This window comes from Ambystoma mexicanum, chromosome 6q, assembly GCF_040938575.1.
Source record: "Ambystoma mexicanum isolate Mex_15411 chromosome 6q, UKY_AmexF1_1, whole genome shotgun sequence".
Classification (NCBI taxonomy): Eukaryota; Metazoa; Chordata; class Amphibia; order Caudata; family Ambystomatidae; genus Ambystoma; species Ambystoma mexicanum.
In genome coordinates, this window is record NC_090937.1 from 1,326,218,704 (window position 1) to 1,326,290,792 (window position 72,089).

The window sequence follows — 72,089 nt, forward strand, 5'->3', positions numbered from 1 at the left end:
GTTGTTGTCTCTTTGCCTTAATATGAAATTCATAATAAAACAATGAATAAAAAAAAATCCATAGAATAAAAATGAACAAACAAGTCACAAAAAATCAACACGAAGAAAGAAAAGAGTGCAATTATGTATGCCTATACCTATGTCAACTCTATTAATTGAGATCTAATTGGGTTGAAATTAAAAAAGTCTAGTGCTTCCACCGTTAATGGTATTATCAGTATAACACATCTAAGTTTCGTGAATGTTTCTGAAAGGCTATGATTAAGGAAACAATGTCTCCCCACACTAGACTAGTCCAGACAATTTCTCACAAATAAATAGTATGTTACAAACCCATCACTTTAAAATAATGGTTTCTGATGTGTGTAAGGTTCTGACAGCAAAGAACAATATATTTCAATGTCTCTGGGGTGGACAGGTTCCCACAGAGTCGCCAGTGGCGTGAACGGGACTCTTCAGGTTTCCAGTTGCCTAAACGTTCTAAAGTCGGCAGCTCCGGTAATAGTAGAGTGTGACTGCTGTGGGTAGTTGTGTCAGACTGGATCCTCTGCCCAGGGTGTCCAAGTAGGACTAACTAATCAGAAAATTACACAACACACTGCACAAGCACAGTTTGTAAGATTTTGATCAAGTTTAATATGATTGAATACAGCCACCACGTGTTTCGGCCACAGGTCTTCTTCCAGCCTGTGAATGTTTCCTGTATTAGCATCCCACTTTTGGGAAGTACGTGCGGATTAATATGTACCAAGTTACACTGCCAGCACGGAACCAAAAATCTCCTGTCTCACACCGATAGCCCGAAGCCAACCACACATTTATTTTCACTGCACGTCTCATTAGGCAAATAAAACCTTTTCTTTCTGAATCTAATACTGCTGCCATTGCTTTTCCCTGGTTAATTCCAAACTGGACTATGGCAAAAGCCTCCTGGTGGGTACCTCTAAGTCCAATTTGTACTCCTTACAAGTTGCGCAAAATAATGCTATCCGAGCTGTGTGCGGCGTCTCGAGAAGCAATCATGATACTGAGGCATGCAAATCTCTTAATTGGATCCCTATTAAACATCATATCACCTACAAGTTGTTGTCTCTCACTCAAAAGTGCCTTTCTGACAATGTGCCATCCTACTTGATGAAAAGGGTCAAGTGCTCTTGTATCTTCCGCTCCCTTCGTTCTAGCAACTCTAATAGACTTGAGCAGCCTCGATATAGGCTAACTCAGTTTTGAGCTAATAGTTTTGACTCTATTGTTCCTCGCCTATGGAACTCACTTCCCACCTACCTACGTCTCTGTTCGGAGTTACTTCTTTTTAAGAGATCTCTTACAACATGTATCTTTAACTCTAACAACTAGGTTGTTCTAATGATGTTGGTGTCCTCTCTGGCTCTACGACCTTTCCCTGGCTTGCTGCGCAATGCGGCCTTCGGGCAAGTTGTGCCTTACAACAGTTATTTAACATTAACTAACAGCCTCTATATTTGCTGGTGTGCTTGTTGACGTGGTTCCATGCCATAAAGTATGTTCTATGGCCTGTTTAGAGTGCTTGCTAATCCTAGATTAGTTATAGCCTTTGTATTTTTACAGAACATTTTTTACAGAACACAGTAATTTTCGATGCATGCCCTCCGTCTGTTGGCCTAGCTGCCTGCACTGTTATGTTCACCATAGCAAGTCCAGTTTGCTGTATTCGCTGTATCACCTTCGGTAGTCATAATGCCTTTACTACATAAAGAAGCAGCCACAGTCTTTTTGTGGCATAATCTGGATGGAGTGAATAGTTTAACAAATGGGGCTATAGGTATAGTGGCCGGGTTACAGCCATACACTAATCAAGATGATATGCAGTTTCTCAGTGTCAAATTTCATGAATTCCATAAAACAAAAATGATTTCCAGTTTCCAAAGACATGTAGGTAAAACAGGAGACGTTTTGTTTTTCCAGTATAAGCAGTTACTATTCACAGGTCACAAGGCCTCAGTCCCGATCATGCTTTTTTGGGTACAGACTGCTAAATTTATTTAAAAAAAGATGTATTCGACCCTCTCACATGTTCCTACACACAGTGTTGTCTTTTTACTAGACTTCCATGCAAGCAAGGCCCCTGCTGATGCCCCTTACATTATGAAGTACCATTTGTTAAATGATGATGGATATTACCTACATATATATTGAGCCTCATTACGAAGTTGGCGGTAGCTGTGCCTGTTTTACAGGCATGTCTACCGCCAAACTCGCTACCGGCACCACCACGCTTGAATGGGCAATTACAGGCCCATTATGAGTTGAATGGGCTGGTAATTGCCCATTCACCAGTGGTGGTATTTCTGGGATCCCCATCCACATTCTGCCCGGTAGGGCAGAATGGGGGTGGGGAGCATTGATGCAATAACGGTGTCGGTGCAATTACGAGTTATGCTTGCGGGTACCGCACAGCCCGCCAGGTCAGACCTGGCGGGTCGTCAGGCACTTGCGAGCAGAACTCGTAATTCGGCGGTTCGGTGTGAATGATACCAGTGCCTTACCGGCACCGTTCACACCGTACCGCCAACATTATAATGAGGCCCAATGTCTTCTTTCAGTTTGATGTGTTTTATTGCATTACTTATAATACCGAACCAACTGTGAATTCAAATACATAAGACATAAATGTTACATTTGATTTGTACCAAAAGCTATCATCTTCAGAGTTCACTCTCCGTACATTATACAATAAGAATATGTCCATGGGTACTGTAAGATATATTTTGGGGTTATATCTAGTACTTTGTGGTATTTTTATTATGGTATTTTTGCTATGGTGGTATTTTTGTGGTATTTTTTTATAGTGGTGAGACTAATTTCAGAATACTGCCTAAAAATGTTTCACCTGGGTCACTAACAATAAACAACAAATGGACCTAATACACTCTGAATAAATGGATCATGCACTGCTGTGCTGCTTTATTTACACCATCACAATGATGCCCTTTTGGCTGTATTCCAACAATTGTGAGGCATACAATTGAAATACAACAAATTCATTCAGCCTCTCTAAGTAAACCAATTCACTGCGGTACTTTGCTTTGAGATATTTCTTACTGCAAACTTGTTTCCCTATGCATGTCAAGTCAATGAAACTGAATGCAAAATGAAATACACCGAAACCCAATTACCTTTTCAAATTTGTTCTTTATCATAAACAGACATGTACGCCCATGTTATAGTTCACAAAGTGAGCAACATTTTCTGCAGTGTCTTTCGATGCTCTATCTGTGCCAAATTCTGCTAAATCAACATTGGCTTCATAACAAAAAGAAAAAAAAAACCTTTGAAAAACAGCAAGACTTAGAGAAGTACAAACACAATTTTACATATACATTTAAATTTGAATCTCTAATGCAGCACCTAAAATGAACAGAACTATTTAATCTGTGCTATCACTCAGACCACTCACCCCTCAATTAACCTATAATTACCTGGATAAAGCTGGTGATATTCGCGGCTCTACTCGGCAGTGTTCCAGGTTCATTCGCAGCAAAGGTCGCTCGAGATTTCACAGACCTTCTAATGATGCCAACCCAAGAGAGAAACAGCTTCAGCTTTACTCAGCTTGCAACCCTCTGCTCCCTTCGTCAGTGAGTGCCAGAAAAGGAATGTCCCTACTCTGCTTCAAAACAATTTTTTATCAAACCCCCTGCCACTCCAGAAAAACATCCCCCCTTGACTAGATCCAACCACATCATGCAATTTCCTCTGTGCCTCTCATTTTGCTAGCTACATTGTTGAAGAGCAAAGTGATATATATTTCTTGCGCATCCTGCTCTAATACAATGCCATGTTTTAAGAAGAATGGATCTTCACATTTTTTAGGTTAACACACAGCGCAGATTCAGCCTGCACGTTTAAAGCTTATTTTTCTTTCCCATTTTCAGAGCATTATGCATTTTCATCAGTCTACATCCAGCTCATTTCATGAGCTAATTTGCACTTAATGTTATTATGGGAATCTGTTACATGTTAAATGGGTTTGGGTTAATTAGTCTGTTAGATGTAGGTTAGTATTTTATTTGAATGCAGCTCAGTTAATAAAAATAGCATCCTGAAGCAAAATGATTGTTTTCTAGCATGTGCTCTGTGCATTGCCATCTATTTGAATTCAGGCTGAGACTCATACTCCTGAGTCCATTAATGATTCTCACACCCTTGGCCCTAGGTAAAACTCAAAACCTTGCTAAAATGTGAATGTTGAAATGCTGAGTCTAGATGTTGAAATGCAGAGTCTAAATGTTAAAATATGCAGTCTAAATTCCTACTCCTACACCACCTCCTTTATTTTCTGCTCGGATATAACCCGAAATTACTGCAGGAAAAACAAACATATATGTCCTAAAACAAATGTGCTTCTCCCGATTGGATCTTTTCCCTCTCCATCGTCATTGAAATAAATATCATCATGTTCATCTTAATGGTAAGTACAATCAACTATATCAACACAAACACCATTGGAACCAACAAAATCACCAAACCTCTTTCCTCCATGGTCCCCCAATTGAGCCTATCTGCCTCTGGCAGGCCTACGCTGCTTACAGTAAGGTTATCTTTATTAAGATTCATTCTAATAGTGTGTACCTTTTTATGTTTCAGTAAGAAATGAATATCTGGATCAATAGGAAACACATTTTCTCCACTTTCGCTTCCCACAATTCACCACCGGCATGAAACAGAGTCAATTCACCCACCAACACCACTGTACCTTTAGGGATAGATATGTAGAACCTGCTATGCTGCAACTGTTTGACAATAAAAGATCCATGATTAAGGTGAGTAATTGTGTAATTTGTCATCAAAGTACTCACTAACCACCTATCCTTAATCAATATAGCATGAGCTAACTCCTCAACTTCCTTATTACTCATAATCACCTCACACCCCTTGGACACACCATCGTCTGACCTCAACCCACAAATAGCAACTGCAGCATCAGGTATAAACGACTTGCCTGGACATATATAATTCTGTTCCTTGAATTTTACACAGGTGTCTAACTTTGGTATCAGATATACATCAGGTTCCCATGTTTGAAATGTTACCATCTCTGGAGTTACAATCTTTTTTTTTTTTTAAACTTTTATTTATTCAGCTCGGTGACACAAGTACAGGTGAGTCAACATAAAGCATACAGGGTAAACAGTAATCAAACAGTATGAATACGCATAGTTTATACAAGCAAAGCATCAGAGGAAAAAGAAAAAAAAAAAAACGGCAAGAAAGAAAGGAATTAGGTGCATATACACGTGAGGGCCCATGGGAGGTCGGACCACCCATACATGAGGGAGATAATTCAAAGGGGAATCTTGAAAACAGTATGGGGGGTGGGTCAAGCAGAGGGAGGAGAAGACCCCGGATCCGAGTCAGATTCAATGGAGGACATAAATAAACGAAACTGCAGCCATATATCCCTGGGCCTGGAATGAGTGGGCTGTTGTGTCGCCCAGACCTCCTCCGTGTCAGAGGCCCACGTCACTGCCCTAAGCCATTGTGCGTGGGTAGGGGTGTAAGGCCGAAGCCAACAAAGCAGAATTGTGCGCACAGCAAGTAGCATGCACAGGCCAGCAAGTTTTCTGGAGTCACGGTGGAGGTCGGGGAAGTCGTGAAACAAACATGTCATTGGGGATAAGAGGATGTGGGAATCAAGGATAGAGGACATAGTAGAGCATACCGAGGTCCAGAATTGGGCAAGTCGGGGGCAAGACCACAGCATGTGAAGATAGTCTGCATTCTCGCACGCGCATCTGGGGCATCCAGGGGGGGAGTCGTTTGAAATGCGATGTAGTCTGGCCGAAGTGTAGTGGTATCTATGGAGTACCTTGAATTGAATTAATTTGAATCGGGAGTTGAAAGAGACATCCCGGGTGCGTGAGCACATGTGGGCCCAGCGTTCGTCAGTCACATCGAGTCCAAGGTCGATCTCCCAATAGTGCCGGAGTTTAGAGAATGTGGGGGGCGACCTAGTTTGGAGAAGAGTGTATAATCTCGAGATTTTGCCCCTCAGGGGAACGGGAGAGGTTAATTCAGCAATTGCAGGTTCATCAGGAGGTAACGCCGGGAAGCATGTGTACTTGTGTTTGAGTACCCTACGGAGTGAAGAATATTGAAGCCAGACAGAAGGTCTCTGTCTGAGAGAAGCCGGGAGGTCAGGCCACTCGATGAAAATGCCTTGATCAAAGAGGTCACGGAGTAGTTCATACCCGGCGTCGGCCCAGCAACGAACCACGGAGGGAGGGACCCGTGGGACCTCAGGGCAAAAATTCCAGATCGGAAGATTGCCATGAAAGGGGTGAGTAACACCTAGTATCCGCCATAATCTGGACAAGGCCAGCGATGTGCATGTCGCAGGGTCCATGGAGCCCAGTACCATTGGGATGGGTGAGATCACAAGAGATCGAATGTCGCGGTCGCTGACTGACAGTCTCTCCAGCCTAACATGAGGAGGGGAGTCTGGGGTAGCGAACCAATGCGCAGTGTGTTGGAGTTGTGCAGCCAACCAGTACCTAAAGAAGTTTGGTGCACCGAATCCACCAGTTTCCATCGGAGCAGAAAGCGTCTCAAGTTTTAGGCGGACAGCACCAGAATGCCAAAGGAATGAGTTCAGGGTGCGAGACAACGTCTGGAAGTAGTCTGTTCCCGGCCACTGGGGGATGTTGGCAAACTTATACAGTAGCTGTGGAAGTACCACCATCTTCAGAACTCCTATCCTACCCGCCAATGAGATCGGAAGTTTATCCCAGCCCTGTATTTTAACTGCAAGGTTCACCAGATATGACTGGTAGTTTTCCTGCAGGACCCGCTCGGTATGCCTGGACACCACCACGCCCAAGTAAGTGAACTCAGATTGGGCCCATGCGAATCCCATGGTGTCAGGAGGCGGAGGAGTACTAGGAGTGAGCGGGAAGAGGGTTGATTTGGAGCAGTTTACCGTGAGACCAGAGATACGACCAAATAGGGCAACATCTTCCAGTATAGGGGCCAGGTTAATCTCAGGGGAACGGATATAAAGGAGGGCGTCATCAGCATACAGAGAGACTATATCTGAGGAGCCAGCTGTGCGCAGGCCCCTATGGGAATGGTTCTGGCGCAGCATGTCGGCGAACGGCTCCATCGCTAAAGCAAAGATTAAGGGCGAAAGGGGACAACCCTGTCTAGTGCCCCTGGCAACGTGGAAAAGAGAGGAACAGCGGCCCTCGGTGCGGACTCTGGCCACTGGATCGGAGTAGAGTAGTTTTATCCAAGACACAAATGTGGGGCCGAATTTGCACCTGTCAAGTACCCGCCACAGGTAGTTCCATGAGACCGAATCAAAGGCCTTTTGCATATCTAGGGCCGCGGTCACCGCATGTACATCAGGGCTTACTCTACTTATAATGCTAAATAGACGTCTCAAGTTCAAGGAGGTGGAACGGTTCGGGATAAAACCCGACTGGTCTGGGTGAATGATGTGTGGCATGAGGGGGATAAGCCGCAGAGCGAGTGCCTTAGCATATATCTTGACATCACAGTTAATCAATGAAAGCGGGCGGTAAGAGCCGCATTGGGTAGAGGGTTTGTTAGGTTTGAGCAGGACTGTGATAGTAGCTTCACGGAGTGAGGGGGGGAACCGACCTATCTCCACAGACTCCTCCCAGAGTGCCGTCAGATGGGGGAGCAGGAGCGATTTAAAGCGTTTATAGAACTCGATGGGTATACCATCCGAGCCTGGAGATTTGCCTGAAGCCAGGGAGTCCATGGCCTCCGAGAACTCCTGAGGGGTGAGCGGGCTCTCGAGGGCTCCAATAGTGGCGGGAGAGAGGGCCGAAAGAGGAAGTTTGTCAAGGTAAGCATCAATTTCGGCCGTAGTGGCAACGTCGGAGTGAGCGTACAGGGATTGATAAAAGGAGAGGAATTCAGCATTGACCTCTCCAGAGGAAGTGGCCAGTGACCCATCCGGTCTCTCAATCCCGGGAATGGATGTGGGGCCGAATTCTCGGCGAAGCAGTCTAGCCAAGAGCCGGCTGGGGCGCTCACCCTCTCCGTATCTTCTTGCCTGACCGGGGCTGTCCAGAAACTTCAGCTCGCGGTCAGCGAGTGAGCGAAAGGTGTCCAGCTCTGTGCCAATTAACGCAAGGATTTCCGGATTCGGGTCCGAGGTGTACTGGGTTTCCAGTCTAGATAGTGTGGCCTCGCTCACAGCGATTTCCCTCCGGATAGTTTTAAGGATACCGTTCTCCTTGGAGAGGGCGATGCCTCTGATATAGACCTTGAAGGCCTCCCATAGTATGGCTTGCGAGGAAACTGAGTCAGTGTTGATCCTGAAGAACTCCTCAACTGCCGACTCCACCTCCGAGCAAAAGACCGGGTCGAGGAGAGAGAGGGGTTTCATCCTCCAGTACCTGGCCCGATCCCGATCGAGGCCCCAGCACAGGGTGACAGTCACCGGGGAGTGGTCCGATAGGGTCCTAGGGAGAATCGCCATATTAGTCACGGTCTTAAGTAGGTCGCCAGATAACAACCACCTATCAATCCGGGAGAAGGAATCGTGAACCGAGGAGTAAAAAGAATAGGAGCGGGAGTCTGGGTATAGGAACCTCCAGGCATCAAACAAGGATAGACGAGGAAGTGAGGAGAGTGCGGTGTATGCTGCTCTGGAGAGTTGACGAGGTCTGGAACCGGATCTATCGAGATCCACATCAAATATCGTATTAAAGTCACCTCCCCAGAGTATCGGGATCAGGGGGAAACCTGCTAGGAGATTTATGAGATCAGTATAAAAGTCGGGATCGTCAATGTTAGGGCCATATATATTGAGCAATACAATCTCTCTATTCTGTAGAACACCATGGAGAAGAACGTACCTGCCCTGGGGGTCGATTAGGGTAGTAGTGGGGACAAATCTAAGGCTCCTATGAATGAGGGTCATGACCCCGCGGCTCTGGGTGGAGTATGTAGTGAAGTACCTCTGTGGGCCCCATGATCTTGCGAACTTGTCACAAAACTCTGTGCGTGCATGCGTTTCCTGAAGGAACAGGACTTTAGCCCGGTGTCGTTCGGCCTGAAGTTGTAACAACCTCATCTTTTTGTGGTTTCCCAACCCCCTTACATTCCAACTCATAAACGTCAAAGGATCCTCACCAATCCCTCCACCAGTAGCCATCGAAAAAGACGGGTGTATGAAAGTATGCACCCCATGGTCGTCTCTCAGTGCGCGCAAATCTGTATTGCCACTGGGGGCATAGTAATTCGTACTCAACCTTCCCTGTGAACACCAAGCTTTTTTTAACATAAAACCCCATACCCCCCTCCCCCTCCCACATTCCTCCCCCAAACGGAGGGATGACCACCCTATACCCTAACAGGAAAAACAAAAACAGTGGCATCAACGCCTGGGGGGCCTGTGAAGTGGCCTGGCGGTGATGCTCCGAACCGTGAGGCAGTGAACGGATAGCTGTATATGCCCGTTATTAGTATCCATATCCCTCTAAAGGAGGTCCCGTGAGGGCGGGGGCAGTTATGGCAAACACAATGTATATCAATCTGTCGGGGAAAGCCGACTACGTAGCATAAAACAATGTGCAGAAGACATTATAGGCAAAAGAAACACAACAAGAAAGCAACTGGCTTAATTAGGTGCAGTCAAGTGTTCTCGTCGGGACACCATAGGACAATGACAAAGTGCTGGTGGGCCGAAACAGTGCCGAAGTAGGATAGAGAGGTATCCGCTGATCGAATGTTCTAAAACAATAGTGTGCCAGTGATAGTGTTCGCTAGCAGATTGTTTCAACCAGGAAAGCGTTCGTCTATGAACCTAGAGGCTTCCTCAGGCAACGTAAAAAAATAAACACGACTAGCGTGTTCAACACGTAGCTTAGCGGGATACAGCATAGAATATTTCACCTGGAGGTCGCGTAATCTCTTCTTCACTGCAAGGAAGGTCCTGCGCTCCCGTTGTACTGCTATCGAAAAGTCCGGATAAAGATGGATCCTAGCACCACCTAGGAGGAGATCTCCCTTGGCCCTCGCCGCCCTGAGGAGAGTGTCTCGATCTCGAAAGTTTAAAAGCCTAGCAATTATCGGGCGTGGAGGCGCTCCAGGTTTTGGTTTCGCTGTGAGAGAGCGGTGGGCCCTCTCGATCGCAAACTGCGGGGAGAGTTTCGGGGAATCGAGGAGTTGAAGCAGCATACTCTCCACATAGTCCTCCATAGGTCCTTGCAGACCATCCTCCGGAACCCCGACAATGCGGAGGTTGTTGCGTCTCGAGCGGGACTCCAGGTCTTCATTTTTCTTCTCCACTTCGGCCACTCGGGTGGATAGCGTAGACACCTCTGCGCGGAGAGAACCCAGGCCGTCCTCGGCAGTGCTCACCCGTTCCTCAATCTCGGTCACTCGACCATCGGTTCTCTCCATGTGCGCCTTGATGGAGGATATCGTGCCATTCATATCGTCGAGCTTACTGTGTATAGTGGTAAACCCTTCGCGGATAAACTCCAACATTTTCTGGGAGTCGGGTGGTTCCGGGGTGAGTGAGGCGTCTTGTGTAGATGTCTCCCCTCCAAGGGGGGTCGGGGGTTTAGCGAACATGTTGATGGAGGATTGCTTCTTGCCGGTCCGTGTCGACATGTCGCCGATGCAGGGGTAGGCCCAGGCCGCGCCGAGCAACGGGTGTATCGGCCCGTGCGAGATCAAGGTGGCCGGCGGGAAGAATTCGGCTGGAAAACCGCGTTACGGTTGTAGGGGGGCCACCCTATGCGTAGTCGGCGGGACTCGGTATAGGTCGTTGATGGTCGGATAGCAAACAGCACACCGCCCTGGATGGGGCAGCGGAGCGGAACGCTCAGGAGTCCGGAGAGGGAGCCGCACGCCGAGCGCGGGGCGCCCCTCCCCCACACAGTAGGCCGCACGCCGCGGGGCTCAAGTAAAGGGTCCTGGAGCCGATTATGGGGACCAGCAGGCACGCAGCCCCGCCCAGCACGCAGAAGTCCGAAACTCCGCAATGGAGAAGGTCCGGAGATCGAAACTCGCACAGTAGATTCCCCGTCCGGTTGATGAGCCACGCCGGGGACCAGCTTCGCGTTGTGCCGGGGCAAACAGGAGATTTTCAGCGAGAGGTTGCCGCGCGGGACGGAGCGATGAATCAGGCGGCCATCTTGCGTCGAGCGCAACAGCGCCCCCCTCCTGGAGTTACAATCTTAACATATTTGTCATTTTGCCAAAAACCTACATTATGTACCAACTTAATTTGATAGATGAACTGTGGGGCGATAAATGGAATGCACAGTAGGAAACCTATTTCCATTCTCTCCATATTAATATATAATGGTATTGTACTTCCCATTTCAACCGCAATTTTTTCTTGGATTATCTCCACCCCCTTTGTGTGATCCATGCCATCATATATCAGATGACATAAAATACAGAGGTGACCTTGAATAACTGCGATATTGCATTTTGAATTTCCCATAAATACTTTGTCAGAATGCTTTACTACATTTAAAATATAATGCAGCAGTTTATCATGTTTTACAATGACATTTGTACTATGCTCTAATATAGTGGCTTGCTCATTAAGAACCAGAATGTTTTCATTCACGTAACAGATCAATTCTTTCTGTCCACCCCTAAACCCATCTAAACCTTGTTGCAACTCTTTCAAATCATAACTCAACTCATGTTCGTTGTTACTTAGCATGTTTACAGATACAGCATTGGCTGTATATATTCGGGGTAATTCATTGAATGATTGTGTGCTGAAATGTGTGGCGCAAGCATGAAAAAGCCAGCGCACGCGTGCGATTCACACGCAAGCGATTCATGGAAGGCTCTGCGTGTGGCTGTCCGGGAGATGCGCCAAATCCGTGCTAACCTTACGTGTCACTGCGACTTCTAGCACACACACCTAAAAGGGGGGGCACGCAGAATGGGGAACAACGCGTGAAAATGTGGGCATAACGGGGGAAGTACCGCTGGGAAATACACGCAATGCCCACACGCACGAACAACACAAATTCATGGAATCGAATAGGGAAAACCTGTGCCCGCCAAAAGACACGCACACACACAAATACTTCCGCCGCACAAAAGCAGGCGGAAGCACCCCAACGCAGTATGAAAGTGCGCGCAAACAGCAAACAAGCATATACAGCTACGATGAAGGTCCCATTTCTCACAGCAGTGATCGTGGGACACTGCAGGAGGAGGAGAATAGCCATTCCCCGCATTTCTTTGGCCAGGACCAGCCTTTTTGGGATGCCTGATGCCCAGGTCTATGGCAGGTATAGGTTTCCACCTCATATCATCCTAGACCTAGTCATTGAGTGGGAGGATGTCCTCACATCACCCACCTTGTGCTCCCAAGCACTGAGCCCCTTGGAAAAGGTGCTCAATGTACTGCATTTTTTGGCCACTGGGTCATTTCAGCGGACAACTGCCATAGTCGGGGGCGTCTCACAGCCCACACAGTCACGCTGCTTACACCAGGTGTTGGCAATCATGACTGCGCGCCCCTCAGTCCGCAGGCACATATACATGCCCAGAACACCTGCAGATGGGCAGTCCGTGGTCCAGGACTTCTACAGGGTGGCACACTTCCCCAAAGTGCTAGGTGCCATAGATAGTCCACCTAGGGCCACTGACAACATCTACTGTAACCGCAAGCACTGGCATTCCATCAACGTGCAGGTAGTATGCGATGCCAAGGGAATCCTCACCTCTGTCTATGCAAACTATCCAGGGTCCACCCATGACAGTTTCATATACAGAATGTCTGCCCTGAGCCGGGACCTGAAAGCTGAGAAGCATGGCAACACATGGCTCATTGGTGAGTACAAATGCCTCTGCACATGCATGCATGTCACACGCAGACAAATGCACAAGCCCAACATGCCTAACCTCTGAGCACCTACATAATGACGCCAATACGGAACCCCACCACATCATCCCAGGTAAGACACAACGCAGCCCATATTACAACCAGGGCCATAGTGGAGCGCTCATTTGCAGTGCTCAAGTCACACCTCTGCTCTCTTGACCGTGTTGGCGGGCAGCTTCTATATGCACCCCCAGTAGTGTGCAGGATCATTGTGGCAGCATGTGCCCTGCACAATGTTGCAACACGGCAGGGCATACCAGTTGACATGGTGGTGCCCCTACATCCCCAACCACACGCACAGGCGCTGCTCATGGGAGGGGAAAGGGCACATGGCGAGGCAGCCCGTAAACAGCTTGTGGCCACATTCTTCACCTAATCTCCCACCCCAACGGAGTGCACACAGGCCTGTCACATACCAGGTGACAATTGATGATAACAAAGGGACAGTCAACTGTCACAACTTTAACACCCTGAGAATGTGTCCACGGAAGTGCTGCATTGTGTGCATCCTTAGCTACTTAAAGAATAACCAATCCCATGTGAACAAAAGGAACACATGCAAGGTGCATATCCCACCACCCCCCTGTAAAACAGGGCATGAAAATACTGGTATGTCACCTAAACCCTCCCAACCCCCATGATCCCCGTCCGCCAGACCATGCCATGGCATGCAACTGCAAAACAGCAAACCAAATGCACAACACATGACAGAATTATCATGAAGTGCCACGTGAGAAATGTAAACAGGCACTAGATAACTGCACCTGATATGGAATCTGATGAAATGACTGACCAAAACCTCCCACCCATAAAAAGTGTGGCACAAATGCATGCCACCAGCGGTACAAGCAACAAAAGTCAAAATGCCTGTTGCCATGCACATCGGGCAATAGAAACTTGCCAATAGAAACACTGTTTGCTGCGTGTGTGTCCCCTGCAACACACCGCTCACCAGACAGCACAGTGAGTGTGCTGTGTGTTGGTGAAAGCCCTTGAGCATCATGAAAAATAAGTACAATTAACCAAAAGTACCCTGTGATGCATGTACACGATCAAAGAATTGAAAGTGATCATGCACTGCATGGACACAGCATGCCTGAGAAGGCAATCTGGGTGCACGTGTGTGCATGTTGTTGTTGTTGGTGTGTGGGTGTGTTGTCTAAGTGTTTGTGTCAGTAGGGACATGCACTGAATACATGCATGTGAAATGAAGTGACCCCAGCGCTTTGCACATAGGACATGTGAACATTGCTCTCATGGACCTCCCAGTGTGTTAAACCACACCAATCCCCTGACACCTCAAAAGCAAACCCAACACAGGATCATCCATTGACCAGCAGAACACATCATGTACAGAGTACCCCACACCGGCAATGTCAGACAGTGACCAATCACTGTAGCCCAAGTGTCCCAATGTGACATTGCATGGACCCCTCCCATCATCAGTGTGTGTTGCACAGTCAAAGAGTGCTCGGTACGTCCTACAGAAGGAAGTGCTTCAACAAAATAGACAGGTAAGTCATAAAAAACATCACAAGCAACATGATGAAATGCATAGTCAACAAAATACTCACCAAAATGAAGTGCAGACAAGCATTGGAGAAACCATCTGGAATACCCATTAGGGGTGTATACACAAGTAAGTCTGCAGACTGGCCACAGATATGACAGAAGCCCAATGCCCCTGTGTAAGATGCTGTCACTTGTGATCCTTGTGAGCCCATGGAAAGGGGAAGCAGGAGTGGCATATGTGTCAGGACCCCAAGCCACAAACACATACACGAGACAAGCCTGTATGGGCTCAAATGGAACACACAGTGGATGCTTTCAAATGCCACAAAGCACCACACTGTCACATGAATGAACAATAGACAAACAATAATAGAAAACAAAAATAGAAATGGCCACATTCGACCCGGGGGAGGTACTGGGTGCAACTCACAACACCCACATGTTTTGATATTGAGATTAAAAAAATTAAATCCTCCGTGGGCTCAATGCCTGCAAGGCCCGCCCTGTGTGAGAGATAAGTCATTGTCGTTGGCACCCTCTGCCTGTAAATCAGAAGGTGGATGTAGCACAGTTGCCTGACCACGCCTATCCGCAGCAAGCCCCTCCACGGCAGCAAGCATGCAGATCTGGTAAACCCGGTCCTGCATGGCTATGGCACGTAGGTATGCATGCAGCAAATCACGTAATACACATGCTTCCTCCTGAAAGGTCTCACGTGTATGACGGAGTTCTAACTGCATGGCCTCACATGACATACGGAGCACCCCCCGGCTTGCACAGAGTTCAACCGAGAGGGTGTTTTCAAGCTGCTCCATCCTCCCTTCTGACCGCGTCCTCTGGGTCATCATGAGCACACCCAGAGTAGATCTGAGGGATTGGTGTTCTTCCCTCAGGGCCTCCCTGTGTGCCTCTGCTTGAGCAGCAAGTGCTTCGCGCAGAGCCACCATTTCAGCCTGGCGTGCCCTGTCGGAGGCCGCCATGCCCATCCTGAGTGAGCGGCACGTGGACCGCGTTGCCTGCTGCTGGAGCTCTCCTGCCTCTCAGGGGTGAGGATGGAATGGGCCACACTTTCCATGCCTTAAGCCATCATCTCAACTGCTCCCCCCTGTTGCTGTGCTATGGCATACATGGTATGCTCCCACTCAGTGGTCCCCGGTGGCGCACGGCCAATGCGTTGCCAGACAATACACCTGCTGGGCCCAAGTAGCTGTGGCCCTTGCTGGGTTGGCACTGAACGCAGCTGCAGAACTGCATTCCTCTGTCGACCTGATGCCCCAGGAACATGAGCAATTGGTGTGGAGTGTGACCCTGCACCCCTAACCACCACAGGTGGACATTCCAACACTGCCAGGCCCCTGGAGGGCACTACCCTCACTGCAGGTGTCGCAAACAGAACATCATTCACTGCAAGATCACTCACCGGCGACACGTCATGACGCACATCCAATTCAACATCGTGGTCAGAGAGTGCATCAGAGCTTGACTCATAGTCATCCCTGGACACGATGGTCTGGAGCAACAATGGGTTATTGTGGTCTAACACCCTACGACCACCACTGGTGCTAGGTTGTTGACTTAAACCCACCACCGTGTCTGCAATCACATCCTCATCCTCTACCTCCAGTGCGTCATCACCTGTAACGTAAACAAAAGAGACATGATCACACATGTCAGCAGCACATACCACACACATAGACATCACAACATAGACAGCCAACAAATGAAGCAGACATGTCACACACAACTCAAACACCGACATGCATCCAGTGGCATTGCAATGCAAGGGTATCCTGAAAGCAGAAATGGATGTGTGTAAAATGTGAAGCCTACACATGGAAAGCATGTTGCATATCACCTGCATCACTAACAACCTCTGGCAGGCACAGATCCAAGGCAGAAATGAGAGAAGGCAACAAAGAGATGGCACGTAGCATGGTGGAACACCCAAAAAGCCACAGCTGCAAGTGGAAGCAAACACTCGATGACACATGTAATATGCATGTTGACATGCAGCACTCAACAACCATTACCATGCATGTGTCACAGGATAAACCTACTCTAGTGCGTTTCAATACAGTGAAGGGATGAACATGGGAACATACATGCCAGGTCACTTTGACATAGCAGTATTGCGTAGGCATGTTGAAAGCCGGGAACATGGTACAGAAGTGGGCGGGGCAGTGCAGTGCATGTGTACTGCCTCAACTTCCAACAACAACACGTATGTAGTGATGTTAATCTCTAAACCTGACGGCAGTGTAAGGGCAAGTGCAGCCATCATGTGCAAAGTGCATGCACTGGGTTGCATGGATACAGTGAACCCCCCACCCTTTAGGGAATTGCAGGGAGGCAGTGTATGGCAATGAAAGGTTTACCAGAGAACTGTGTATTGGGACACAGTGTTGGCATGCGTCAATTGCATCTCGTCAGTCAAATGACACTACAGCAGATGAGAAATGGACATTAACCAGGACACATGAGGAACCATCAGCAGTACACCCATGCATGCAGAAGCCACGACACCAGTTGAGCAGAGGCAGGGGGCCTATAACAGGGTGAGGCATGTGCACGACACAGACGAGGAGACCGTAAACTTGTGCGTGAAGAGAGACAGATCCAGAGTGAGCATTAAATGGATGACCAAATGCCATGACACTTATATAATCCTGAAGACATACTACGATGATCAGCCTGTCAAGGACCCATAGGGGCATACATAAATGCACATGGAGCTTGAATGGGCACTCATGTCCACAGGGAGCCACTGCCATCTGCACTGTCCGAGTGAGACACACTGCACCAAGGAGAAAGGATGTACACCACAGTATGTGTTTTGCAGGTTTGCAGAGGGAAGTGTGCATGTACACAGGAACGGGAACAGACAATTTCAGTAGTCCAAGATGTGACTCACCAGTGCCCTGTTGAAAATGAGCTGTTGGGAGTTTGAGAGTCAAGGAAGCGTGCCCGTGAGGAGGACCACCTTTCAGGCTGTCCACACATACACGGCAGTCATGTGATGAGGTAGGCCGAGTGCTGAGTGCAGCAACACCACAGGCTACATGCAGACATGTGAGTGAGCAGGAACATGTACCGGAGGGGCAGCCGAGAGGCTTGCATGTGAGTAGGGTGCATGTGTGGTGATGAGGACAGTCCCCGTGTGCATCACATATCCTGCATGCATCACAACAGGCACGCATCAGAGAAGCATTGCATGACTCACACATGACAACCATGTATACATAGCATGTAGTGGCAGTCAAGCACAACACATCACACAAGCCAAACACACATGTCCTGGACAAACACACATCAACACTTACCAGATAATGCATCACAATCCATCATCTCTCCCACTCCTTGGATTAGTCCTGCCTCGATGAACTCTGCAGCTATCTCCTCGTGCCGAGTGAGTGCATCATCCTCTGGTGCTGGCCCACTGCCAGTCACCTGAGTCATGGCATAATTGGAGGCACGCTTTCTTTTTGCACAGCGTCGGAGGTCATTCCAACACTTGTAGCAGTCTTGAGCTGTGCGCACCTGAAATCCCATGGCATTCACACCATCCACAATACGCTGCCAGTGGACCCAACACTGGGCAGGCGTAGTATGGCACTGTGGGCCCACCAGTATATCATGTTCGTGTGCCGACACGTAGCCCACTAGGAAGTACAGTTCCTGCTTGTTGAAAGGTTTCTCCCTCGACATCCCGGAGGCTGGAGCCGTGTCTGTGGTCCCAGCGTCTTGCGCAGAAGCATGCTTCCTCCTCTTGTGTGGTGGTACGGACCCTGAGTGGCCAATGTGGTCCTGATCAGTAGGGGCAGTGGCGCTGGTTGACTGGACCAAGGGAGTGGTTGGCGGAACCAGGACAGAAGGCCTGACTTGAGTCAGTGGCTGCTGGGTGCTGTTGCCAGGACCCAGAGCCACATCTGCCACAGTGCCAAGGTCTGTGACCGACACAGTCCTGGCTGGCAGACTCACAGCCGGGGTGGTGTTGGCTGCATCTGCACATGCAGTTACCAACACCTGGTTGCTTGGGGCAGCAGATGTCACCACTGCCCCAGATACGTGTGCCTCGGTCACAGCAACCCTGGACACACGTGGCCTGTGCTTCCTGACCACCTGGAATTCTGCCTGGGAGTCCTCAGGTTCCAATGCATCATGCGCTGGCTGACCCTGAGCCTGGGTGGTGGTCGCCGCAGCTGCACCTGCAGCTACCACTACCGGTGGGCCCATGACAGCAGATCTAACGGACTGTTGGGTCGTGTGGGTGCCTGGGTTAGATGCAACAGCTGCATCTCCTGGAGCTGCAGGGGGTTGTCGCATGGCTGCACCAGCACGTGGCTGGACATCGTGCCACAGTGGTGCACCTCTGCCTCTTCCCACTCTGCAGCCACCCTGGACTCCCTGTAGCCCCTGGCCACCCCAGCCACATCCCTGACCACGCACAACACTGGGAGGATGCCCAACTTTGCCACCCTTTACCTTTGGTGGCCTCCCAACCCTGGCACAGATGGTATATTGCCAATGGGAGGTGCACTCAACAATTGTCCTGGGCAATTGGGGTGAAGGGGGCAGGGTACATGATGTTAGATGCACCCCTATGCTCCTACAAGGCTGTCTGTGACCCCTGGTGATAAATGACGGGTCACACAACGCTCAGGCACCCCGAAAATTTGTAATAAACGTGCACGCATCCCCCGGTAGCCTATGTGCATGGAATAAACTTCCTGCAGTATGCTGTGGCACCCAGGGACACGAATAATCTATACATGTGGAACACGGAGGCTACTATGACCTGGAAAATGGGTACGCAATGCACAGAAGGAACCACAGTGGCAAAAATAGCGTGCGCGACTCACAGTCTGTCTTAAGTGGAAAAGAAAAACACATGCGCTTGTGCGCGTAGGCAACACCCCCACCAAAAGAAGAAGTACAAACTCTTTCCGCTGAGTAGTAATCACGTGTGAAACCACTAGAGGAGTAAACACACGCGTCGGTCTCCACAAAAAGCACATACAGCAAACTGGTTACCCGCAGGACCTTTAACCCCTGCCGAAGGCAAAGCCTGCTTGCGTAACGTCACTCGTACGCTTACACGTTAAGGGCCTTTCCTCGGATTACACGCAATCTCACGATGACGTGCTGTTTTGCAAGGGCAGATTCACTCTGCATCAAGCTGGCCACTCGACAACACACAGAAGACCACGCTCCTGCCCAGAAGACCATTTACCTGCCCGCCAGAGCCTCCTACAAGCCATCTGCTGCTGCCTGCCTGTCTGCCTGCCTGCTGCCAACGTGCGCTGCTATTTGGTGCCTTAACATCAGCCATTGCCAGGGGTCCAGTTGCTGTGACCACCCTGGCTGGAACAGAAGACTCCCGACTGGTGTTCCATTGCTCCACAGCCCAGCCCCAGGACCCAGTTGACCACCCACACCTGTCTCACACCTGTCTCAGGGGTTGCCCTGTTGGGCCAAACTCCATCTGGAACCAGTGGCGACCCCCCGGCAGAGAGGCAGAGGGCTGCCAGCTTCACTGCAAAAGAAGTCGGCATCCTGGTGGATCAGGTCCTGGGGCATTATGATGGCCTCTTTGGACGAGCACGCAACAACAAGTATGGATGGGAGAGGATCTGGTTGGACATCGTGGGTACCATCAAAGTAGAGGGGGTGGCACCCCGTGACTTGATATGATATGGCATTTATAACGCACCTATACACAAGTGTTTCAAAGCGTCAAACATGTCCATAAGCGCTGGGAGGACTTCAAGTCCAGGACCCTCAAGATGGCTTACCACTGACCAGATGAGGGTCCTGGAGCACATTAGCCCAGAGCTTCACCTCCAGGTCCTCGAGGGGCAGATCCATCTGGAGTCGAGCGGTAAGTGTCCATGTGTTCTTATTGGACACAGTGTGTGTTGAGGTGTGGCAGGAGTGTGCAGCTTGGACATATGTCTGAAATGGGTCATGTATGGATGTGTATGTGCAGGTACATAACCATGCTGCATGTGGGTCCAGTCATGTGTGCTGCACATCAATGGTGTATGCGTTCCGATGCATGATGTACACATGTTTGCATGTCTGTGTATGTACTCAGCCATGTTCGGGGTGTGACACATGGGTGCTCGTCCCACCTTCATGTACGTGCACGGAGTACATGTGTGTGTGTGTGTCTGTTTGGTATGTGTGTGACTTTGAGACGCCATGGATGCATGTGACACGGACATCTAGGTACCCGATTGGCAGATGTGGCATAGTTGACAATGATTGCACTGTGACAGGAGGTAGAGATCGACAGGTGCATGTCAGTCTGGTGGTGTGTGTGCATGTGAATGACATGCTCGATGATGCTTGTGACATCATGCTATGTTCATGCAGTTCCATGTGAATGGATGCAGTTGCCTGGTGCACGTTCCTGCTTGTTTGTGCATGTTTGTGGGTTCAATTGACCTGAGTGATGGGGAGTGTGATGCCGTCTGTGATGTTTGACACTGCCACTCATGTGCAATAGTTATGTGTCTAACAGACCATTGTACGATGTCCTGATGCCTGTGTTCTGTCTCTCCCTGTCTGCAGGGTCGACTGATGAAAAGGGTGGAGACGGCGCTGGGGAGACCAGTGGCAGGGATGCCACTGCCAGATGGAGACGCAAGGTCCTGCCCCCCTCCCAGGTAATAATATCTTCCGGGAGTGAGGGGACTGGTGCTGCGTCCATGGCCGGAGCTGCTCAGGGGAGGTCCAAGAGTCCAAGGTTGGATGTGAAAAAGAAGGGGCAGGTGAGCACCCACAGGGGCATAATATGGAAGACGGCACAGAGTCATCCAGGTTGGTGGGGGGTGTGGTTGAGCAGGAGGCTGTATCAGACCCATGCATGTGGCCTGGAGGGGGTGGTTCCTCTGGTGCAAGTGGTGCAGTCCAGGGGCAGGGGCAGGAGGCAGCACAGTTCGCTGTGGAGGTGCCTGTGTGTAATCCTGTCCCTGATCCTGTGACTGCATCATCCTGCACCAGCAGGAATGCCACTGTTCAGGCCATGACAGGGTTGAGCCTGTCCTAGTCGGTGTTGTGTTGCGCACACAGGGGATTCAGGATGATGTGTGTTTTACCAGGCAGGACAACGTACATCATTTCGAACACCTGTGTGCCCGTGTGGACTTGCTAGGACACGTCGTTGGCACAGGGTTCCTCTGTGTGCTGGGCGCTCTTGCGACCCCCTCCTCATCTGCGCCAGTCATCCTCTGTGCCATCTTCCCGCCCATGTGTTACCTGGGCACCCTGTGGACCTGCCCCATCCACCGCAGCCAGGCTGGTGGAGATCACATCCCTGCCACAGTCGGGAGGCGGAGGACCAGCAGAGGTGATCACCCCAAAAACTGGACCCCTACCAATGGAGGATGTGCAGGCACCTCTGCGCAGGGCACGTCCCGGAGGCCGTCCTGGTGGCAGAGGCATATGGCATTGGTGCAGCAGCATGCTCGACATGGGAGACTTCAGCACTCGGGGCCAACAACATCCAGGGGGCAGGCATCGGCTGATGGGCAGGAGGACCCAGGACTGAGTGTGTCTTCCGTGTGGCAGCGGTTGGGCCAGCATATAGATGCAGAGAGGCGGAGAGGGCACGGCTCACGATGGTCAGGGTGGAAAACTCCATGCGCCGGCCATTGAGGCGGGCAGCGTTCCTTGAGGAGACTCTTAGGGAGTTGGTGGAGACCCTGGCGACGTCCCTGCGAGGACACAGCCCAGACCCACCTCGGGGTCATCATCATGTAGTTTTATGCCCTGGCCAGGGACATTAACAACAGAGGTGAGCCATAGGACTAGCCCACTGCCGTTGTAAATAGTTATTTAGGTATACGTTTCCTTTTTTTAAAATTTATTTTGGAGTTATTGGACATTGCTCCACTTTTTGTAAATAGTTGAATTTTTGATGGACTTTGTTCCTGGATTGTTCATTTTTTTGGGGATCATGGACCCTTGTGGACATTACCTGTACATAGTTGGATGTTCAGTATATTTCATTTTTATTTTTGCCAGGAGGTAATGGTTTTTTGATTTCCTTTTTCCTTGTGGATATGAGGAATTGGTGAAGGACAATGGACCATATTTTTCTTTGTCAAGTTTTTCAAGGATTTCTTTTCACTTTCTGATTCTGTTTTCATTTACATTTTCATTATTTGTTTATTCATAGTCATGATTCTTTTTCATTTTGTCATATTTTTTATATTTAATACATTTCATTCATGTGCAGTGTTGGTGTGGTCTGCTATTATTTGCTTGATGCATGTGTCAGTTGTCATTGGCTCAGTCATGTGTCACTGCTGTGTGCCTATGTTGCACATGTCTAGGGGTGCATGAACGTGTGCTTCTGTGATTGACGTGGGATGGGGCATGTGGTGGGGAGTGGCAACAATGGATGGTCGTGGATTTGCATTGTGTGGGGTTGAGATGTGGTTACATTTGGGTGTGCATATGATGCTGGGGTCTGTGTTGCCATCACCGGAGTAGGGGACATGAGTCTGGGACTGCTGGCAGGTTGCTGTCACTGGTGGGGGGACATGAGTCGGGGCCTGCTGGCAGGTTGCCATCATTGTTGGGGGTGTGGGGACATGAGTCGGGGCCTGCTGGTAGGTTGCCGTCACTGGTGGCGGTGGAGGGACATGAGTCGGGCCTGCTGGCAGGTTTATGTCATTGGGGGGGCTCAGTTGTGGTGTGGGCTGCCTGATGCTCATGGGTGATTGGGGGCTCCGATGTTGTGTGGGCTGCCTACTGGCATGCTCACGGGGTTGGGGGGCTCCGTTGTGGTGTGGGCTATCTACTGGCATGCTCACGAGTGATGGGGTGCTGCATTGTGGTGTGGGCTGCCTGCTGGCATGCTCACGGGTGATAGGGGCTCAGTTGTGGTGTGGGTTGCCTGCTGCCATGCTCACGGGTGATGAGGGACTCCGTTGTGGTTTGGGCTGCCTTCTGGCATGCTCATGGGTGATTGGGGGCTTGGTTTTGGAGTGGGCTGCTGCTTGCGAGGTGGGTTCACAGGTGTTCCGAGCAGGCGCTGACTTTTTCACGCGATTTGGCTGGTGCGAGCGGGGTATGTGTATTCCGAGGGGTGCGCGAGAGTTTTACACACGATTTGGCTGGCACGAGCGGGGTACGCGTATTCTCAGGGGTGCACAAGGGATTTTTACATACAATTTGGCTGGCGCGAGCGGGGTAAAGATTTTCCAAGGGGTGCATGAGGAACGTGTACCCTGCTTGTGCCAGCCAAATCGCGTGTAGATCTCCTTGCGCAGCCCTCAGAATACGCATACCCGATTTGGCTGGCACAAGCGATGTATGCAAGCATTTTTTGCATGATTTCATTGATGAGGGGCTGTATGCTGGTCCACTGGTCATTGCGCCATATTGTGGATTTGTGTGGCTGTTTTTACTGCAAGGGGTGGTGTTAGGGGCGTAACTGGCAATCCCCGAAATGACAAAGGCACTACCCATTGGATTTGGCCTGTCACAGATTCTCTAATCATCAGTCATCCTGAATTCTAAACCTCTTTTTGTTTTTTTAAATAGCACCCTTAATTCCTCTTCCTTTCTTTTGCAATACTCTTCAGTCAGAGGATTTTGTTCTGCATCTATCAAATGGTTGTAAAATAGGCCTAGAATAAGATCTTCCCTGCTTCAGTAATGTTGTCAAATAAGTTTCAATACATTTCGTTTTGTAACTTATTATTCCTAACACACTCTTTAAACCTTTCAAGTTAGTGGGATCCTTTAGTTTATGAATCGCTTCCACCTTTTTCTTTTGTGGATGTAACCCATGCTCTGTCGCTTCATGACCTAGGAAGTTTACCCTTTTTCTGTACCACTGTGCTTTGTGTGAAGATACTTTCGCCCCAGCCTTCTGTAGCTGACTGAGCACATGTCTAAGCTCATTGAAGTGGCTTTTCAGATCTTCATTTTTTATTAGCACATCATCCACATAGAGTATTGTCCCTCTTTCAGCTGCATCTGGCAGTGCTATGCTCAGGAATATCCCAAACTCACTTCCATACCCAAATTGGGTCCTTGACCATGCATATTGTGATTTGCCGAATGAAAATGCAAATACATTTTCAATATCTTCAGCAAGTGGCACACACCAGTATCCAGCTAATGTGGTAAACACCTTTGACCTGTGAACCTGTGCAAGACCCTGATCAATAAAGGGAAGAGGCCACCTTGAAACAGGTACCTTTTTGTTAAAGCACCGTTGCCCATTGAGTTTTAGTACACCTTATATCGTAATATTTGATGTACTATTAATAGGCCTAATGATTCCTCTAGATTCAATATTTGTTATTATTTCAGCTAGTAATTCCAAACAAGCCTGGGGTAAACTCTATTGTCACACTCATACTGACTCCATACCATGTCCTTCTGGTAGTGTAAATCAGTGAGCCCGCAGTCATAGGCATCTTTGGTAAAAAAACCTTTTTGAACTCCATAAATATTCTTCTCAATTGATCTTTTTCTTCCTCATTTATGCAAGCATCTGCAGCTTGATTTGCTTCTCTACCATGTTAGAAAAGTCTGGGTAGTGCTCTATAGTGCTCCATTTTAGATTCACTTAATTTGAATAGGATACAATCATCCTGATGACAGCTCACTATTCCATTTGGCTCATAAGGGTACACAGATTGAACTTTAAAGATTATTTAGGCTTAGACTCCAATGAGTCTGACAACTCACCCTGTGCAGTCATATAGCTTTCAGGAATGTTCCCGATCACTGGGTTACTGAAATCAGCAGTGCAGTATGATTTCTGTATTGCCATTCCTATCTCTGAGCTTTCTTCCAAATGAATGTCCTGACACCCTTTATTATCCACCAGGATTTGAATGGGTCCATCTCCATTCTCTAGCAGTGTTGTATATTGGCATTCTAACACTTGCTGTCTTATGGATTTGTTTAGGCATACAAATGCATCATAGCCTTTTATCTGTTGTCCCTTCCTGTATTTTATTGCTACTGTACATTGTCTGGTGAATGCAGGAATGGTAACGTCCTTTTTCACCTGCAGTTCAATAGCATATGGTGTCATTTGGGCACAATGGTAAGCTTGTCTTTTGTCTTCAAATTTAGGTGCCGCTCCACCCTATCTTGACCAAACCTTTTGATTTAGAAGTCTAATACCACCCACATCCTGTGCATGATGTAATTTCCCAAATAGAATTTAATCTGTGTCCCGCTCATGATGAATACTCTTAGTGCCAGTTGTAATCTTTAACATGTATCTTCCTACAATCATTCATCCCGACTCGGTGTCATCTAAGCCACACACGTGTTGATTCTTTATTTTGAACTTTGGGATATCCTACCTGTCAGTTATTTGCTGGAGTACCTTTTCATTAATGAAACTCCTTTCATTTTCAAAAGCCAAAGTGGCTTCAATCATTTGAGGATGCAGATTCACATGGATTGGTATGCCAGTTTTTATAGCAAATCCTTTATGTAGACATAACTTTTATATCGAAACTTTTAGAACAAAAACACATATTGAGAATATATGTGTGGGTGGGGTAATGGGTTAACTCTTTTTTCGAAAATGGTGGTGGTGGGTTTTCGGGGGTGGGAAACGGGGGTTAAGAGGTGGACCCCGCAAAAAACTAAATATGTTATGCGTTTTTCATTATAAAAGTTTTGTTATAAAAGCATTCACTATAAAGTGTCTGTTATAAAGACATGCAACCACATGAATAGGAATCCATGGCTGTCCTTCTCCCATCTGTATTTCTGAGATTGTTGAAATGCGTTTTTCTTTATTTACCTCTGGAGTGACATTTGGTTTATGTTTTTCTTCATTTAGATAAAAATGCAGTGTGTTTTCATCTATTTCTGTTTGCCATTTTTTTCTGGAGTCCAAATAAATCTCCAAAGACTGCTTCTTTTTTTCTCCTCGCAATTCATTCTGACACATGAGAATGACAGTGACACTGAGCAAACAGTAATTCTGTAGAAATACTTCCACTGCACTTTCTGATTTAGCAACGGTGTTGCATTCTTTTGCATTGTTGCTTTGGGTCATTATTTTCTTGGGTCTCAATGGCTTTTTAGCTAAGGACCACAATACTCCATTTACCACATCAATGAGGGGCAATGTGTTCCTATGAAAAAGGGTATTTCATAAATGGATGTGATCAACACTTCCTGTCTCATACGATGCTTCCCTATGTTAATGTCAGCCCCAGAAACACCTTCGATAGATATCTCTTCCCCATTGAAATTGCGCATAGGGCCTTCATTTTGTCTCACCTTTATATGATTGTGTGGGGATCTCCCTTCATTAATACTTTTCACCAGTTCTTTTGACATTATTGTTGCTTGGGCACCTGTATCAATCACTGCAAATGCGTTACATTTTTCTTCAATGGTGATTGCAACATAGTAACTATCTCCAACCTTTTCTAGAGCACATAAAAACTGTGAATGTTTGCTAATTTCAGGGCTTATTTTTATTAGCTCTTTTATACTCATTTGCTAGGCAAATGGGTATATGAAATGACATTTTACCCTCCTTTTGCCCACTTCATTTTGAATTTCTTTGTCTATTCTCCTGGGCTCAGAACCCATTTGGAGTGTAGCCACTCATTGCCCCTCTGACTCGGGACCACTAGTTTTCACACCCCAAACTTCTCATTGTACTTTTCTCATAGTCTGGGTCCTTGCCATTTATGTCTACACTGCAACCCTTTGACTTCTTAATTTTACAAGTGTCACGTGACAGCCTGTCAACTTCTGGCACATGGCGCGTATGTGCGTTTTGCATGGAGCCTGTCGTTTCTGTCCCTTGGAATATCTGAGGTTCAAAATACTCCTCAGGTGATTGACCTGCACCCGCCGTTTGGGCAATTGTTTCCTCTGTGTGGATATCAACAGTATTCTGATGATCAAGTAAGGATATTCCATCTGTTCATTTTGTGTTTTATTTTCATATTGGGTATTCTTTTTAAATCTGCTTCTCTGTTCTTTGTGTTTTTCTTGTTCATGTTCTCCCTCTTGCTCCTCATCTTCACACACCTGAATAGTCTGGTTCATCTCTAAATTGAACCACACTTCCTTTTTGTGTGTGTTGAAATGTCCTGTCTCATTTACATTCATTTCTTTTATTTTAAAATCAGCAGAAATCCACATATCCTGCTCTTTCTTGGTGGCCATATAACATTGTATTAGGGTCAAACCTACTATGGACCCCTAGTGTCTGGTATGGGCCATTGTAAATTTTATTTTGATTGTTATTTAGGCTTGGCATGTCGTGGTGAAATCCCAATCTGGGAGAATTAACAAGATATCTACAGCTGATATAAGAATTCCTATTGCTGGGTTCAATGGATTGGAACATAGAAGTTTGGCGTGAGGTCCTCTCCAAAGGTATGCCTGTTTGAAGTTTGATATCATGTCAATCACCTTCCTTTTTGAATGGTTTAATTAAAGTCTTGAAGGATTTCATAAATTTTATAGAGCTGTTCTCTTGGGGGCAAGAGTGTGTGTGAATTTGTGCAGGTGATTCAGACCCCAACATTGGGTTGTAACCAGGTCTGGCCAAAGCAACAACTGTTGCTACATTGTTCCCTTGGCCATAGCTGTGATTGAGTTCAGTTCCATTGAAAGTGGTACCCTGTCGCTTTTTCTGAGATTTGAGATAAAACATTTGCTGCCCTAAGTTCTTGCACTGTCCATGAAGCTGTTCTGCTTCATGACAGAGATTAGAATTCTCATTCCTGTCATTATTGATTATTGCTTGCAATTCATTGATTTGTGTCTGGAACTGATGTGTTATGACCTTTTTGTCATTTTCTTCCAGTAATTTAAATATCTCCTGTTCCATAACATGGAATTCTCTTTCTATCTCCCTGCAATCTTCTATAAGAGCTTGTTTTTCTGAAATAGAAACATCTTTATTTTGTCTTATGTCATCTAAAATTGCCTTTAAGTGGGTTACTTTGTGCTCCCATTCATTACATTGTTTCTCTCTCTGAGCCATTTGAGTAGCAATATCACTACACTTGGCTTGCAATTCTGTGTCTAGCTCCCTCCCCTTTAATTCTGCTTTTAATTGCTGCCTCTAATCACATTCATTGTCCAAACTGCATTGTAACGTGCAAATAACTTCACTGTAATTTCCTTGCATCTTTATGTATCCGTGGAGAAGGAACCACAGTGTTGCGCATAGTCTGATGATGCAGTTTTCCCCCTCCGTGTGTTCTGTTGCTCGGAATAGCCTAAGGGGCACAGCTGCACAATGCTTCCTGCATCACAAATATTTCAAATGCCGGCTTTCCTACCTCTGTGGTAATTATGTTTTTCCATATTGCCACATTTTCAGAGGACCAAATTGCATGGGCATAAAGCTTTGCCTGTAGGTAATCTGACAAATCAGAAAATCCTTAATCTGGGGAATGGAGGCACTATTATCAATGACACTATAATGATAGTCAGATGAGCACCCAGTACTGCACTACCTCACAGCACTAATTCAATTAATGAGTGCACAATATGGTTATGCTTTAGGATGCAATGCCACGCCCCAAGGTTATTTTAAAGTTCCCCAATGGCCAACACACCAAACCTGCAAGATATATTTTGGGGTTATAACTAGTACTTGATGGTATTTTTATTATGGTATTTTTGCTATGGTAGTATTTTTGCTGTTGTGGTATTTTTGTGGTATTAGTTTATAGCGGTGAGACAAATTTCAGCATACTGCCTAATAATTGTTTCACCCGGGTCACTAACAATAAAGAAATACTTGACCTAATACACTCTGAATAAATGGTTCATGCGTTGCTTTGATGCTTTATTTAAAACATCACAAGGATGCCCTTTTGGCTGTATTCCAACAATTGTGAGGCATGCAATGGAAATACAACACATTCATTCAGTCTCTCTAAGTAAAACTATTCAGTGCAGCTACTTTGCTTTGAGAAATTTCTTACAGCACATATGTCTCCCTATGATGTCAAATCAATGAGAGTTAATGCAGAAATACACTCAAACTAAATCACCTTTTCAAATTTGTTCTTCATCATAAACTAGAAATATGCAAGCTACACAGAATGACGTACACCCATGTTGTAACTCACAAAAAGAGCAACATTTTCTACAGGGGCGTTCAATGCTCTATCTGTGCCAAATTCTGCTAAATCATCCTTGGCTTCATAACAAAAAGAAAAAAAACAAACACAATTTTAAATGTACATTTAAATTTGAATCTCTAATGCAGCACTTAAAATGAATGAGCCATGCACGTGTCCTTCGCATCCGCTATTTCTGACCTAACAATTTTGAAACTGCAAAGATTTTATTTGTGCGCAATATGCCCTAACCTTTGGCTTCAGCTGTTTCAAATGACGTGCCATCACTTTACCTCTGCTAAACCACCAAGTCTAGCCGCCCAATTATCCTGCACCGTGCCCCTATCACAGTGCCTAATGTCAACTGCCACAATGTTTGATTTATCAGCCTGATCAGCCTGATTTTGCACTTTGACCTCATCATGATACCCCATCCTACAGCCAATTTGCTGTTTTGCCTTGTGACATTACTACCAGCCCAATGTTAATTGTGCAAATTATGGTTTATTAGACTGTTTCAGCACTGTGACCGCTTCACAATACCTAATCTTTCTACCATTTCTGCTGATATACACGTGACATTGCCAAATGCCAAATGTAACTACCGTACTGATTGATACTGAACTAGTCACTGCTGCCCATATTACCCGACTCAGATTGATGGTAACTGTTAGCATTGCTAATACTAACACATTGACTCAGTCTCTTACCTAGATAGGCACTAATTAGACTTCTTAAGACTTCCTCTCTCCCGCAACATTAAGCAAACCTTGCCCAAAATACTCTAAACTATACTGAGCAATTGCTAGCCCACCACTTTCTCCTAGCACACCGTTCAAGGTACGATCCAACCGGCCCATTAACATGATTGAAAGTATTCTCTTCCTCATCTTTCTGGCATCACTAATCCATCTGCCCTAAACCACACTATGGCACAGTCCTTTGCCGCATGAATTCTTAATTTTAGCAACAAGACCCTTACCCTATCAAGCCCCATTGCCAAGTGCCCCTTTGTCTGTTCACTGACTTCTTAGACCTGGATAGACAATACCTATACCACAGTGATATACCTCGCCTGACTACCTGACATACACTCCCACTCATCCAGACTATATGCCAAACTTATGCTAACCGAAACCCATTCCCTAAACATGTGCACGGTTTCACTTTCCATGCCACTTAATCGCCCTGACCCCAGCTCGTTCCACCTACTCGCTTCCTTCCACCAGTCTACATTCCTCACACTAGCTCTCCACGGACGATAAGCACTCCAACCTACCCCTCCAATAAGAAGGCAGATACTACCCAAAGTCCGACCTTGTGACCTATGTCAGACCGTAGCCAGCCATGCCAGTTTATCCTCAGAAACCATAGACTGGACTTGTGAACTAAGTTCAGTAGGGTCACTATCCCAACATTTACGCCTTCGACCAGCGGAAGTAACACATATCTCAACTACAGAACAACTAACTTCTTTGCCAAGACTGCCAAACTACACATTACCAGTACAAATGACAGGCTCCTCCAAACCCCTGCCGGGAATGGCTGTGCCGAGTCTACCTGACACCTGATCATTGCTATATAGTCCAATGACTGGTGCCACTGGTGCCCAAGCATATAAAAGTATTAGCAAAACAAGCCTAGGATTCAGGGGGCCCTCATCAATGGCAGGTCTCTCCCTGCACATGCTCTAGACATTGCGGACATCATCACTTCTAACAAACTTGACTTCATCGCGATCACTGAATCGTGGTTTCACACGGCGGCAGGACCTGCACTTGCATTAGCTATCCTGGAAAACTACACGATCTTCAAGACGGAAAGACCCACCGCCAAAGGAGGGGGGTTGCTATAATTGCCAAAAACACCCATAACATCAGAGAGATACTGAATATCATGTTCCACTCTGGAGAATTACTTTCAGTCATATTGGCCCTATGACGGCTTAACTGAACATTCAACTGATCTACAGACTTCCTGGCCCGATACTCTCATTTGAGGACGATGTAGCTCAACTCCTCTCGACTTATACCAAACTCAGTTCCCAAACTCTTCTTCTGGGTCACCTCAACCTAGGTTTTAACAATGTAGTAGCCCTCGCAAACATCATCTTGGCACTAGGTTTCATGAACTGGATCAAGAACCTCACACACATCAAAGGTCGTACACTCGATTGGCTAGCTGACCTTAATTGTAATACTGACATAACTTCAAACGCCCAATGTCCATGGTCAGACCATCTCATCATCACCTTCAACATCATAAAGAACACAGGGCCTACCAACCTCCCAATTGTGGCACCAGCCGCCTATCCAGAAAAAAACGTAACATCACGGCAAACAATATCCTACCACTACTGCACTCTATCTTGGCACACAATGACATAGGAACCAACAACCTCTCCACTATGGTTGATATATACAACCAGACTGTCCTCGCAGCCATTGACAAAATAGCTCCTCTCTCCATGTGTAAAGCTAAGCCAGTAGCCCACCTTAACTCGTGGTACAGGCCAACCCCCCTAAAAACTCTGCAAAGTTCTAAGAGAACAGCTGAGGCCAACTGGAAAAAATCACCTAATGAACTAAACAAAGCAAAATAAGCTAAGACAGCCAAAAATTACAAACAGGCTGGTCTCTGAACGAAAAGCTCCAAATACAATGAGAGGATAACAATGCCAAATCAGGAACAAAGGAACTCTTGGCTATCCTGAGAGAACTAGAGTCCCTAGTACCACTGTTAGAAGTCTGCAAAAAAGATGTAAGCTGGTGTACCAGCATCCAACAAGCACTCTCCGATAAAATAGGCTCTTACAATCTAAAATTTAAATGAAAAAAATCACTATTCAACCTAACCAACCACCTCAACGGACTCCCACTCACATGGGTAATAACACTGTTCCACAATTCGAATTAACTCCTGTCTCCAACTCGGAAGTCCTAAAAAAGATCACCAGTCTCAAACCATCAAGGTGCCAAGGTGACCCATGCCCTGCGGTGATCATCAAAGACTGCGTGTCTGATTTAACGCCATTCATCACAAGTATTATCAACACTTCTTTTGAAAAGAGTACTGTTAAAAATGCAGTGCCTTTCCTACTCAAAATACTAGATAGAGTAGCATATCTCCAGATCCAAAATTATTTGGAAGCTAACAACCTCCTGTGACATTCAGGCATCCGTCCAAGACATGGGATGGAAACAGCACTTCTGAATTTGAAAATTCAAATGGACGAACTCAAAGTCAAAGGTAAATTAGCTCTGCTCCTCCTACTCGACCTTTCCACAGAGTTTGTTCTGGTCAATCATAATATACGCTGCAAACATCTATTGTCAGCGGCCCAGTTCTCACCGAAATCCATTCAGTGGATACAATCCTTCCTTATGGACAGAACAATGAGAGTTTTCTCACCCAGCACAGCAGCACATCCAAGCCCGGTTGGTCACCTGCGGTGTACCACAAGGTTCCTGTGTCTCACCGACACTATATAATATCTTTACAAAGCCCCTATGATCGCCTTGATGACTTGGGTGTCACCTACACCAACTATGCAGATGACACCCAAATCCTCCTTCCCATCTCTGGCTCTCCTGAAATCGATTCTGCTTCTCTCAATGTTATCTACCAAATGATCCAAACTTGGATGTCCTACTACGGTTTATCCTTGAATGATTAGAAGACTGAACTTCTCCTCCTAGGTTCACAACTCCACCTAACAAACTTGATGACTCCTTTAAAGCTTTCAACATAGACGGTAACATCATAAAGATGTCTAAAGTAGTAAAAACTCTAGGTTTATACCTGGACTCAGCCAGTCCTTAACCAAACAGGTCAACGCCACAGCACCAGCAGCAGCCTGCATATCCAAGCTGATTAATGCTTGCAGACCCTTTCTGTTTCCAGACAGTTGCATCACACTAGCCAGAACACTCATCCTGTCCAGACTAGATTACAGCAATGCCCTCTACAAGACCACAATATGAAAACACTATAGTTGATGCAAATGAACACCCTTAGAGCAGTTTCAAATATATCCAAAAACTCTCACATCTCAACGACAAGAAGGAACACCCACTGGCTACCTGTTCAAGAGCATATCATCTTCAAAACTCTCACTCTGACACATAAATGCCTACATAAATCAGCTATTACTTACCTAGCAGACACGTCTCCAGATCCCAATCCAACAGGCCCAAGCGCTCAGCACACATGCATCTGCTCTCCAACCCGAGATTCAAATTACAGAAAGCCAGAGGCAGTAGCTTCATAGCAATAACACTGGAACACCCTACCAGCCAAAATAAGGGCAGAAGATAGATGAATTCTGGACCTTCTGAAAACAATTGAAAACATGGTTCTTTACACAGGAAATACCTCACTAAGTCATGCTCACCAGTCAGTAAGCAAGCTACACTAGCAACACTCCATGTCAAGATTAAGTTATAGCCTAGCTCGTATTACCATATTATCTGCCATGCATATATTGCAACCATGTAACTACTGTATTAATTATTGTCTTCCTCTGTAAGAACAGTGCCGAGATGCCTCCTGGTTGGGTGTGCTATACAAATTGCAAAATAAATAAATAAACTATTTAATCTATGCTACCACTCACTCCACTCACCCCTCAATTAACTTATAATTACCTAGATACAGCTGGCGTATTCCCGACACAGCTCGGCAGTGTTCCAGGTTCAATCACACCTAAGGTCGCTCGAGATTTTGCAGCCCTTCTAAAGATGCCAACCCAGAAGAGAAACAGCTTCAGCTTTAGTCAGCTTGCAAACCTCTGCTCCCTTCGCCAGTCAGTGCCAGAAAAGGAATTCCCCTACTCTGCCTCAAAACCCTTTTTTTATCAAACCCCCTGTCACTCCAGAAAAGCATCTCCCCTTGATCAGATCCACACACATCACGCAATTTCCTCTGTGCCTCTCACTGTGCTAGCTGCATTGATGAGGAGTAAAGTGATACACATTTCTTGTGCATCCTGCTCTAATACAATACCATGTTTTTAGTAGAACCGATCTTCACATTTTTCAGTTTACCACACAGCGCAGATTGAACCTGCACATTTAAAGTAGATTTTTCTTCCCCATTTTCAGAGCATTATGCATTTTCATCAGTCTGCATCCAGCTTATTTCATGAGCTAATTTGCACTAAATGTTATTATGGGAATCTATTAAATGTTAAATGGAGTTGGGTTAATTAGTCCCTTAGATTTAGTTTGTATTAAATTTAGTGCAGCTCAGTTCATAAACATAGTATCCTGGAGCAAAGTGATCATTTTCTAGCATTTGTTCTGTGCATTAGCATCTATTTGAATTCAGTCTGAGACTCAAACTCTTGAGTCCATTAATGATTCTCCCACCCCTGGCCCTAGTTAAAACTCAAACCCTCACTAAAATGTGAATGCTGAAATGCAGTCTAAATGTTCAAATGCAGTCTAAGTTCCTACTCATACAGTACCAAACATGTTGCCAAAGATACCAATGTGAAGTGCACTGCCAAGTATTGTTCATGTTACTTCAAGACCTATCCAATTTCAAACATTAGAATACACATGACAGGTATACAACTGCTGTAATATACATAATACCAACAGTGATTTCGATATGCGGTACCCCTTTGACCCAGTGATTTGAATTACTAAAATACTACAAACATGTACTATACGTGTTCTTAATTTAGCACTTAATTGTGCACATGATGTAGAAAGGCTAGGAGGGTAGTTCAGGGGCAACCCTTTTGTTCTGGAAGCAAGACAATGCTGAGCAACAGGGGTTCGAATCCCGTCCCTGCAGCTTAGAGAATGTTCTTCGGTATCAAGTGTGCTATAAAAGATTCATTCATTAATGTTTATGATAGTAGAAAAGTGTTTTCCACCTGATTTAATGTACGCTCCTTCTCAAATCTGTCTGTTTCTCTTCTTTTCATATACACAGTACAAGCTCTGAGTTATCTGTCTCCATTTACACCTGCATTTTCAATAGTGTCACTAATCACAGCTTACACCACTGCTTAATTCCACTTGGTGAAAACTTTGACCCACTGTGGTCAGGGCATGGCTGTGTGCCCTCACCTGCCCCACTGAACACATATATCCCCAAACCGTGAGGTCTCTGTGGATTACAACCAGATTGGCTTTATTTCTAAAGGTGCAATTAGTTGCCCCTTATGAGATCAACAGTGCCATGTCCGTTTTCTCTAGAAACAAAAACTGTGATTCACACTCAGATTAGCCAATCACATAGCATGATTGCCACATGTGTGACCACGGACTGTACCAGCCATTCACAGGCATCACAAATTGATGAGTGCCTACTATTAACATACTTTTGGGCCTTTCTAAAAGAAACTGGTGGACAGATTTGTGCCATGCTGCAATCGGCAGACCATACACAACATAGCTATTAAGACAGCCTTCCCCGCTCCCATTTTGTCCGTTTCCCTCACTGCGTTCTTCACCCTATGATGGTAAAGTGCTGCGTTGCTTCCCAAAGCCCGGTCTGCACTCAATAAATACCCTAATAATAATAGTAATAATCACCACAAAGTTTTGACATGGGTCGCCAAGTAGTTTGTCTGTCCCTAGGACCAAATATATTTCTATGGAGAATCAAAGGGAGCATTTAAGTATTGGGCAATACCTTAAACCTTTACATGACCTTAATAAATCAGGACACTGCCTTCCAATATCATTCAGAGCTGTGTCTATATTTTGATTGGAAAGTTTTATGTGGACTTGTCAAACAACGTCAAAGTTATGTGCCACCCAAAAGTTCACTTCCTAGTGAGAGTTCAACTTAACCAAAACTATATTCTTCAAACATACTTGACGATTTTGTGTAAAAATAAAGAATTCCCATTTATCACTGGAAATTGATATTAAAAAGACATATATGACCCATTCAATTAACATAGTGGAATTGATATTCACCATATGTTCTGGAAAGGAATTTAGCTAGAAATATTTCACTATGTAGATGGCTACTTCAACTATCCAGTTCATTTTGTACACTATACAAATGTTTTTATCAGCTAATTAAAATCTACTTCTTTGCTGTATGATTACGTTATCTGTGCATTAGAGGCACCATCTCTTGAATATATATTGTGTGTGCTATACTCTAAGCAGCTTGCTTTCTATTCTTGGGACATTCTAAAACGTGCAACGTGAAATATTGCTTAATGGGGCAAATTGTGCCAAAACATAAATCATTTACCCAGAAACTCTAAAGATTTTTTACCGGAGCCCAGAAAAGGGCAATAACCGGGTCATGCCGACCTTGGCGGACCCGGCAATTGCCCTTTTCCAATGGGAATGGGGAGGATACTAACAACGGGCACATTAATGACCTGGTGAGCCTGTTACGCAAGGACCTCCCTAGAGGATTGGTAAGCATGGTCTCAGTGGGAGTGACTCTGCTTTACGGAAGAAGTACTCAAAGGCTTTATCAAGCTGTCCTCCAAATCCAATGTTGTCTGCCTGTGTGGGCTCCGAAGAGGTTGTCAAGGGGATAAAGACGTTTTAACTATCATTACTGCTGACCCCCACCACAATGTTGAAGTCTTTTGTTCAGTGGAACATTGTCTCTCATTCCAGAGATGCATATAAATACGTTTCATTCCTCACCTACAAAGAGAGACCAGCTGATGTAGAGTCAATCACCTGGGGAAGAGACTCGCAGAGCAAACGGCACAGGTATTGTGTGAGCCCGCACTGCATGAAGGCGGGAACACAGAGTGCACATGGTGAGCAAGGAGCACACAGAGCTTTGCTGAGTCCAAGAACGCCGACCAAGCAAAGTTTGCTGCTCGTGTCCTGAATAAATATGTTACCAAGAAATTCTGAAAATGTCATGTTTCTGACTTTCTAGCTTAATTGGAAGGATCCATTGCTTTTGGTGGCTCAACCTCCAAATTATAAATGTTAAGTACTTTTCAAAGCGCACTTAATATTTCTTGATGTGCCAATTTGAGCAAAAAACATACATGATTTACCCAAAAAATCTGCGCATTACATGTTTTCTCCCTCCTAAACATAACTTTTTGTTCCATGGAATTTGGTGTCCCAACCTGCATAATATTCACTTTACAGGCCGATTCATGGAATAATTAGCGCGGCGCAAGTGGCCAAAAACGTGCGATTCGCAGTGGAATAGCGAAAATCGCAGTGCAAGTGCGAAAATCGCACGAAAAGCAGCGCACATCGATTCATGGAAGGCCGTGCGCGAGAAAACCATCGGATGTGCGCTAAAAAAGTGCGCGGCGCACAGCCATCTAACGGCGTGCGCAAGGTCACAGCGAAAATCGCACAGGCCACAGCGTAAATTGCACATAGCGCAGCGCACACAACAAAAGTAGGCGGAACACGGGGCGTAACACTCGTAATGGGGAACAACTTGCCAAAATGTGGGCGTCACGGAGGAAGTACAGGGTGCAAGTGCGCGGAACGCCCACACGCTCGCCTACAACCCGTATTCATGGAATCGAATAGGGCAAAAAAGCGCACGGTCAAACCAGCGCACAGGCACAAACACGACCGCCACAAGAAAGCAGGCGGTAGCGTCTCTGCGCCTGTAATAAATGTGCGCCAAAAGGTGCGCCAACAAATAGCACCTATATATAGCCATGATGAATGTCCTATACTGTGGCCCTCCAGGACAAATGACGTGCAAAGGGGTACCCACAAACACGGACACCCGCTGACTGAAAAATAACGTGTGCGTGTATTCCGGGGTGCGTGGGAAGTCTCACACGTGATTTGGCAGGGTATGTGGATTTCAGGGGTGCGCGGGAAGTTCCACACGCGATTTGGCTGGGTACGTGCACAGGAATTTCCACACGCGATTTGTCTGGGTACGTGGATCTCAGGGGTGCGCGGTAAGTCACACACGCGATTTGGCAGGGTACGTGGATTTCAGGGGTGCGCGGGAGGTTCCACACGCGATTTGGCCGGGTACGTGCGCGGGAATTTCCACACGCGATTTGTCTGGGTATGTGGATCTCAGGGGTGCGCGGGAAGTCACACACGCGATTTGGCAGGGTCCGTGGATTTCAGGGGTGCGCGGGAAGTTCCACACGCGATTTGGCCGGGTACGTGTGCAGGAATTTCCACACGCGATTTGTCTAGGTACGTGGATCTCAGGGGTGCGTGGGAAGTCTCACACGCGATTTGGCAGGGTACGTGGATTTCAGGGATGCGCGGGAAGTTCCACACGCGATTTGGCAGAGTACGTGCGCGGGAATTTCCACACGCGATTTGTCTGGGTACGTGGATCTCAGGGGTGCGCAGGAAGTCTCACACGCGATTTGGCAGGGTACGTGGATTTCAGGGGTGCGCGGGAAGTACCACACGCGATTTGGCCGGGTACGTGCGCGGGAATTTCCACACGCGATTTGTCTGGGTACGTGGATCTCAGGGGTGCGCGGGAAGTCTCACACGCGATTTGGCAGGGTTCGTGGATTTCAGGGGTGCGCGGGAAGTACCACACGCGATTTGGTTGGGTACGTGCACAGGAATTTCCACACGCGACTTGGCTGGGTACGTGGATCTCAGGGGTGCGCGGGAAGTCCCACACGCGATTTGGCAGGGTACGTGCGCGTGAATTTCCACACGCGATTTGGCTGGGTACGTGTATGACAGGGGTACGCGGGAAATTCTACACGCGATTTGGCTGTGTGCTCCCAGGTATTCCCTGTACACCCTCCACAGCCCCTGCAGGCAGCCCACACCACAGGGGACTACCCTGCACACCTGCTCATGTCACCCAGCACCCCCACCCCCCAGCAGTGCAGGGGCAGCCTCCACCAGGCCCCCACTCATGTCTCCCACCACCCCCACCCCCCAGCATCCAGGGGCAGCCTCCACCAGGCCCCCACTCATGTCTCCCACCACCCCCACCCCGCAGCCACCAGGGGCAGCCTCCACCAGGCCCCCACTCATGTCTCCCACCACCCCCACCCCCCAGCAGTGCAGGGGCAGCCTCCACCAGGCCCCCACTCATGTCCCCTTGCACCCCCACCCCCAGCATCCAGGGGCACCCTCCACCAGGCCCCCACTCATGTCCCCCTACACCCCACCCCCCAGCAGTGCAGGGGCACCCTCCACCAGGCCCCCACTCATGTCCCCCTGCACCCCCACCTCCCAGCATCCAGGGGAACCCTCCACCAGGCCCCCACTCATGTCCCCCTGCACCCTCACCCCCCAGCAGTGCAGGGGCACCCTCCACCAGGCCCCCACTCATGTCTCCCACCACCCCCACCCCCCAGCCACCAGGGGCAGCCTCCACCAGGCCCCCACTCAAGTCCCCTTGCATCCCCACCCCCCAGCAGTCATGGGGCACCCTCCACCAGGCCCCCACTCATGTCTACCACCACCCCCACCCCCCAGCCACCATGGGCAGCCCCCACCAGGCCCCCACTCATGTCCCCTTGCACCCCCACTCCCCAGCAGTCATGGGGCAGCCTCCACCAGGCCCCCACTCATGTCTACCACCACCCCCACCCCCCAGCATCCAGGGGCACCCCCCACCAGGCCCCCACTCATGTCTCCCACCACCCCCACCCCCCAGCCACATGGGGAAGCCTCCACCAGGCCCCCACTCATGTCTCCCACCACCCCCACCCCCCAGCCACCATGGGCAGCCCCCACCAGGCCCCCACTCATGTCTCCCACCCACCCCCACCCCCCAGCAGTGCAGGGCACCCTCCACCAGGCCCCCACTCATGTCTCCCACCCACCCCCACCCCCCCCAGCAGTGTGGGGCACCCTCCACCAGGCTCCCACCCATGTCTACCACCACCCCCACCCCCCAGCACTGTGGGGCAGCCTCCACCAGGCCCCCACCCATGTCTCCCACCACCCCCACCCTCCAGCCACCATGGGCAGCCTCCGCCAGGCCCCCACTCATGTCTCCCACCACCCCCACCCCCCAGCAGTGCAGGGGCACCCTCCACCAGGCTCCCACCCGTGTCTACCCCCCACCCCCCAGCCACCATGGGCAGCCCCCGCCAGGCACCCATTCATGTCTCCCACCACCCCCACCCCCCAGCAGTGCAGAGGAACCCTCCACCAGGCCCCCACTCATGTCTCCCACCACCCCCACCCCCCAGCATCCAGGGGCACCCTCCGCCAGGCCCCCACTCATGTCTCCCACCACCCCCACCCCCCCAGCAGTGCAGGGGCACCCTCGACCAGGCCCCCACTCATGTCTCCCACCACCCCCACCCCCCCAGCAGTGCAGGGGCAGCCTCCACCAGGCCCCCACTCATGTCCCCCTGCACCCCCACCCCCCAGCATCCAGGGGCACCCTCCACCAGGCCCCCACTCATGTCCCCCTGCACCCAGGTCCTCACAATCCCCACTCATGTGCGTTATGGTCAGCCTCCACAGCCAAAAAGCCCTACCAAGTAACCCATTCACCCACATGGAAATGGAAATTACATGTTACACCCCCAATGTTCATAAAGCAAATTAACCCATGTCCGTCACACACAATGGTTGCAAATGAATGGGAAAACACCCAACATGACATGAATGAAACCAATGAGATGATACCACACATTGAAGTATGAAAACAAAATTGTATTAAAAAAAATTGAATGCAAATGAAATGAAACAAACTACAATGGCAATGAAAAAAAGATAAGCTGCATGTCCGTCCAAAAAAATCAAAACTACAAATCCAAATCCAAAAAAATGTTGTTCAAAGTCACATTAAAAATAAAATCAATCCGAGAGATAAAAATAAATGCAAAGACCATTGCTCCATGGAGAATAAATCAAAAATAAAAAAATAAAACAATCCAATGAAGAACTATGTACAAAACATCCAAGGGTCCATGAGCCCAACTGAACAAAGGAAACCTACAAAAAACCCTAACTAAAATGCAACTATATACAAAAAGTGGAGCAGTGTCCGTCGACTCCAAATCATAAGAAGAAACAAATGAAACCTAAAACTAAAGAACTATATACAAAGGCGGCGGGCAAGTCCAGCGGCTCACTCCGTGGTGTTCCGGGCCAGGGCATCATCAAACTCCTCGTCTATGTCCCGGAGGCGGTCCTGTTCCATGGCCCTGAGGGTCCGCAGGGACGACGCCATCTGCTCCTCCAACCCCCTGCGGATTGCCTCGAGGCACTCGGCCCGCCTCAGGGCCCTCCGCATGGAGTTCTCCGCCCTGACCATCGTGAGCCGCGCCTCTTCCTCCCGCCGCCGCTCCGCATCTATGGCGTGGCCCAACTGCTGCCACACGGAAGACACTTCCCCGTCCAGGGTCCTCCTGCCCTCCGGCCGATGCCTGCCCCTCCGATGTTGAAGGCCCCGAGCTATCGTGGCTCCCACCTAAAGCCTCCTGCTGCTGCAGCTGCTGCTGTCCATGTGCCCTGTCCGATGGTGCCTGCACATCCTCCTCCAGCTGGGGTGCAGTCGTTGATGTGGCCTCCCCTGCTGGACGTCCGACTCCCGACTGTGGCAGGGATCTGTTGTCCACCAGCCTGGCCGCACGGTCGGAGGCAGCTCCACAGGGCACCCAGGTGACACATGGGTGGGAAGATGGCATGGAGGACGACTGGGGCATAGGGGCTTCTGTGGAGAAGGGGGTCGGAACAAGGTCCAGGAAACGGAGGAATCCAGCCCTGGTGTGCTGTCCCAGTGGGTCAACGCGGTCAACGAACCATGTCCGCACCTATCTGCTGGCCCAACCGGAAGACACTTCCTGTCCTGGGTCCTCCTGCCCTCCGGCCGATGCCTGCCCCTCCGATGCTGATGGCCCCGAGCCATGATGCCTCCCACGTTGACTCTGCTGCTGCCTCCGACGCAACTGCCTCTGCCAGCACGACGGCATCCAGGCTGATGGAATCCACCGACGCCGTCATGCACGTGCCCTGCCTGATGATGCCGGCACATCCTCCATCTGCTGGGGTACAGTTGCTGTGGTGTCCACCCCTGCTGGACCTCCGACTCCCGACTGTGGCAGGGATGGGATCCCCACCGAGCTGGCTGCATTGGTCAGGGCAGGACCACAGGGGGCCCTAGTGGCATCTGGGCCGGAAGACGGCAAGGAGAACGACCGGCGTATAGCCTCCACAGAGGAGGAGAGGGCCGCCAGATTGGCCGACACATGCAGGAAACCCCCGAACATGGAAGATCCCAATTGGGCCACGTCGGCACGGTGCTCTTCGTGATGATGTGTGTGCTCTTCCCGGGAAGCACGCACGTCATCACGAATTGCACCCGGGCGCATCGCGACCCCAATCAGGACCTTCTCCATACGGACACGGGTCCCCTCGTCCGCAGGTGGAGGGGAGTCAGGTGACATGGACATCCCCTCTACCTGCGGACGGGCCTGGGACGGGGCATCCCTGCTGGTGCATGGTGGTGCACTCACAGGGTCAGGGACAGCGACATGCACAGGCCCCTCCACGGTGACCTGTGCTGCCTCATGCCCCTGCCCCTGGACTGCACCACTTGCACCAGCAGGGATGCCCCCACCAGGCCCCATGTGTGCCTCAGTGGCGGCCTCCTCCTCCTCTGTGGAAACCACCAACCTGGATGGCTCCTCACCGTCTTCCGCCGTAGCAGGCCCCTGTGGGGGCTCACCTACCCCTTCCGCTGCAGCCGTGGGGGCATCCCCGCCGCCTTGCTCCACAGCGCCGTCTCCGCCCTCTTCTTCACTAGCCGCTGCGTAGAGGGAGACATAGAACACAAGCATCAGGGTACTGTTCAATGGTCCCCTAGACAGGAAGCAATAGCAGATGAGTACCACTGCCAAAGTACACTTCCATCATGTCCCTCCACAACACATGGGTCAGTCCAGGCAAAACACACACAGTAACAGGCATGGTGCATGCCATGGACATTTCCATACATGTCCAATGGACTCTTGAAACATACAATTATATGGAACTCACATGCATCATGGGTCATGCCTATCACATGCACACACTTCACCTCAGTCACATCCATCTGGGCTCATACACCCCAAACACAGCGGATACAAGGGAAACTAGGCTGAATCAGTGAATCTGTGCATTGTCACACACATGTGTCATGCATCCATGGCATTCACAAGTCACAGACACGCAGGTCAGGCACACAGACATGGCTACCATATATGTACCTGGCATCAGCACCCATCCCTCACCCTCACCTATGTCCAGGAACAGAGACTGGCATGCTCTCATGTGTAAAATCTGCATAGGGCTCCCCATGTGGCATTTAAACACATGCAACAACCATGTGGTTCACACATCACTGGTCGCACATGCATTACCATGATGTCCCTGCACACATACATGCATACATGGCCTATGTCACACATACAGGCAAGTATCAGACAACCAGCACACCGCAACATGCCCTGTCTCACACAGCAATGCTTGGACACTTACCGCTGAACTCCAGACGGGTCTCCCTCTCAAGGATCTGGGCGTGGAGCGCTGGGCGTACGCGTTCCAGGACCCTCATCTGGATGGAACTCATGCGGCCCCGGCCCCCCTCCACGAGGCGCCGGGCCTTCACGAGTGTCCTGGACCTCAAGTCCTCCCAGCGCTTCTTGATCTTCTGGAGGTCGCGGGTTGCCACCCCCTCCGCGTTGATGGCAACCACACAGTCGGCCCAGATCCTCTCCCGTCCTTCCTTGCTGGCGCGGGACGATCCAAAGAGGGCATCATACTGCCCCAGGACATGCTCCACCAGGACACCAACTTCGGTGGCAGTGAAGCTGGTGCCCCTCTGCCCCTCTGGCCTGGGGTTGCCACTGGTGCCAGATGTGGAAGTGCCCGACATGGCAACCCCAGAGGCAGGAGTGGGTGGGCAACTGGGTCCTGGGGCTGGGCTGTGGAGGGAGTCTTCAGTTCCAGCAGGGGTGGACACAGCAACTGGACCCCTGCAGATGGCTGATGTGCAGGCACCAAATGGCAGGGCACGGTGGCAGCAGGCAGGCAGCAGCAGCAGATGGCACGTGGGAGGCTGCTCGGGGCACTAGGGGGCAGTAATTCGGCCTTCTGGGCAGGAGCGTGGTCTTCCGTGTGTTTTCGCGTGGCCAGCTTGATACGGAGTGATTTGGCACGTGAAAATCCTGCACGTCAGCGTGAAATTCGAGGAAAGGCCCTTAGCGCGTAAGCGCGTCAGCACGCATACGCGATTCTATTGGACCAAAGGCCCTCAGCGCGTAAGCGCGTCTGTGACGTGACCCGCACGGGTGTTTCCCTCATAGCACGTGATGACGGAGCACACGTGGAAAGACTGCACGTCAGAGTTTCATCGCGTGTAATCGGACAAAAGTGCGTGTACACGCGATTGGCCTATGTACGTGTATTTCAGGGGTGCGCAGGCACTTACACATGCGAGTACATCAGCGCACGTGTATACCGGGGTGCGCGGGAATTTCCACACGCTATTGGCCTGGGTACTGGATTTCAGGGGTGCGCGGGAAGTTTCACATGCTCGCCTACAACACGCACAAAGAAACACGTATGCCAGTAGGAAGCAGGCATACGTTGACCCGCGACGCATACATTTGCGCGCAAACAAAATAACAAGCTCAGACGCCAGGATGAATATACCGTTCCTAGCAGCAGTGGCCGTGGGCTACCAAAGGAGGAGGAGGAGGATAGTCAGGGCCAGAATATTCACACCCAGAACCAGCCTTTTTGGGATGCCTGATGACCAGGTGTATGGGAGGTACAGGTTTCCACCACACATAATACTGGACCTGGTGAGTGAGTGGGAGGATGACCTCACATCACCCACCCTGTGCTCCCAAGCACTCAGCCCCCTGGAGAAGGTCCTCAATGTACTGCACTTCTTAGCCACTGGATCATTTCAGCGGACAAGTGCCATAGTGGGTGGGGTGTCACAGGCCACGCAGTCACGCTGCCTACACCAGGTCTTGAACATCATCACTGCACACCCATCAGTCCGCAGGCACATATACCTGCCCAGAACACCTGCACAAAGGCATGCTGCCGCCCTGGATTTTTACGGTGTGGCACGATTCCCCAAAGTGCTAGGTGCCATCGACTGCACCCATGTGGCTCTACGTCCCCCCAGGGCATCTGAGCACATCTATAGGAACCGCAAGCACTGGCATTCCATCAACGTGCAGGTAGTATGTAATGCCAAGGGAATCATCACCTCAGTATATGCCAACTATCCCGGGTCCACTCACGACAGCTTCATTTACCGAATGTCCACCCTAAGCCGGGACCTAGAAGCTGGGCGGCATGGCGATACATGGCTGATTGGTGAGTATGAATGCCACTGCACATGCATGCATGTCAGATACAGAGCAAGGTCACAACCCCACCAATGATACCAATCACCACCTCCACAGGGGACAGTGCCTACCCTCTCAGCCCCCACATGATGACACCAATTCGGAACCCCACCACGCCACCCGAGGTAAGATATAACACAGCCCACATTGCAACCCGGGGCATAGTGGAGCGCACATTCGGAGTGCTTAAGTCACGCTTTCGCTCCCTTGACCGTTCTGGCGGGCAGCTGTTATATACTCCCCCAGTAGTGTGCAGGATCATAGTGGCAGCATGTGTCCTGCACAACGTTGCAACACACCGGGGCCTGGCCGTGGACATGGTGGTGGCCCCACTTCCCCAACCACATGCACGGCCGCTGCGCATGGGAGGGGAAAGGGCACGGGGGGAGGCAGCCCGTACACAGCCAGTGGCTAATTACTTTACCTAGAAATCACACCCCTGTGGAGTGCACACTGCCCTGGCACATACCATCTGACAATCAATGATGACTCAACCTGACACTGATCCTGAATGTCTGGAGAATCAACCGTCAAAACCATATCAGCCTGAGATTGTTCACCTGGAAGTTTTACAATGTGTGCATCCCTACCTACACAGACACCACCAATGCAGTTTTGTGAAAAAACACATTCAAGCAGCTAAAATGAATACCCACTTGCAAAATGCAACATGAGGACAGTGCCATGTCACCCAACCCATCCCCAGCACCGCCACACGACACACCGTGCCATGTCATGCTATGTGCAGGTAAACAAAGTAATCCCCACAACATGACACAAGTGTCACAATGTACAGTGTCCCTAATTGAAACTTGCGACACCTGAAATTCTCACAGTAATGCAGGACCAACAACACACTTGAGCAGGTATTTAGCAATAACACTTATCAGCCACTGACCCTCAAAACTACCATTAACATGACATTACGAATGTAAGGAATTAGTAGTCTCACCACCTGGAAATGCCTGCACTCCCACCACTTCCAACTGTACAGTGTTGCCGCCATGTAGAGTTGTAGGTGCACTGCTGCCAACATGGACCCCATCTCCAAAGTAGAGGGCCTTGTGTAGACATGAGGAAAGGACCTGCAAATTAGGAGTTAGACACGGATGATGAGTTACACATCAATGCAACATGCATTGTACAACACAACAGCAATATGCACTAGGAATGTATACACAGTATTGATTAGACTACCCACACATGTAGTGGGAGTCCAATGTCACCATGTACGTCAATGTCACTTGGGCACACCCTTTGCAAGCCCATGGAAACGGGAAGCAGGAGGGGTGTGTGTGACAAAAACCCATGCATCTGAACCAAATACATGGCAAGCCTGCATGTGCCCAGCCACAATGCAGCGTATGCCCACAGGAGCCACGGAAGGCAACACATTGTCCCAACAAAAAAAAAAATTAAAGAAAAAAAAAATAATCAAAAATGGCCATTAATGGGCCCGGGGGGGGGTTGGGGAGGCCACCCAGGAGGTCCGAGGACAGAGTGCACAGCAAAACCCACCTGTGTGGATCTTGGGAAAAAAAACACCTCTATGGGCTCATGGCCCACACGGCTACCCTATTGTGGGAGTATCACTGCTGTCGCTATTATCACCCTGTGCAGCTGCATCCGGAGGTGGTTGCACTATGGGAGGCAGCCCACGCAAGGCCCTAGTCTGTTCCTCCATGGCTGCAAGCATGCGGGTGTGGTAGGTCTCGTTCTGGAGGATGAGTGTGCGGAGGTCCCCATGCAACAACTCACGGGATGCCCGGACCTCCGCCCTAGTTGCCTGCATCTCAGCTGAGAGCGTACAGGTGAGACGCTCCAGCTGCTGTTCTGTCCTTCGGTTTGTTGAAGCCTCAAGCTCAACAAGAGTCGTCCTGAGGTGAAGGAGCTCCTGCCTCAGGGCTTCCCTGTGGCCCTGGGACTCTATGGAGATGGCTTCCTGTAGAGTCGCCAGTGCCGCCCGCCTGTCCCTGTTGGACGCCAACATGTCCTCCCTGTGTGACTGGCAGATGGAGTCGGTTGCCTGCTGTAGTCGCTCCATCAGCCTTTCGGGGGGGACAATGGAAGTGGCCACCCTATCCATGGCCTGAGCCATCATCTCTGATGATGCTGCCTGTTGGGTTGCCATACCGTAAATGGATTGCTCCCATGCGGTATTGCCAGGTGGCGTACGGCCACCACGTCGGCGGGCACCACACCTGTCTGGGGCAAGGCGAACTGCGCCTTGCTGTGCCGGCACTGCCTGAGGCTGCAGGACTGCATTCCCCCTCTGATCTGCTGGCCCAGGAAGAGGATCAGATGTCGCGGAGTGTGACCCTGCATCCGTAACCACCAAAGGCGTAGCTGCCATCACTGACATCCCCATTGAGGGTTCTGACCCTGGTGCAGGTGGGTGGGACAGAACAGAATCCCTCCCAGGAACACTCACCTGCGACGGCATGTAGGTCTCATCATCCGAATCAACACCTGAGTACAGCTCGGGGGAGGTGCAGCCAGAGACACCCCTTGAGAGCACGACCTGCAGCAGTTGTGGGTTCTCACCCACCACCACACCACATCCCTCACTGGTGGTCGGTCGGCCCTCGGACCCCTCCTGGGTCTGCACCCTCTCCACAACCCCAGCAGTATCAGGTGCGTCTTCCCCTGCAAAGACATAAAAGAAAACAAATGGAAACAGGCATTAGCACCATGGCACACAATGAGGGCTGAGAAGCAAGAGAACCAGTACTTGATTGACACATGTCCCACATGACTAAAACCCTCCCATGCATGCACCCTCACTGCGTATGAAGGGCAGGCAAATGGCACACACTGATGACACCAAGATGAAAGATGAACACATTTTCTGCATGCTGCCTGGCAGTGGCATCACACATTGGCCTGTGATTGCCAGGTGAAATACACATGCCATCACACAGATGGCATGTACCATTGCTATTGAGTGAAGATGGAGAGGAGTGCAGCACTTATTCATTCAGTCCAGTTCCCGCATGTAATAGCTTTTCTAATTCAAACAGGTCTGATTTTTCACCTGGAGCTGCCAGTCCAAAATGGTCCGATTGCACAGGGACATGTGTGAACAAATGATATCCAGGTAACAAAGTCACTCCACTTTACCATAGCCATGTCAGACATGTGACTACAGGACTGAGAAATGCCTAGTAAAAGTGGTGGAATGCAAACAATCTGCCTGAATGAACAGAGAAAAATAAGCAACAATGTTGTGGCAAGGTGACACTTCAAGGGCAACTGGCGTGCTGTTGGCCTAGATGTCTGCTGTTGGCAGAAGGGATACTGCTATGGCCAAATGCTGCTGCGCAGAATGTATTGCATGAAGCACATGGGTGACCCAAACGACTCAGGCGCACACACCCTCACCTGGCACACAAACAGAAGCCCTCACACACACACCATGCACATGGATGACACACATATGCATGTGCACTCACCGGACAATGCCTCATAATCAGGCAGATCTCCCACGCCTTGGATCTGTTCCTCCGTGACGTAGGTCCCAGCGACTGACTCATGTGGAGTGAGTTCCATGTCTTCTACTGGAGACCCACCTCCAGTCACTAGAGTTGCGGCATGACTTGAGGCCAGCTTATTCTTTGCCCTGCGCTTTAGGTCATTCCAGCGCTTATAGCAATCATTGGCTGTGCGCCTCACGATTCCAAGGGCACTTACGATGTCCGCAACGGCCTGCCAGTGTGCCTGGCGTTGTGCAGGTGTGGTCTTGGATCCTGCAACAATGACCATCTCGTTATTATGTGCGGCCACATACTCGACAAGTGCATTCAGTTCGGCATCCGTGAAGCTGGGTTTCCTCGACGGGCCGGACTGTGTAGCCGTGTCTGGGGCATCAGCCTGTGCCGGACGACCACTCTTCCTCTTCCGCTTGGAAGGTGGTGGTGATCCTGAGTGTCCTGCGCCGCTCTGGACACTAGGGGCAGGAGCCCTGGTGGACTCTGTATCAGGAGTGTGGGATTGCACACTCAGCATGGGAGTTGGTGCAGGCATTGGCTCAAGTGTAATGGTGTCAGGGGGAATGTCAGCAGGATGGACTAGGACCGACACTGTCCTGGCTGGGTGTGTGAGAGCTGGGGTGGATGGAGCCGCAGCTGCCCCTGCAGCCTCTCCACCCTGCCTACTTGGGGCAGCAGATGACCTTGCTGCCCCTGATCCACGTGGCCTGATGACATCAACGTGCACCAGCGCACGTGTCATAGGCCTGCTGACCTGGAAGTCAGCCATGGAGTCAGCCAGGTCTGGTGCCACAATGGGCTGGTCCAACAAGGGCTGAGCATGGATGGTGTCAGCCACATCAGCCTCAACCAGGGGGGGGGGTGGGGGGGGTGGGGGGGGGTTATGGGTGCCCTTGACTGGTCCTCCACACATGGGGGACAGGGTCACCCTGCAAGTAACGACCACGTCCCCTACCGGATCCACCACGGCCACCACTTGTGGCTCGTCCACCTTTGCCACCCTTACGGAATCCTCGCCTCCCAACCATGGCACTGATGTTAATGTGCGTATGGGAGTGGCTGTAAACTATTGTCCTGGGCATTCGGGGGTCAAAGGGGTTGGGTTCCAGATGGTAATTGTACCCTAGTGCTCTAGCAAGGCTGAATGTGACCCCTGGGGAAAGATGACGGGTCACGCAACGCACAGGAAGCCCAAAAAAGGGCGATGACGTGCACGCAACCCCTCCTAGACCATGTGTGTGGAAAAAAAAACCTGCACTACACTGTGGCACGCAGTAACACAAGAATGAACGTATGCGTGTCACACGCAGCCTAGAATGACCTCTGAAGGGGTAGGCTACACACGGGGCAAGCACAGATGTTAGATATGTGCGTGACTCACCGTCTGCCAGGAAAAAGAGCGTGAAAAAGAAGCGCGTTTGGTTGGCAACACCCCCGCCAAAAGAAGATTTGTACGCTGTCTGGGGAGACAGGACAACAGTAGAAGGGAACACTGTTTGAGGGAACAGGCCCAGGAAAACATAGAAAAAGAGAAAAAAGAGAAAAAGCTGTCAGAGGTAACTGGGAGTACGAACTTGAAACGTCGTGAAGTAAATCGCGTGTGAAACGACAAGAAGTACAGAATTCACCCACTCGCTCTCCACGAAAAGCACGTACAAGGAAATGGTGTTCTACACGTACCTTTTATGCAGGCCCACACGTCCAGCGTGTACGCGCTAGGGCCATTTCCACCAATTACACGCTTTGTCACTTCTGCGTGTAGGGCCATTTCCACCAATTACACGCTTTGTCACTTCTGCGTGTAGGGCCATTTCCACCAATTACACGCTTTGTCACTTCCGCGTGTACGCGCTAAGGCCATTTCCACCAATTACACGCTTTGACACTCGGACGTGTCTTTCATTTTTTTAACACGCAACATTTCCAACGTGTGCCCTATTCAACGTGCACGTGACTTCATAGACGAGCATACGCTGGTGGCCTTTGGGCCAATGAATGTACAGTGTGCTGATGCGTTTACGCGCTAAGGGCCTTTCCTCGAATTACACGCAGACGTGTTGGATTTTCACGTGCAAAATCACTCCGTATCAAGCTGGCCACGCGTTCACACATGGAAGACCACGCTCCTCCCCAGAAGGCCGAATTACTGCCCCACAGAGCCCTGAGCACGCTCCCACCTGCCATCTGCTGCTGCCTGACTGCCTGCTGCCCACGTGCCCTGCCATTTGCTGCCTGCACATCAGCCAGGGGTGCTGTTGCTGTGACCACCCCTGCTGGAACCGAAGACTCCCGACTGCTTTTCCATCGCCCCACAGCCCAGTCCCAGGACCCAGTTGCCCACCCACTCCTGCCTCTGGGGTTGCCATGTCGGGCACTGCAACATCTGGCACCAGTGGCAACCCCCGGCCAAGGAGGCAGAGGGGCACCAGCTTCACTGCCACCGAAGTTGGTGTCCTGGTGGAGCATGTCCTGGGGCAGTATGATGCCCTCTTCGGAAGGTTGCGCGCCGACAAGGAAGGACGGACTCGGATCTGGATGGACATCGTGACTGCCATCAACGCGGAGGAGGTGGCAGTCCGCGACTACGAACGTGTCAGGAAGCGCTGGGAGGACTTCAGGTCCAGGACCCTCAACAAGGCCCGGCGCCTCCTGAAGGCAGCGGATGCTAAGGGGCGCCGGGGCCACTTGTCGGAAGATCAGATGAGGGTCCTGGAACGCATATCCCCAGCGCTCCACATCCAGGTCCTTGAGAAGCAGACCCGTCTGGAGTCGAGCGGTAAGTGTACATGCATACTGATTGTAAGCTGTGCGTGTGGTGGTGTGCCAGGAGTGTGCAGGTTGAACATGTATTTTTATGTGGCCAAGTAGGGGGGGGTGTACAGAGCCGTGAGGGTGACACATGCGAGGGGTCTCATGTGTGACACATGGATGGTGCTTGTGTGTGTGGGCTTGCATGGCACAGGATGTGGAGGAATGATTGTCAGGTGTGACATGGATGTCGATCATAACACTGCGACAGTTGGCGGAGGTGTACACATGCATGCAAGTTTGGTGTTGTGTGTGCATGTGTAGTGTACTCCCTATGTTGCATGTGATGTGTGGATGACCTTTGGCTGCTCATGCTGTTGTATGTGAATGGATGGTGCTGGCTGTTGCATTATGGCTGTGTTATGGCTCATGTGTGCAAGTTGAAATGACATGTGTGTTGGGGATTGTGATGCCATGTCTGAGGTTTACCAATGCCACTCATGTATAACTGTCATGTGTGTATGAGTCCATTTTACAGTGCCCTGATGCCTGTGTTTTCTTTCTCCCTGTCTGCAGCGTCAACTGATGAAGAGGGCGGAGAAGGTGCTGTGGAGCACAGCGGCAGGGGTCGCACCACCAGCCGGAGACGCAAGGCCCGGATCCCCTCCCAAGTTGTGATCTCGTCGGGGAGTGAGGAGTCAGGTGCCACGTCCCAGGCCGCAGCTGCCGAGGGGAGGTCCAAGAGGCGGAGGTTGGAGTTGGACTCCTCGGCAGCAGAAGGGGCAGCTGGGACCCCACAGGGCCCAACGGAGGAAGAAGGCACGGAGTCATCCAGGTTGGTGGGGGGTTTGGTGGAGGAGGAGGCCGTGCAAGTGACAGTGGCGAGGTCTGGAGGTGGGGATTCCACTGGTGCTAGTGGTGCAGTGCAGGATCAGGGACAGGAGGCAGCACAGGCCGCCGCAGAGGTGCCTGTGTGCAATCCTGTCCCTGCTCCTGTCACTGCATCATCTTGCACCAGCGGGGATGCCTACCTCCAGACCCGTTCTCAGGGAGAGGATTGGCTTACAACACCTGGCCTTCCTCTCCCTGCGGATGTGGCTATCCTGCACCAGGTTGAGCCTGTCCAGGGTGGGGTGGCGTTGCGTCAACGGGCCATGCGAGCTGACCTGCAGTCTTTTCATGATGAGTCTGCACGTCTTCTCACATGGTTCGTTGACCGCGTTGACCCACTGGGACAGCACACCAGGGCTGGATTCCTCCGTTTCCTGGACCTTGTTCCGACCCCCTTCTCCACAGAAGCCCCTATGCCCCAGTCGTCCTCCATGCCATCTTCCCACCCATGTGTCACCTGGGTGCCCTGTGGAGCTGCCTCCGACCGTGCAGCCAGGCTGGTGGACAACAGATCCCTGCCACAGTCGGGAGTCGGACGTCCAGCAGGGGAGGCCACATCAACGACTGCACCCCAGCTGGAGGAGGATGTGCAGGCACCATCGGACAGGGCACATGGACAGCAGCAGCTGCAGCAGCAGGAGGCTTTAGGTGGGAGCCACGATAGCTCGGGGCCTTCAACATCGGAGGGGCAGGCATCGGCCGGAGGGCAGGAGGACCCTGGACGGGGAAGTGTCTTCCGTGTGGCAGCAGTTGGGCCACGCCATAGATGCGGAGCGGCGGCGGGAGGAAGAGGCGCGGCTCACGATGGTCAGGGCGGAGAACTCCATGCGGAGGGCCCTGAGGCGGGCCGAGTGCCTCGAGGCAATCCGCAGGGAGTTGGAGGTGAACATGTCGGCGTCCCTGCGGAACCTCGGGGCCATGGAACAGGACCGCCTCCGGGACATAGACGAGGAGTTCGATGATGCCCTGGCCCGGAACACCACTAAGTGAGCCGCTGGACTGGCCCGCCGCCATTGTATATAGTTATTTAGTGATAGGTTTCCTTTATAGTTTATTTTTATTTAGAGTTGACAGACACTGCTCCACCTTTTGTATATAGTTCCATTTTAGATAGGTTTTTTGGTAGGTTTCATTTCTTCTCTTGGGATGATGGACCCTGAATACTTTGTACATAGTTGGACTTTGGATTTGGATATTTTTTTTACTATGAATATTTTTTCCCATGGAGCAATGGTTTTCTATTTCTTTTTTCCCTTCATTTCCTTTTCATGGACTTGAACTTTGGAAGATATTTTTTTGGATTATCATTTATTGATTTTGATTTGAAAAGGGACAGCCAGCTTAATTTTGTTATTTTTTTACTTGTGTATTTTGGTTAATTTTGATTGCCATTGCTGTTGTTTTTAATACATTATTTGGATTTTTTCATTCTTCAATGTGTGGTTTCAGCTCATTGTTTTCATGCATGTCATGATATGGGTTTTCAGGTTCACTTGCAACCATTGTGTGTGTGTGAGACACATGTGTTGATTTACATTGTTTCCATTGGAGTAGTATCATGGGCACATGTAATACTTGGTTGTGTCTTTGGGCTGTGGTGGCTGGCCATGAGGCACATGCTTGAGGATTGTCAGGGCCTGTGGCCAGGGGGACATGAGTGGGGGCCTGGCGGAGGCTGCCCACGGTGGCTGGGGGGTGGGGGTGGTGGGAGACATGAGTGGGGGCCTGGTGGAGGGTGCCCCTGCACTGCTGGGGGGGTGGGGGTGGTGGGAGACATGAGTGGGGGCCTGGCGGGGGCTGCCCATGGTGGCTGGGGGGTGGTGGGGTGGTAGACATGGGTGGGAGCCTGGTGGGGGCTGCCCCTGCACTGCTGGGGGGGTGGGGGTGGGTGGAAGACATGAGTGGGGGCCTGGCGGAGGCTGCCCATGGTGGCAGTGGGGTGGGGGGGTGGTAGACATGGGTGGGAGCCTGGTAGGGGCTGCCCCTGCACTGCTGGGGGGTGGGGGGGGTGGGGGTGGGTGGGAGACATGAGTGGGGGCCTGGTGGAGGCTGCCCCTGGTGGCTGGGGGGTGGGGGTGGTGGGAGACATGAGTGGGGGCCTGGAGGAGGTTGCCCCTGCACTGCTGGGGGGTGGGGGTGGTGGGAGACATGAGTGGGGGCCTGGTGGAGGGTGCCCCTGCACTGCTGGGAGGGGTGGGGGTGGGTGGGAGACATGAGTGGGGGCCTGGCGGAGGGTGCCCCTGCACTGCAGGGGGGTGAGGGTGGTGGGAGACATGAGTGGGGGCCTGGTGGAGGCTGCCCCTGGTGGCTGGGGGGTGGGGGTGGTGGGAGACATGAGTGGGGGCCTGGCGGAGGCTGCCCATGGTGGCTGGGGGGTGGGGGTGGTGGGAGACATGAGTGGGGGCCTGGTGGAGGCTGCCCCACAGTGCTGGGGGTGGGGGTGGTGGTAGACATGGGTGGGAGCCTGGTGGAGGGTGCCCCACACTGCTGGGGGGGTGGGGGTGGGTGGGAGACATGAGTGGGGGCCTGGCGGAGGCTGCCCATGGTGGGTGGGGGGTGGGGGTGGTGGGAGACATGGGTGGGGGCCTGGTGGAGGGTGTCCCACACTGCTGAGGGGGTGGGGGTAGTGGGAGACATGAGTGGGGGCCTGGCGGAGGCTGCCCATGGTGGGTGGTGGGTGGGGGGTGGGGTGGTAGACATGGGTGGGAGCCTGGTTGGGGCTGCCCATGGTGGCTGGGGGGTGGGGGTGGTAGGGGACATGAGTGGGGGCCTGGTGGAGGGTGCACCACACTGCTGGGCGGGTGGGGGGTGGGAGACATGAGCAGGTGTGCAGGGTAGTCCCCTGTTTTGTGGGATGCCTGCAGGGGCCGTGGAGGGTGTACAGGAAACACCTGTGAGGACCCATCCAGCCTAATCGCGTGTGTAACTTCCCGCGCACCCCTGTAATACACGTACCCAGCCAAATCGCGTGTGATAATTCCCGCGCACCCCTGTAATACACGTACCCAGCCAAATCGTGTGTGATTATTCCCGCGCACCCCTGTAATACACGTACCCAGCCAAATCACGTGTGACAATTCCCGCGTACCCCTGTAATACACGTACCCTGGCTAATGGCGTGTAAAACTTCACGCGTACCCCTGTCATACACGTACCTTGGCTAATCGCATGTAATACTTCCCGCGTACCCCTGATATGAACGTTACCCGCTTTGCATTCCTTGTTTGGCAGCCCTGTAAACTGGTCCAGGGTTGGCGCAGCCCTTTGCGATGATTTAGCGATTTTGATGGCTTTTCCTTGCGCGAGGGCGTTCTTGGGGGCGTTACTGGCGCTGCTGCAGGGTCGCTGCGATACTCTGCGCCACGGCTGGTTTGGGAGCCTGAAATCCATGAATACGCTGTGCACGGAAATCGGTTTTGGCACACGCGCCTGGCGCAGACAATCGCACACGGACATTCTGCGCCAGCCGCTTGCGACACTTTTCTGCGAATTTCTATGAATTACCCTGTTAAGCACTTTTTCTAAAATCACTTAATAAGGCACAATATGGGAAATTGAGCCACAACATAATTTATTTACCCAGAAAATCTGCACATTACATGTTTCCTACTTCCTAAAAATGATTGGAAAGTTCATTGGCTTTTGTTGGCTAAACCTCCAAATATTGCATGTTAAACACTTTTCATGCAGCACTTAATGTTGCTTAATGTGCCAAATTGAGCCAAATCGTAAATCATCTAGCTGGATACATTGCACATTACATACTTCCTACTTCTTAAAAATTACTCGAATGTTCCATGGTTTTTGGGTGATCCAACCTGCACATTTTTAACTGTAAGCACATGCGATTAATCTAGAGAATTCATCCCTTTTTCCAAAAGGGACTGTAAAGGGTTTTGACCCATGTTGAATCAATAGACTGGGTAGATGTGGGGATGAGCTGTCGCCGCCCATTATTCTATCCCAGAACAAACTAAATCAATAGACTGGGTGGATGTGGGGATGAGCCATCGCCGCCCACATTCACGCCAGAATAGGAGAACTGCGCAGTTGGCACGAGACCACTCCAAAGATACAACCTTCTTGTGGGCGGTTCCACATCACCACTCTACTGTAAGGATGCCATCAAAACAATGTTAAGCAAGGGCCGTATACTATCAAGCAAAAGACCACTCTATTGAAATGCAGTAATTCAAGACAACTCAAAAATGGATGCAGTACCGACAAATTCCCCAAGGCTGCGCTAGCGGTCTAAACTCTGACAGGGAAACTGTATTTAGGAGTTGCAAGAGGGGCGGGGACTTCAAAGCTTGTTGGTTAATTGAAAATATTAGCCACCTGCTGTTCCCAGAGGCCAAGAGGCTGGGAAACCTTAACACCTCAGAGATTCCCACACCAGGAGGCAGGATATCACATGACCCTGTTGATTGATTGAGGAGAGACTTCCAGGCAGCTTGCTGGAGCCCACACAAAAGGCTCTTTTTGTTGAATGGGGTATGTTAATTTTGAGTGTTTCCTGTCAACAGCCCTCTGCCAGCAAGGAGAGACATGTGATCACTGACCCACCCAGACTTCTGGAGGCAGACCCCAACACTTTGGGGAGTTGAATTGCAACAAATATATATTTTATAGAAACAGTGATAACTTATTGTAACCAAATGACAGGAATGTACAACTTTGAGAGTCTTAGTTTGAAAAATGCCCTCACGATTTGAGTCCAAACTCCAATTTGTACCATGTTCTGGGGCAAAACCCTGCTAATAATGAATATTGTAGACAATGTATTTAAGCTGGAGACATGGAAAGTTACTGGGATATATGTGGAAGGGAAATGTACCGTTGTATAATTTTTGATGAAAATCCCATATTGCACAACCCACTAAAATCGAAAATAAGTTGCCATTTTTGAATGCAAGCTCCTAGAAACGCCAGAGGCGGAACAGAGACTACCTTAAGCAAGGTGTAATATGTACATGTAATGTCAACCACTTGTGTACCTGGGAAATATGTATTTGAATCAAATATAGATTTGTGGGCAAACTGACCAGGGGAGGATCCTCTGACCGATAAACAGACCTCATCATGATGACAATCGATTTCCTTCCCCCAATCATGGGAGAGGGGAGAATTGGGCCAATGACAAGTAGAGAGGGGCAGGCTCAGTTATGCCATGCACACACCCACTTCCAAAACACATAAAAAGAGACTGCTGGGACAGGTAGAGACATTCAATTCAATTTGCTGTGGAGCATGCTGACCGACGACTTCACATCCAGAGATCCAACACTTAGACTTCCAAGCTAAACATAGACTACAGAACTTTGAACCTAGAAGGCCCACTGCAAGCAAAAGTATTCTCAGCAGGCCTTCAGAATCCAGCAAACCTAACCAAACTATTCAACAGCCGGGCGAGCTGTTTGAATTCTTTTGCCAAGAACTTTTGCAGGAACCGCAGACCAGACCCAGACCGCTGTGAGCGGAACCAGAGATCCGGATCGCTGTGAGCAGAACCGGTGCCTGATTGACCCGCCAAGCAGAGAGAACCGCCCCTGGATGCGTTGACCAGATCCGTGACGAGGCCCATTCATTTCAAAATTAGGAGTGAGTATCCGCCAGAACTGTGCAGAACCCAATCTCTTAGTTAAAATAATCTAATCCAAACTATTTTAAACTAATTAGAACAGCCTTCTAGAAATCGTGTCATCTGTCATTGTAGAGCTGCACAACTGTCACCTGTCAATTCTGCAGCTGCAAGCTGTCACCTGTCATTTTGAGTTTTACTTTAAATCCGAAAATCTACCTTTATTAAATCGTCCGTATCTCTGGAACCGTTTGGGCTAGGAACGAAATTTTAAAGCTGTGATTCTAGGCTTTCCAACGAACCTAGAACCGACTTCCTACTTCCTATACTTTTTCCGCAATCGCGATTTACGCACTCGCAAAATTTAACGCGATTTGCGATTTGGCTCAATTTCTCCACTTGTCAAAATAGCAGCTCCATTCTTTCCTTTGTTAAAATCCGTTTGCAACCTGGTAATCATTCATAGAGTATTGTTAAAGTGAGCCTGAACTAATATAAAGTAGCCATCACCTACCCTGAACCTCTAGAGGGAATTAAAAGCAGTTTTAGCACCTTTTCACTTCCCTGCAAACCACATTAAAGTAATTTGCCTGTGTTTAAAACTCATACCTGTTTTCTCTAAGCTTGCTGGGGGAACTGGAACTGTGTATTGCATTATAAAGTGTGATTTGTTGGGATTCTTGAAGACTGTGTGCTCTCCTTCCATTTCTTGTATTGCATAGGGGGAGAGTGAATTGTCAAAAGAAAAAGGGATCATATTACCTTTTGCTAAAATCATAACAAGTTATTTCTGTACTGCATTCTGGTTGTCATCCAGAGTACTGAACTGGACATAAAAATATATCAATAAGGGTTTCCCTCAGCATCCCAGACTAGGCATTGACTTAGCTGTAGTGTTGAAGTGAAGCCGCTTAATAGGACCCAACCCCATTGAGACTAGGGAGGTGAGCCCGCTACGCAAGAACCTCCCTAGGAGCTTGGCAAGCATGATCTCAGTAGGAGTGACTCCCCTTTAGGGGACAAGGACTCAAAGTCTTTATCAAGATTTCTTCCAAATCCAATGTTCTCTGCCTATATGGGCACCGAAGAGGTTGTCAAGGTGATAATGACTTTTTAACTGTCTATCATTACTGCTGACTCCCACCTCACTTTTGAAGTCTTGTAATCAGTGGAACTTCATCTCTCATTACAGAGACGCGTATAAAGATATTTCATTCCTCACCTGCAAAGAGAGACCAGCTGATGTAGAGTCAATCACCTGGGGAATAGACTCGCAGAGCAGATGCAACCGGTATTGTGTGCAATCAGCGCTACATGGAGGCGGGACTACCGAGTGCACATGGTGAGCGAGGAGTACACATAACTTTGCTGAGTCCAAGAACGTCGACCAAGCAAAGTTTGCTGCTCATGTCCTGAATAAATATCTTGCCAAGATATTCTAAAAATGTCATGTTTCCGACTTCGTAGCTTAATTGGGAGGCTCCATTGCTAAACCTCCAAATAATGCATGTTATGCACTTTTCATGCAGCACTTAATTGGCCTCATTATAAGTTTGCCGGTCCAGTAACAATGGTACCGTAAGCTTGCCGGTACCGTTGTTACCGAAACGGCAAACTATGAGGTCTGCAAGTGGGTGCCTTTTTGCCAGACAGGTCTGACCTGGCGGGCGGACCAGCACCCGCGAGCAGAACATGTCAGAATGGTGCCGGTGCATCCGACCTCCCCATTCCCATTGAGTCCAATGGGACTCAAATGGGAATGGGGTGTAATATTTTACGGTGCCCAGGAATGGGCAATTAACGAGTCTGCTGGGGCTGTAATGACCCGGTAACTGGTCATTCCTGGGTGCCGGAAACAAAATTACTCGGGCAGTAGCCATGCCGGTTTTATCAGCACGGCTACCGCCCGAGTCATAATGAGGCCCAATGTTGCCCAATGTTGCCTAATGTGCCAAATTGAGCCAAAACATAGATCATCTAGCCGGATACATTGCACATTACGTGCCACCTACTTCTTAAAAATTGCTGTAACATGGCATGGTTTTTGGGTTATCCAACCTGCACATTTTTTACTTTAAGCATGCGTGATGAATGTAGAGAATTCTTCCCTTTTCCCCAAAGGGGACCCAACTCCATTGAGACTAGGGAGGTAAGCATGCTATGCAAGGACCTCCCTAGGGGATTGGTAAGCATGATCTCAGTGGGAGTGACTCATCTTTAGGGGACAAGTTCTCATAGGGCCTCATTACACGGTAGGTGGTAAGGGTTTACCGGTACCGGTATTTTACCGGTACCGGTAAATCCTTACCGCCTTACTACGAGGTCCCTTTTCGGGTTGGGGAATTTAACGCCTTCTTTTTGCAGGCGTTAAAAACCAACCCGCAAAGGGACCAGAGGAGTTAATTTGCGGTACCGTAATTAGCGCCTTCCCCATTCCCATAGAGCCCTATGGGGCAAAAATGGGAATGGGGAAGGGCAATGGTGGAAGGGGGAATTACCGCCCCGCCAACCTTGGAATGGGACGGTAATTCCCCTTTCCTCCAAGGCGGTACCAGTAAATTACTGGCATGAACCATGGCACTAATAGCGCCATGGTTTACCGCCTACCGTGTTATGAGGCCCAAAGTCTTTATCAAGATATCCTCCAAATCCAATGTCCTCTGCCTACATGGGCACCAAAGATGTTGTCAAGGTGATAAAGACTTTTTAACTGTATATCATACTGCTGACCCCACCTCAATTCTGAAGTCTTGTAATCAGTGGAACATCGTCTCTCATTACAGAGACGCATATAAAGACCTTTCCTTCCTCACCTGCAAAGAGAGACCAGCTGATGTAGAGTCATTCACCTGGGGAAGAGACTCGCAGAGCAGATGCCACTGGTATTGTGTGCAACCAGCGCTACCAGGAGGCGGGACCACAGAGTGAACGTGGTGCCCAGAGAACTTTGCTGAGTCCAAGAAAGCTGACCATACAAAGTTTGCTGCTTGTGTCCCGAATAAATATCTTACCAAGAAATTCTGCAAATTGCATGTTTCCTACTTACTGAGCTTAATTGGAAAACTCCATTGCTTTTGGTGGCTCAACCTCCAAATGATAAATGTTAAGCACTTTTCACGAGCACTCAATATTTGTTGAGGTGCCAATTTGAGAAAAAAACATACATGATTTACCCAGAAACTCTGCTCATTACATGTTACCTACTTCCTAAACTTAGCTGGGAAGTTCTATGGTTTTTGGTGGCCCAACCTGCAAAATGTGCATGTTAAGCATTTTTTTAGAGCACCATATTACAGAAACGTTGCACGTGCAAAGTTGCATGGTATTAGCATTAGGGCAACGTTTTACCTGTTTTTAAAAACACTGGGACATATTAGAACACTATTGCACCATGGCAAGTGACGTTTGCCAGGATATAAGCACCAAGGAAACAATTGTCCTCTGCCTAAAAAGATACATTTTCACTGCAATATTGCAACTGGGCAAAGTTTGCCTTAGTGTTAATACGTAATGGCATTGTGACTAGGGCAAACTTTTCACTGGTGAAGAAATGCATTGAAAATGTATATGTTTTGCACTATGGCAATTTTTCCATGGGTGCTTGTTCCATGCCAAACTGCATTTGTCAGGGTGAAATAGTTTTATTGTATGTCCCAGTGTTTTTATAAGTAGGGAAAACTTTGCCCTGGTGCTTATACTGTGCAAAGTTTCTGTGATCTGGCCCCTGATCTTGCTTAATGTGCCCAATTGTGCCAAAATATAAATCATTTCCCCAGAAACCCTGCACATTACATGTTTCCTACTTCCTTCCTAAACATAACTGGGACCTCCCAACCTCCAACTTATTCACATGAATCACTTTTCTTAGTGTTGCTTTTTATGACACATTGTGCAAAAATTCACCAAGAAATTATGCATCTTGATTGCTTTCTACACCCTAAACATAACTGGAAGGTTCAATGATTTTTGTTGCATAACCTCTAAAGGATGCATGATAAACAGATTTCATAGCCCACTTAATGATGCTTAATTTGCCAAATTGAACTAAAATATACATCCTTTACCAAGATATTCTGGACATTACATGTTTCCTGCTTCCTAAACATAACTGGAAAGTTGCATGGTTTTTGGTGGTCCAACCTGCAAATTATTCACGGTAAGCACTTTTTTCAGGGCACCTAATGGGGCTTAATATTATTATGAGATTGGTGATATAGCGGTGGTATATTTGCTGAGAACCACCAAATGGATTTACTGTTACTGTCACTTGGTCTGGCGGAATTACTGCCAGATTACAAGTGGCAGTATAATGGTGTTAGTCCCCATTTATGGACTCCATGGGACTACATGGGGATTTCAGTGGAATTAATACCGGTGGTAATTCCGTTGGTGGTAATTCTGCTGAAATGGCTTTTTTTGGTGGTAAAGTGGAGGAATTACCTCCAGGGTTTTGCTTGATGTTTTTTCTCTGCCTTCCCTCTAAATCCATAGTTTGGCAGTGTGGTACTGCAGTGGTAATTCGTGGTAACTATGTTACCACTGCATTACCACAGTTTTTGGCCACACTGCCGGACCCATAATGAGGCCCATAATCCTTTACTCAGAAACTCTCCACATTACATATGTCATATCTACTAAGCATAGCTGGAAAGTGCAATTTATTTTGGCTCAGCTTCCAACCTTCAAATGGTGCAATTCTGCAATAATATCAGACCTGGTGCATTTAATGTTGCTTAATGTGCCAAAATGTGCGGAAACACAAGTCAATTAACAAGACATTTTGGATATTGTGGGGGTAATTCATAGAATTCAGCGCACAAGTGGCGCACGCGGCTGGCGCACAGTGTGCGCGTGCGAATCTCTGCGCCAGCTGCTTGCGCCAAAACCCATTTCCGCGCACAGCGTATTCACGGATCCCAGCTACCAAAACCAGCCGTGGCGCACAGTGGCGCAGCGACCCTGCAGCAGCGCCAGTTATGCCCCCAAGAACGCCCTAGCGCAGGGAAAAGCCATCAAAATCCCCAATCCAGCACAAAGGGCTGCGCCAACCGTGCTGTACCAGCACGGCAAGCGGGCTATGTGTACCACTGGGGTGCGCGGGAAGCACCTCACATCATTTCAGCTGGGTACGTGTATTTCAGGGGTGCGCAGGAATTTTCACACGTGAATTCAGCAGGGTACGTGTATATCAGGGGTGCGCAGGAAGTTCCACACGCGAATGTCCTGGCTATGTGTATTTTGGGGTGCGCGGGAAGTTTCACACGCGATATCAGCAGGGTACGTGTATTCCAGGGGTGCGCGGGAAGTTCCACACACGAATGTCCTGGCTACGTGTATTTCGGGGTGCGCGGGAAGTTTCACACGCGATATTAGCAGGGTACGTGTATTCCAGGGGTGCGCGGGAAGTTCCACACGCGAATGTCCAGGCTACGTGTATTTCGGGGTGCGCGGGAAGTTTCACATGCGATATCAGCAGGGTACGTCTATTCCAGGGGTGCGCGGGAAGTTCCACACGTGAATGTCCTGGCTACGTGTATTTCGGGGTGCGCGGGAAGTTCCACACGCGAATCTCCTGGCTACGTGTATTTCGGGGTGCGCGGGAAGTTACACACGCGATATCAGCAGGGTACGTGTATTCCAGGAGTGCACGGGAAGTTCCACACGCGAATGTCCTGGCTACGTGTATTTCGGGGTGCGCGGGAAGTTCCACAGGCGAATCTCCTGGCTACGTGTATTTCGGGGTGCGAGGGAAGTTTCACACGCAAAGTCAGCAGGGTACGTGTATATCAGGGGTGCGCGGGAAGTTCCACACGCGAATGTCCAGGCTATGTTTATTTCGGGGTGCGCGGGAAGTTTCACACGCGATATCAGCAGGGTACGTGTATTCCAGGGGTGCGCGGGAAGTTCCACACGCGAATGTCCTGGCTACGTGTATTTCGGGGTGCGTGGGAAGTTCCACACGCGAATCTCCTGGCTTCGTGTATTTCTGGGTGCGCGGGAAGGTACACACGCAAATCTCCTGGCTACGTGTATCTTGGGGTGCGTGGGAAGGTTCACACGCAAAGTCAGCAGGGTATATGTATATCAGGGGTGCGCGGGAAGTTACACAAGCGAATGTCCTGGCTACGTGTATCTTGGGGTGCGCGGAAAGTTTCACACGCGATATCAGCAGGGTACGTGTATATCAGGGGTGTGCGGAAAGTATCACATGCGATTCCATCAGGGTACGTGTATTACAGGGGTGCGCGGGGAGCACCACACGTGAATTGCACCTCCCAGTTACACCCTCCACGGCCCCTGCAGGTGGCTCACACCACAGGGGCCTACCCTGCACATGTCCTGCAGGCACCCCATCCACCATAGCCATGCCCCCCAGCCAACCCACATGTCAACTTGCACTACTGCCCACCAACACATGTCCCCCTGCACCCCCAGCCACCAGGGGCAGCCTCTACCAGGCCCCCACCCATGTCTCCCACCACCCCCACCCCCAGCAGTGCAGGAGCAGCCTCCGCCAGGGCCCCACCCATGTCTCCAATCACCCCCACCCCCCAGCAGTGCAGGTGCAGCCTCCACCAGGCCCCCACCCATGTCTCCCACCACCCCCACCCCCCAGCAGTGCAGGGGCAGCCTCCACCAGGCCCCCACCCATGTCCAACTCATGTTCCCCACCACCCTCACCCCCCAGCACTGTGGGGCACCTGCCAGCAGGCCCCCACCCATGTCCAACTCATGTTCCCCACCACCCCCCCCCCCAGCAGTGCAGGGGCACCTGCCAGCAGGCCCCCACCCATGTCCAACTCATGTTCCCCACCACCCCCACCCCCCAGCACTGTGGGGCACCTGCCAGCAGGCCCCCACCCATGTCCAACTCATGTTCCCCACCACCCCCACCCCCCAACACTGTGGGGCACCTGCCAGCAGGCTCACACCCATGTCCAACTCATGTTCCCCACCACCCCCACCCCCCAGCACTGTGGGGCACCTGCCAGCAGGCCCCCACCCATGTCCAACTCATGATCCCCACCACTCCCACCCCCCAGCAGTGCAGGGGCAGCCTCCACCAGGCCCCCACCTATGTCCAACTCATGTTCCCCACAACCCCCACCCCCAGCACTGTGGGGCACCTGCCAGCAGGCACCCACCCATGTCCAACTCATGTTCCCCACCACCCCCACCCCCCAGCACTGTGGGGCACTTGCCAGCAGGCCCCCACCCATGTCCAACTCATGTTCCCCACCACCCCCAGCCCCCAGCAGGGCAGGGGCACCTGCCAGCAGGCCCCCACCCATGTCCAACTCATGTTCCCCACCACCCCCACCCCCCAGCACTGTGGGGCACCTGCCAGCAGGCCCCCACCCATGTCCAACTCATGTTCCCCACCACCCCCACCCCCCAGCACCGTGGGGCACCTGCCAGCAGGCCCCCACCCATGTCCAACTCATGTTCCCCACCACCCCCACCCCCCAGCAGTGCAGGGGCACCTGCCAGCAGGCCCCCACCCATGTCCAACTCATGTTCCCCACAACCCCCACCCCCCAGCACTGTGGAGCACCTGCCAGCAGGCCCCCACCCATGTCCAACTCATGTTCCCCACCACCCCCACCCCCCAGCAGTGCAGGGGCAGCCTCCACCAGGCCCCCACCCATGTCTCCCACCACCCCCACCCCCCAGCAGTGCAGGGGCAGCCTCACCAGGCCCCCACCCATGTACAACTCATGTTCCCCACCACCCCCACCCCCCAGCAGTGCAGGGGCAGCCTCCACCAGGCCCCCACCCATGTCTCCCACCACCCCCACCCCCCAGCAGTGCAGGGGCACCTGCCAGCAGGCCCCCACCCATGTTCAACTCATATTCCCCAACACCCCCACCCCCCAGCACTGTGGGGCACCTGCCAGCAGGCCCCCACCCATGTCCAACTCATGTTCCCCACCACCCCCACCCCCCAGCACTGTGGGGCACCTGCCAGCAGGCCCCCACCCATGTCCAACTCATGTTCCTCACCACCCTCACCCCCCAGCAGTGCAGGGGCACCTGCCAGCAGGCCCCCACCCATGTCCAACTCATGTTCCCCACCACCCCCACCCCCCAGCACTGTGGGGCACCTGCCAGCAGGCCCCCACCCATGTCCAACTCATGTTCCCCACCACCCCCACCCCCCAGCAGTGCAGGGGCAGCCTCCACCAGGCCTCCACCCATGTCTCCCACCATCCCCATCCCCCAGCAGTGCAGGGGCAGCCTCCACCAGGCCCCCACCCATGTCTCCTACCACCCCCACCCCCCAGCAGTGCAGGGGCAGCCTCCACCAGGCCCCCACCCATGTCTCCCACCACCCCCACCCCCCAGCAGTGCAGGGGCAGCCTCCACCAGGCCCCCACCCATGTCCAACTCATGTTCCCCACCACCCCCACCCCCCAGCAGTGCAGGGGCAGCCTCCACCAGGCCCCCACCCATGTCTCCCACCACCCCCACCCCCCAGCAGTGCAGGGGCAGCCTCCACCAGGCCCCCACCCATGTCCAACTCATGTTCCCACCACCCCCACCCCCAGCACTGTGGGGCACCTGCCAGCAGGCCCCCACCCATGTCCAACTCATGTTCCCCACCACCCCCATCCCCCAGCACTGTGGGGCACCTGCCAGCAGGCCCCAACCCATGTCCAACTCATGTTCCACACCACCCCCAACCCCCAGCAGTGCAGGGGCAGCCTCCACCAGGCCCCCACCCATGTCTCCCACCACCCCCACCCCCTAGCAGTGCAGGGGCAGCCTCCACCAGGCCCCCACCCATGTCTCCCACCACCCCCACCCCCCAGCAGTGCAGGGGCAGCCTCCACCAGGCCCCCACCCATGCCTCCCACCACCCCCACACCCCAGCAGTGCAGGGGCAGCCTCCACCAGGCCCCCACCCATGTCCAACTCATGTTCCCCACCACCCCCACCCCCCAGCAGTGCAGGGGCAGCCTCCACCAGGCCCCCACCCATGTCTCCCACCACCCCCACCCCCCAGCAGTGCAGGGGCAGCCTCACCAAGCCCCCACCCATGTCCAACTCATGTTCCCCACCACCCCCACCCCCCAGCAGTGCAGGGGCAGCCTCCACCAGGCCCCCACCCATGTCTCCCACCACCCCCATCCCCCAGCACTGTGGGGCACCTGCCAGCAGGCCCCCACCCATGTCCAACTCATGTTCCCCACCACCCCCACCCCCCAACACTGTGGGGCACCTGCCAGCAGGCTCACACCCATGTCCAACTCATGTTCCCCACCACCCCCACCCCCCAGCACTGTGGGGCACCTGCCAGCAGGCCCCCACCCATGTCCAACTCATGATCCCCACCACTCCCACCCCCCAGCAGTGCAGGGGCAGCCTCCACCAGGCCCCCACCTATGTCCAACTCATGTTCCCCACAACCCCCACCCCCAGCACTGTGGGGCACCTGCCAGCAGGCACCCACCCATGTCCAACTCATGTTCCCCACCACCCCCACCCCCCAGCACTGTGGGGCACTTGCCAGCAGGCCCCCACCCATGTCCAACTCATGTTCCCCACCACCCCCAGCCCCCAGCAGGGCAGGGGCACCTGCCAGCAGGCCCCCACCCATGTCCAACTCATGTTCCCCACCACCCCCACCCCCCAGCACTGTGGGGCACCTGCCAGCAGGCCCCCACCCATGTCCAACTCATGTTCCCCACCACCCCCACCCCCCAGCACCGTGGGGCACCTGCCAGCAGGCCCCCACCCATGTCCAACTCATGTTCCCCACCACCCCCACCCCCCAGCAGTGCAGGGGCACCTGCCAGCAGGCCCCCACCCATGTCCAACTCATGTTCCCCACAACCCCCACCCCCCAGCACTGTGGAGCACCTGCCAGCAGGCCCCCACCCATGTCCAACTCATGTTCCCCACCACCCCCACCCCCCAGCAGTGCAGGGGCAGCCTCCACCAGGCCCCCACCCATGTCTCCCACCACCCCCACCCCCCAGCAGTGCAGGGGCAGCCTCACCAGGCCCCCACCCATGTACAACTCATGTTCCCCACCACCCCCACCCCCCAGCAGTGCAGGGGCAGCCTCCACCAGGCCCCCACCCATGTCTCCCACCACCCCCACCCCCCAGCAGTGCAGGGTCACCTGCCAGCAGGCCCCCACCCATGTCCAACTCATGTTCCCCAACACCCCCACCCCCCAGCACTGTGGGGCACCTGCCAGCAGGACCCCACCCATGTCCAACTCATGTTCCCCACCACCCCCACCCCCCAGCACTGTGGGGCACCTGCCAGCAGGCCCCCACCCATGTCCAACTCATGTTCCTCACCACCCTCAACCCCCAGCAGTGCAGGGGCACCTGCCAGCAGGCCCCCACCCATGTCCAACTCATGTTCCCCACCACCCCCACCCCCCAGCACTGTGGGGCACCTGCCAGCAGGCCCCCACCCATGTCCATCTCATGTTCCCCACCACCCCCACCCCCCAGCAGTGCAGGGGCAGCCTCCACCAGGCCCCCACCCATGTCTCCCACCATCCCCATCCCCCAGCAGTGCAGGGGCAGCCTCCACCAGGCCCCCACCCATGTCTCCTACCACCCCCACCCCCCAGCAGTGCAGGGGCAGCCTCCACCAGGCCCCCACCCATGTCTCCCACCACCCCCACCCCCCAGCAGTGCAGGGGCAGCCTCCACCAGGCCCCCACCCATGTCCAACTCATGTTCCCCACCACCCCCACCCCCCAGCAGTGCAGGGGCAGCCTCCACCAGGCCCCCACCCATGTCTCCCACCACCCCCACCCCCCAGCAGTGCAGGGGCAGCCTCCACCAGGCCCCCACCCATGTCCAACTCATGTTCCCACCACCCCCACCCCCAGCACTGTGGGGCACCTGCCAGCAGGCCCCCACCCATGTCCAACTCATGTTCCCCACCACCCCCATCCCCCAGCACTGTGGGGCACCTGCCAGCAGGCCCCAACCCATGCCCAACTCATGTTCCCCACCACCCCCAACCCCCAGCAGTGCAGGGGCAGCCTCCACCAGGCCCCCACCCATGTCTCCCACCACCCCCACCCCCTAGCAGTGCAGGGGCAGCCTCCACCAGGCCCCCACCCATGTCTCCCACCACCCCCACCCCCCAGCAGTGCAGGGGCAGCCTCCACCAGGCCCCCACCTATGCCTCCCACCACCCCCACACCCCAGCAGTGCAGGGGCAGCCTCCACCAGGCCCCCACCCATGTCCAACTCATGTTCCCCACCACCCCCACCCCCCAGCAGTGCAGGGGCAGCCTCCACCAGGCCCCCACCCATGTCTCCCACCACCCCCACCCCCCAGCAGTGCAGGGGCAGCCTCACCAAGCCCCCACCCATGTCCAACTCATGTTCCCCACCACCCCCACCCCCCAGCAGTGCAGGGGCAGCCTCCACCAGGCCCCCACCCATGTCTCCCACCACCCCCATCCCCCAGCAGTGCAGGGGCACCTGCCAGCAGGCCCCCACCCATGTCCAACTCATGTTCCCCACCACCCCCACCCCCCAGCACTGTGAAGCACCTGCCAGCAGGCCCCCACCCATGTCCAACTCATGTTCCCCACCACCCCCACCCCCCAGCACTGTGGGGCACCTGCCAGCAGGCCCCCACCCATGTCCAACTCATGTTCCTCACCACCCTCACCCCCCAGCAGTGCAGGGGCACCTGCCAGCAGGCCCCCACCCATGTCCAACTCATGTTCCCCATCACCCCCACCCCCCAGCACTGTGGGGCACCTGCCAGCAGGCCCCCACCCATGTCCAACTCATGTTCCCCACCACCCCCACCCCCCAGCAGTGCAGGGGCAGCCTCCACCAGGCCCCCACCCATGTCTCCCACCCCCCCACCCCCCCAGCAGTGCAGGGGCAGACTCCACCAGGCCCCCACCCATGTCCAACTCATGTTCCCCACCACCCCCACCCCCCAGCACTGTAGGGCACCTGCCAGCAGGCCCCCACCCATGTCCAACTCATGTTCCCCACCACCCCCACCCCCCAGCAGTGCAGGGGCAGCCTCCACCAGGCCCCCACCCATGTCTCCCACCACCCCCACCCCCCAGCAGTGCAGGGGCAGCCTCCACCAGGCCCCCACCCATGTCTCCTACCACCCCCACCCCCCAGCAGTGCAGGGGCAGCCTCCACCAGGCCCCCACCCATGCCTCCCACCACCCCCACCCCCCAGCAGTGCAGGGGCAGCCTCCACCAGGCCCCCACCAATGTCCAACTCATGTTCCCCACCACCCCCACCCCCCAGAACTGTGGGGCACCTGCCAGCAGGCCCCCACCCATGTCCAACTCATGTTCCTCACCACCCTCACCCCCCAGCAGTGCAGGGGCACCTGCCAGCAGGCCCCCACCCATGTCCAACTCATGTTCCCCACCACCCCCACCCCCCAGCACTGTGGGGCACCTGCCAGCAGGCCCCCACCCATGTCCAACTCATGTTCCCCACCACCCCCACCCCCCAGCAGTGCAGGGGCAGCCTCCACCAGGCCCCCACCCATGTCTCCCACCACCCCCACCCCCCAGCAGTGCAGGGGCAGCCTCCACCAGGCCCCCACCCATGTCTCCCACCACCCCCATCCCCCAGCAGTGCAGGGGCACCTGCCAGCAGGCCCCCACCCATGTCCAACTCATGTTCCCCACCACCCCCACCCCCCAGCACTGTGAAGCACCTGCCAGCAGGCCCCCACCCATGTCCAACTCATGTTCCCCACCACCCCCACCCCCCAGCACTGTGGGGCACCTGCCAGCAGGCCCCCACCCATGTCCAACTCATGTTCCTCACCACCCTCACCCCCCAGCAGTGCAGGGGCACCTGCCAGCAGGCCCCCACCCATGTCCAACTCATGTTCCCCATCACCCCCACCCCCCAGCACTGTGGGGCACCTGCCAGCAGGCCCCCACCCATGTCCAACTCATGTTCCCCACCACCCCCACCCCCCAGCAGTGCAGGGGCAGCCTCCACCAGGCCCCCACCCATGTCTCCCACCACCCCCACCCCCCCAGCAGTGCAGGGGCAGCCTCCACCAGGCCCCCACCCATGTCCAACTCATGTTCCCCACCACCCCCACCCCCCAGCACTGTGGGGCACCTGCCAGCAGGCCCCCACCCATGTCCAACTCATGTCCCCCACCACCCCCACCCCCCAGCACTGTAGGGCACCTGCCAGCAGGCCCCCACCCATGTCCAACTCATGTTCCCCACCACCCCCACCCCCCAGCAGTGCAGGGGCAGCCTCCACCAGGCCCCCACCCATGTCTCCCACCCCCCCCACCCCCCAGCAGTGCAGGGGCAGCCTCCACCAGGCCCCCACCCATGTCTCCTACCACCCCCACCCCCCAGCAGTGCAGGGGCAGCCTCCACCAGGCCCCCACCCATGCCTCCCACCACCCCCACCCCCCAGCAGTGCAGGGGCAGCCTCCACCAGGCCCCCACCCATGTCCAACTCATGTTCCCCACCACCCCCACCCCCCAGCACTGTGGGGCACCTGCCAGCAGGCCCCCACCCATGTCCAACTCATGTTCCTCACCACCCTCACCCCCCAGCAGTGCAGGGGCACCTGCCAGCAGGCCCCCACCCATGTCCAACTCATGTT